The following is a 72,089-nucleotide window of genomic DNA, read 5'->3' on the forward strand; positions in this document are numbered from 1 at the left end:
CCCGAATTATTCGGGGCAGTAATGAGTAGATGCCTGCAAGATGGCCACTTCCCGGACAGGTGGAAGCGACAGAATCTGGTCCTATTGCCGAAGCCGGTGTCCCCTCGTCATATAGGCCGATTTGTCTGCTCGATACTGCCGACAAGGTGCTGGAGAGGGTTATCCTTAATAGATTCGTACAGTACACAGAGGGTACAAACGGTCTGTCATGGAACCAATTCGGCTTCCGAAAAGGCAAATCTACGATGGATGCCATCTTGTCTGTCACTAAGACAGCCAAGGTGGCAATCCAGCGTAAGAGGACTAGGTATCCGCTATTGCGCAGTTATCACGCTCGTCGTGAGAAATGTCGGGGACTGCACTATTTCGTCAACGCGGTCCTTAAAACTCCTGGGAGTCATGGTCGACGATAAGCTCAAGTTCGGGAGCCACGTCGACTATGCCTGCAAGAAGGCTTCCACAGTTATTTCGGCATTTTCTTGTGTGATGTCTAATAGCTCTGCGGTATATGGCAGTAAGTGAAGTCTATTAGCCAATGTGGTCCAGTCCATACTTAGGAAAGGCGGGCCGGTATGGTCATCGGCGTTAGGAACCAAAAGCTACCTAGGTAAGCTGGAAAGTACCTATCGTCTCATGTACTTGAGAGTGGCGAGTGCGTATCGTACAGTTTCACATGACGCAATCTGCGTTTTAGCGGGTATGATGCCTATTGGCACCATCATCAGCGAGGACGTAGAAAACTTCAAATAACGTGGAACTATAAGTATACGGAGTACCATTAGATCGGCCTCGATGGTCACATGGCAGCGGGCATGGCCTAATTTCCCAAAAGCCCGGTGGACACATCGACTTATCTCGGAAATATCCGGGTAGGTCAACAGGTGCCACTGCCACGGCGAAGTCAACTTCCACCTGACACAGATTCTGTCAGGGCATGGTTGTTTTAGACAGTATCTGCACAAATTTGGGCATGCGGAATCCCCCGTGTGTCCCAAATGCGTGGATGTAAAGGAAACTGCAAACATGATTTCTTCGTGTGCCCTCGTTTCGCGGGCGCTAGAAGCAACATGATGGCAGTGAGCGGACACTACGCCGGATAATTTAGTCCAAAGGATGTGTTCTAGGTCGGACGTCTGGGGAGCTGATCAACGGCGAGTAAACAGCATAACTACCACAGTCCAGTAGTTATCTAAGAGGGTGCATTAAGCACAATAGCCCCTCCCTGAAGTAATATCGATTAGGTGGTGCCAGGGAGAATTGAGGCTGGAGACTCGAGTAGGGGTTTAGTGGGTCGGGGCCCTCACGCCCCATTAGCGGGGTCGGGATCGGGATACCTAAACCCCACTTCCTGAGTTGTGTTCTCAGGTGTCTGATAGTATCGTACTCTACTAGCACAGTTATTACAAACCAGTAGCGGCAACTGATTTATGACTAATTTCAGTCATAAATAAGTTTCTGTGACCATAAGTGCGAAAAGTGTGCTGCTTGGGTATCTTCTCAGGTGCTTAGCAGATTTCCCTACTCGTAAAAAAATCAAATTCATAATAGTTTTACTGATAGATAATAATTTTTTTCATACTCATAATTCTTTAAACAAGAAAGTTGAAAGCATGTACTATTTTAGAGTTATCTAATTAATTCATTGTGCTTCAGATTCAATAACCATAAGTTTCCTATCTTTTTATCTTTGCAGAATTGCAATTTCTGAACACGGAAAACAAAAAATTCACGTTCAACGGATAACCAAGTGATTAAAAGTTTCGGTTGAATTACGACTTTAGTTCATCGGGCTACCAGCTTAAGATTTGTTACCATATTCTAAAGTTTGCAATATAGTTCGATAATAATTATCTGGCCCTCTTTAGTTGACTGGAAAGCAATTTACCCAAGACTTCGCTAGTTTTTTGCTATCTTGTGTCTATGGTTTTTTAATTGTAGGAAATTTTTAAGCTTAGAGTCGTGAGATATTATCTTAGCTCAGTAACAATGTTTATCTAACGGTAGAAATGATAGAATTGCTGCAAACAAAAATGATAAAAGAATCAATAAAACTTTCTTTATAATCATTTTAAATAGTAGTAATTTAAAACTTAGCTGGAAATTTAATCACTAAATTTTATCCAATAAAAGCTATTGTCCAAAGACACCACAACGAAAGCACTAAGCAGTTGCAGGTTCTTTTATAGGGACTGAGAAGATTAAACATGAACGCAACTTTCTCATCTTCGACCGGCCAGAAGCGCCAGAAGTTTTTCCTTTGATTCTTTGAACCAGGAGCGAACAGGAGCTTAGCGCTGAATGTGATGAAATTTTTAATGAAGTTAGCCAACTTTTTCTGTATTCGTACGTATAATCTCGTCAACAGGGTACTTGTACCGTTGCGCGTCATAAAGAATTTAAAGAGTGCTGTTAAATTTGAGCAGCCAAACGCCGGACAATAGGATTTCTAGCATAGAAGGACAAACCGAAATCGTGCCATCCTAATCCGAGTGGAAATATTTATGTGTTGCAGCGTAAATCGTTGTTGGTCCGAAAATTGGGATGTGTATGCTGTGCGTGTGAGCCAAGCCCAAGCCGGGCAGGAGAAGGGAAATCTGCCGCCAGGCACATAAAAAGAAGCAATCAATCTCAGTTGTTTATGTGTTTTTCGTTGTCTGCTGTCCACTGGCTGGCCGGGCTACTGGCTATCACTGCAGCACCACTCACTCGCTCGCTGGTGACTATCAAATGGGTTGAAGCAATTATTTTAGTGGAATAAATTTTAACTCGCATCTCGCAACTCGCTTTAGTGCGCGCGGCTACCAATCGGAGGTGTAACATAATGCTGTTGCCATTGTTGGTGCTGTTATTGTTGCTATCCGTGGCAGATAATAATCAACAGGAGGGCAACCTAGACCCGAGGAGATAATTTTGCAGTGGAAAAATAATAGATCAACAGCAGCACCGTGATGTCCCGCAAGCCGTGTACCCCGGAATGTGGTCGAAGGTAAGTCCATATCCCGGTGATTGATGAATAGATTGATTTCTGTCGGTTGATTATTTTGAGCGCAGATTTTTTAGTTTGGATAAAAAAGTTTAGGGGAAGATTTAATAAGCGAATTACGATAGTTTTAATTGAAACATAAACGCTTTTTATTGCCAATATAGAAAATCTTAATTTAATTATGGTATAAAAATGTCTTTATGATTCGACTTCACTTTACGTCAGATTGTATTTTTATCTTTGAATCAACCATTCGGTAAATGATTGAAATCAACGCAACTTTAAAGGAAACATTGAATTTCCTAGTTTTATTTAGGTTAATAGCAGGTATAAAATTGCAACCGGTGTAGATGCATTTTGGTGTCACATGCACATAATTAACCATTGTTTATCTGTTTTCTGGTCGAGGTGGCAGAGCGGAAACTGATGTAAAGGAAGTAATTCTGATCTACGTGCGATAGATGCAAAATAAAACCTCTGTCACCTGTGAATCCTGATGCGACCGAGGGACTCATTATGGTGCACCACAATGGCAGCGCATCCATCTGTGGCAAGCGTTATCAACTGTTTTCAATTAAAATGTATTCAAATTATTCATTTACTCGATTCAGTTCGGTCAAAATTTAAACAGATTGGTTGCTGGTTACGTGCGGCGTATTTGAGTTTAAAATTGGTAATAAAGGAATTAGCGCGGGATGACTTATTCAATTAAATTGGAGGGATAATTTGAGTGAAGTATTAAAGCTACAAGAGAAATGAAATAATTGGTTTGGCTTTGAGGCAATGAAAGTGTATCCCACATGTTGGATAACCACTACCAAGCTTCACTTTCGAATTATGTAATTCAGTTTCAACATTTTCCTCATATTTTTCTATAGTTCTATACCCCGAATAAAGCAAAGTTTGGTACTGAAAAGGAAATATTGAAGCCATTTTTATGCAAAATGCTAAATAATAGTTCGCCATCTGGGATTTCAAATTACCGCCAAAGGTTGATTTTTGATCTTTGACAGTTATTTCCATTCCAAAAAAAAAAAAAATCATATTATATCCAGCTTTTTACTTCCCATAATAGCGGATGGCATTATACATGTTCGTAATATTTGAATAGCATTTTTTACATTTTACTTATTAATTTATGTATATATTTAGTTCGGATGGAAACTGCATGGTCTCAATGGATCGGACCAAGTTATATTTCAGTACCTAATACATCGCACGTTTTCTTTTCGCGCGTTCCTAATGGTTTTACCGTGAACGTACGGAAAGAAAACGTGCAATGTGTTGCTGAAATGTCACAAATGCTGTTCAAATATTACAAATACGGATTATACTGTCCGCCATTATGGCTCGCAAAAAATTGGATAAGTTTTCGTGTAATATATCCAAAATAACTTAGATTATCATCCGTTATCTTGCATATTTCCGACCATTTGGGAGCAATAATGTTTTCTGTTTTTAAATGTTCTTGCTAGAACAAAATGCTATATTTCCACAGACTAACACGGATTAATGCCAGGTCGATCCGTAAGCACGAACCTTTTAGATTATACGCCTACGTGGAACAAAACGCACAATTTGATGTGACATATAGGGACTTAAAGGCTACGTTCGATCGTATAGACTATAAAATGCTGCTGTAGAAAATTTCGCGACTTGGCACATCTTGAAATTTTACGAAATTGCTTAGTACCTAACTGTGTGGCAAAGTTCTACATGTGCCGCTTGACTCCTGCTCCTTTTCCCGGTTTACCAAATCCTGGGGCGTACCTCAAGGTAGCAACATGGGATCTCTTGTGTTTTAGTTATTTGAACAACATTGTTTCGCTGCTTGGACTTGGATGCAAGTTGATGTACGCTAATGACTTGAAATTATTCTTAATAGTTCGTTCCATAGATGGTTATATTCGGTTTTAAAGGCTCTTAGATGTGTTTGTTGGTTGATGCAGGTAACAAAAATTGACTTGGGTTGAGCATCGTAAAATGTTAAACGATGACTTTCATGTACTCACAGGAGATGATTCAGTTGATGACCTTGGGGTACAGCTTGACGCAAAACTTACCTTCAACTAACATTGTACCGCCACGATATCGAAAGCTTCCCGACAGCTCGGTTTTATCGCTAAGATCGCACGTGATCCTCACTGCTTGATGGCGCTGTATTGTTCATCTAGTATGCTCGCTAATTGAAAATTGCTTGCTTAGTTTGGTGGCCCTATCAGTTTTCGTGGAATCTATAGAACGGGTGCAAAAACGTTTCCTATGGCTCGAGTTGAGAGACTTCCCATGGCGCAATCCAGTGAATCTACCGCCGTATCCCGACTGTTACCGTTTAAACAAAGGGTGTCCCACATCAAATTGCACCACGTAAGAAACGCTGTAGAAAATTACCTAATTGACCGATCCTTTTCGAACTTTCAGATAACAAAATATAACCTATTAGTAGCATATTGTGGCATATTTGTTTCATTCAACTTCAATACCATCACCGTATACTCGCACCTTATGCTTAACTCCTCTCCAAAAGTTTTGTACAACCTAGCTGCAGCTTCATTTGTACAGAAATGCACTTTTTCTTCATGTCTTCCTTAGACTTGACCTCCTTGGGATGCTTCCGTAGTGTCTGCTTTTAATAGCCTAGTATTTTTCGATGGGCCTTAGTTCCGGTGCGTTGGAGGCGTTCATGTCCTTGGGTACGAAAGTGACTCCGTTGGCTTCGTACCCTCCAATACATCCTTTGAATATTGGTACGAAGGTAGATCCGGCCAGAAGATCGTAGGGCCCTTGTATCGACAGAGGCAGCAGATGCTTCTGTGGACACTCCTTGAGGCAGATCTGTCCGTTTACAGTCCCGGCAGTCATGAACGGCGCACTTCGTTTGCCACATGATTTATTTCTTGGCCAAATCATGTATTTCTTGGCCAAATCATGTATTTCTTGGCCAAATCATGTATTTCTTGGCAAACTATGAAAGTTTCTGCATCCCTACTTCCTCCGGACCATCAAACTTGTGCTGGCCGGTGAAGTACAGTAACCCGGGAAGCTGCCGGAAGTCTGCCTTGACGTAAGTCTCATCATTCAGAATGAGTGAGTTGAGGATTTTCCAGGTGCTTGCGCAAAACAACTTCGCGATGTTGCTTTACGGGTGACGCCATTTCTTTCAATTTTCGAAAAACTGACCGCGATAAAAATAGAGTATAAGCAATATACTCTAAACTACTTCTACTCAAATTTTCAAGAGAAAATACCCAATGGGTAATTTTCTACGGTGTTTCTTCCGTGGTGCAATTTGATGTGGGACACCCTTTATTGGATCTTAAGAAACTTGAGCAGCCTAGGAAGGTTCAACAATCAGGGTGTGTGACAAAGATCGCAAATGAGAAGATTCTTTCACCGACCATCCTGTCCCTTATGAACTATCGTGTATCGCGACGCGTCCTCCGCTCTCCTGGACTACTGCAACGAAGATTCCATCAGACCACCTTTGGATCCTTAATATGAGGCAATCAGGCAATAACTGAATCCGGACTTTTTCTACTGTTAAAAGTTTATTTGAGTTCAGTGAGCCACCAAACAAGTTTGCCAAAAATTGTATAGTGCTAGGCTTTTATAAACTTGACCTGAAACATTAAATTAGACAACGCTATATCAGTTAAATTTTCAACAAATATCAAAATGGCATCAAACATCCAATTTCGTTTTAGAAAAGGAAGAAATATCTGATGCGGAGAATGATTAATTTGATGAACTAGAAAATTTCGATATATTCCAAAAATATATTCTCCCAATTCTATCATTCCCGTATATACGCACCACCCACTCCTATGCGACAATATTAATTTTGTGTGACTGCTCTTTGCTTCTAACGCCGAAAAGATAGACTGTTGCCTACCCGATCTGAGCGATAGAAACAAGCTGTACGTTGCCGCCAGTAAAGAAAACGAAAAAATACACTTGGTGGTGGTTTAATCACGAGATTTGCCGGAGCGACGGAGCGTCACAGTAATGATTGTATAAAGCCATCATGCGATTTAGTGGACCGAATTTTGCATATTTTTTTACGATAATGGCTCAAGGCGAACCAATTTCGATTACGAAGTTGTCGAGTAGGTTTACAATAGTTCAGTTTTGATAAAAGTGTTACTGAGTTAGTACGATATTGTTTAGACGTTTGCGTATAACAGCATTGCATATGATCACTCTTTGAATGATTGTTTATTTAAAAGCATGCAGCGTGCTTCGTATGCTGGAATAGAAAATGTTATCCATCCTCATTTACGAAGAGCATATAAGAGAAATTGTTTTTGTACTGATTCAATTCTTTCTTCGTGAGTGATTGAAAAAGATAGACGAAAAAATTAAAAAAAGGGACGAAAAGACGAAAAACAATAATAAAAGACGTTAAAAAAATGTCACAAAAACGAAGAAAGCACAATGAAATGACGACGAAAATTCGCCAAAACAATAACAAAAGAGATTACAAAAACAGCAAAAAATCGCGACAATAAATGCCAAAAGCAGGCGTAAAAAAAACAACTATAATTTGTTGAAAAGATGTCAAAAAGACATTGAAAAAATAACAAAACTATAAAAGAAAACTGAAAAATGACAACAGGGCGCTGATAGGACAACAATAAAAAAGGCAACGAATAAGTGAAACAAGGCATAAAGATGACGAAAATGCGATGAAATGATAACATTATGAAAAGATGGCGAAACAGCAAACAAAAACAACAAAAAATGACAAAAAGTCGTTTAAAAAGCGTCAAAATTGCGTCAAATATACGACGGAAGTACAATACGTAGGCAGTAAAACAACAACTGCCAACAAACAAGATGTCGAAAAAATGGCAAAAAGTGACAATAAAAACATGGGGAAACGTCGATAGAAGACGAAGAAAAGACGACGAAAAGACGCCAAACAAAAGGACGATAAAAACAGCTAAAAAATAAAAACAGATTCAAAAAATACGAACATATGATGAAAATACGACGAAAACCTAACAAAAATACGACAAAGAAATGATAATAAAACCATAAATACGTAGAAACGACAACAAAGACATGAAAAAAGCTAGCGAAAAGACGACAAATGGGCAAAAAAAAATATAGCGGTATATAGAACGGTAAAAAGACACCAAAAAGACGACGGAAACATGACAAAAATAATAGCAATAGGCGAAAAAGTACAAAAAAAATCGATCAACCAAAAACGCCATAAAAGATGATAAACTATAATATCAAATCGCTAAAAAGAGACTAAGAAACGATGGAAGAATGGCAAAAATACGATGAAAAACGCTTAAAACAGCAACGAAAAGAACAAAAACACGACAAAAATTGACAAATAACTACGACAGAGAGACGACAAAAAGACGACGAATACGAAGAAAAGACAGCAAAAAGATGAAAAAGGCGGCAAAAAAAGTGTAGAAAAGACAACAATAAGATAATGAAAAGGTGCTAAAACAGCGACAAAGAACGACAAAAAAACGTCTAAAAGTGTTAAAACGGAAAAAACATGAAAATACGGTGAAGAGAACGACAAGACGCCAAAACAGCGACACAAATGACAAAAAGCCATCAAAATCCAACAAAAAGAAACATGATTGAAAATAATTAAAACTGACGACATTTATCTATACCTATAAAGAAGGATTTCTGTCTGTCTGTCTGTCTGCATGTTCCTTATAGAATCGAAAACTACTGAACCAATCGGCATTAAAATATGCATGTAGAGGTTTTTTGGGGCCAGGAAAGGTTTTAGTGATGGTTAGAAACCCCTCCCCCACTAAGAGGGGGGCTCCCATACAAATGAAACACAAATTTCTGCATAACTCGACAACTAATCAAGCAAATAGAACAAAATTTGGCATGTGGGTGTTTTCGGTGACAAGAATTTATTCTATGGTAAATTGAGACCCCTCTCCTCTTTATAAGGGGAATTATAACTCCTCTCCTCTTTAAAAGGGGGGGGGGGGGGCTTCCATACAAATTTCCTCATAACTCGAGAACTAATCAAGCAAATGGTACCAAATTTGGCATGTGAAGGTTTTCGAGGGCAAGAATATTTTCTATAGTAAATTAGGACCCCTCCCCACTTTAAGAGGGGGGGCTCCAGTACCAAAGAAACACAATTTTCCTCATAACTCGAGAAGTAATTAAGCAAATGGAACCAAATTTGGCAAGTGGGTGTTTCTGGAGACAAAAATTTTTTCTATGATGAATTGGGACCCCTCCTCGTTTTAGGAGGGGGGGATCCTATACACATGAAATACAAATTTCCTCATAACTGAAGAACTAATCAAGCAAATGGAACAAAACTTGGTATGTGAAAGTTTTTGAGGACAAGAATATTTTCTATGGTAAATAAGGACCCCTCCCCACTTTAAGAGGGGGGGCTCCTATACAAACGAAATACAAATTTCCTCATAACTCGAAAAGTAATCAAGCAAATGGAACAAAATTTGGCACGTGGGTGTTTTTGGAGACAATATTTTTTTCTATGATGAACTGGGACCCTTCTTCACTTTAGGAGGGGGGGCTCCTATACAAATGAAATACAAATTTCCTCATAACTCGAGAGCTAATCAAGCAAATGAAACCAAATTTGGCATGTGAAAGTTTTCGAGGGCAAGAATATTTTCTATGGTGAATTAGGACCCCTCCCAACTTTAAGAGGGGGGGCTCCTATACAAACGAAATACAAATTTCCTCATAACTCGAGAACTAATTAAGCAAATGGAACCAAATTTGGCACGTGGGTGTTTTTGGAGACAAAATTTTTTTCTATGATGAATTGGGACCCCTACACGCTTTAGGAGGGGGGGCTCCTATACAAATGAAATTCAAATTTCCTCATAACTCGAGAACTAATCAAGCAAATAGAACCAAATTTGGCATATGGAGGTTTCTGGAGGCAAAAATATTTTCTATGGTGAATTAGGACCCCTCCCAACTTTAAGATGGGGTGCTTCTACACAAATGCAATACAAATTTCCTCATAATTCGAGAGCTAATCAAGCAAATGGAACCATATTTGGCATGTGGGTGTTTTTGGAGGCAACCATTTTTTCTATGATGAATTAGGACCCCTTACCTTTTTAAGAGGGGGGGCTCTCATACAAACGAAATACAAATTTCCTCATAACTCTAGAACTAATCAAGCAAATGGAACCAAATTTGACATGTAAGTGGTTTTGAACGCAAGATTTTTTTCTATGGTGAATTGAGACTCCTCTCTTCTTTAGAAAGCGAGTTATGGCCCATCTCCCCTTTAAGAGGGTGGGCTTCTATACAAATGAAATGCAAATTGCCTCTTATCTCGAGAACTAATCAATCAAATGGAACCAAATTTGGCATGTGGGAGTTTTAGATGGCAGAATTTTTTTCTATGGTGAATTACGACCCCTTCCCCTCTTAAGAGGGGAGTTCCCATACAAATGAAATTCAAATTTCCTTATAACTTGAGAACTAATCAAGCAAATGGAACCAAATTTGGCATGTGGGAGATTTTGGAGTCTTGAATTTATTTTACGATAGTTAGAGACCTCTCACCCCTGTAGTAGGGGGATATGGACTCTCATACAAATAAAACAGAAATTTTTGCGAAACTCAAAAACTAATCGAACTCGAGAAATTCGAGACTCTTCCATAAAACATTAGTCAATACAAGACCACAAAAACTATCTATAGTAACACTAGATCATTCAGGGCGAGATGGTCGCGAGTGTTGCCGGTGACCCGCCGTCGGAAGCGCCGCCCACTTGGGGGCTTGCAAAACTCGAGATTGTGACAAAAATCATCCGAGATTCATGATTTATGTACAACACAGGTTAATTTGTGGCAATACGAAGTTTGTCGGGTCAGCTAGTCTATACCTATAAAGAAGGATTTCTGTCTGTCTGTCTGTCTGTCTGTCTGTCCTGTGTTCCTTATAGAATCAAAAACTACTGAACCAATCGGCGTGAAAATTTGCATGTAAAGGTTTTTGGGGCCAGGAAAGGTTTTAGTGATGGTTAGAGACCCCTCCCCCCACTAAGAGGGGGGGCTCCCATACAAATGAAACACAAATTTCTGCATAACTCGAGAACTAATCAAGCAAATAGAACCAAATTTGGCATGTGGGTGTTTTCGGTGACAAGAATTTATTCTAGGGTAATTTGAAACCCCTCCCCTCTTTATAAGGGGAATTATAACTCCTCTCCCCTTTAAGAGGGGGGGCTTCCATACAAATTTCCTCATAACTCGAGAACTAATCAAGCAAATGGAACCAAATTTGGCATGTGTGTGTTTTTGGAGACCAAAATTTTTTCTATGATGAATTGGGACCCCTCCCCACTTTAGGAGGGGGGGCTCCTATACAAGCGAAATACAAATTTCCTCATAACTCGAGAACTAATCAAGCAAATGGAACCAAATTTTTCATGTGAAGGTTTTCGAAGGCAAGCATATTTTCTATGATGAATTGGGACCCCTCCCCACTTTAGGAGGGGGGGCTCATATACAAGCGAAACACAAATTTCTGCGTAACTCGAGAACTAATCAAGCAAATAGAACCAAATTTGGCATGTGTGTGTTTTTGGAGACCAAAATTTTTTCTATGACGAATTGGGACCCCTCCCTACTTTAGGAGGGGGGGCTCCTATACAAGCGAAATTCAAATTTCCTCATAACTCGAGAACTAATCAAGCAAATAGAACCAAATTTGGCGTGTGGTGGTTTCTGGAGGCAAAAATATTTTCTATGGTGAATTAGGACCCCTCCCAACTTTAAGAAGGGGTGCTTCTACACAAATGAAATACAAATTTCCTCATAATTCGAGAACTAATCAAGCAAATGCAACCATATTTGGCATGTGGGTGTTTTTGGAGGCAACCATTTTTTCTATGATGAATTAGGACACCTTACCTTTTTAAGAGTGGGGGCTCTCATACAAACGAAATACAAATTTCCTCATAACTCTAGAACTAATCAAGCAAATGGAACCAAATTTATCATGTGGGTGTTTTTGTAGGCAAGAATATTTTCTATGGAATATTTTCTATGGATTTCCCCACTTTAAGACGGGGGGGGGGGGGGGGGCTCCTATACAAATGAAAAACAAATTTCCTCATAACTCGAGAACTAATCAAGCAAATGGAACCAAATTTGACATGTAAGTGGTTTTGGAGGCAAGATTTTTTTCTATGGTGAATTGAGACCCCTTTCCTCTTTAGAAAGCGAGTTATGACCCATCTCCCCTTTAAGAGGGTGGGCTTCCATACAAATGAAATGCAAATTTCCTCTTATCTGGAGAACTAATCAAGCAAATGGAACCAAATCTGGCATGTGGGGCTTTTAGGGGGCAGAAATTTTTTCTATGATGAATTAAGACCCCTCCTCTGTTTAGGGGGGCGGTTCCCATACAAATGAAATTCAAATTTCCCTATAGCTTGAGAACTAATCAAGCAAATGGAACCAAATTTGGCATGTGAGAGATTTTGGAATCTTGAATTTATTTTATGATAGTTAGAGATCTCTCACCCCTGTGGTAGGGGGATATGGACTCTCATACAAATAAAACAGAAATTTTTGCGAAACTCAAAAACTAATCGAACTCGAGAAATTCGAGACTCTTCCATAAAACATTAGTCAATACAAGACCACAAAAACTATCTATAGTAACACTAGATCATTCAGGACGAGACGGTCGCGAGTGTTGCCGGTGACCCGCCGTCGGAAGCGCCGCCCACTGGGGGGCTTGCAAAACTCGAGATTGTGACAAAGATCATCCGAGATTCATGATTTATGTACAACACAGGTTAATTTGTGGCAATACGAAGTTTGTCGGGTCAGCTAGTATATAATAAATGATATTGAAGAGAGCTAATTAGGGGTTTAACCGAAAAGATTAGCATGGTCCTACGCACGAATGAAACGCAAAATCGTGAAGCGCTCACCGATGTGCAACATATTGTGCTACACAGTAGAAGATATGAGAACGTGAGACAAAAGTACAAAATAAACTCCACCAAGCGCTTAAAAATGACGACGGAAACGACAACGGACGGAAATTATTAATTCAGAATTCAGAAAATAACGAAACAGTATGATTTTTTATTATGGTAATACATGAAACTGATGCTTTTAGATATAATTCCAAACCTTTTCAATAGTTTCGAAGCTTTGGAGGCAACTGATAATTAAAAAAGTAATTTGCCTAATCTTTAAAGTCATTTTAAAATGGATGACACGCCTCATACAGATAAAAGCAAAATTCAATTTTTTGGTTTATTGCTACACAACACAATTAATCATAGATGAAATTGCGCATATTGTGAGTTTTGTTGAGTGATTTGCGAATAGATTGAGAATAGATTATTCTTTCAATCTTTTTTTGTGGAACCATGTGACAAAATAATTTAACAATGTTCTAACGTTGCCAGAAAATGAACCGGATAATATAATAAATACAGCTGTTTTGTTCGACTACAATATTTAGATTCCAACTATTGAAACATACCTAAAACTGGAAACTTTAATGGAAAGAAAATATTAATACCAAGTTGTTCGGTGCCCTAGAGCAAAACTTATCTTTGCCCATACAAACTTTGTTAAAAGTTTTAAAAGTAAACTTTCACTAGCCTGCTCTGCTTCGCCACCTGAAACAGTAAGATTAATTCTATATTTTCTCATGTAGGTATGTAAGTATGTGCAAGCGAATATGATTGCAGCTACCCTCATAAACAAGAAGCGCACCCTTGAATCGTGTAGAGCAAACCAAGATGTGGGTTCATACATAACAGAACGATGCATTAGACGAACTTGGAACGTAGGAAAGCGACTCGTAATTTATCTACTGGATTCCTGGCCTGTTTCCGGCAGGAGACAGTTTTATGGCTTTTCTCTAAGCGAAACGACTAGTCCTAATGGAACCAGTCCTAATGACTGCGAAACGCAACTTAATGCTTCTTCGAAACCGTAACCGTAGAACCGATGGATGTTCATTCGCACCACCATTCTACGCTACGTAATTCGTAATTAATGAAATCCTTAATCGCACCTTCCTTCCACTACAAAACCAACCCTGCATAGAGATGGGCCTCGTCGTCCAACTAAATAACCCCGGATACGGAATTCTAATTATTGTGATTTTATGATCCCCAAATGGAAAGTGTGTTTCAAGGCAATAAAGCTTTCAACGAGCAAATCGAATCGATCGCGTGATTTACGACCCGAATAGCACCTGAGGTGCAAACAAAACGAAAAAATTAACAACAAAACAAATTTATTTTCTTCAATCAACGACATATAACACAATAACTTTTCGCCGATTTAGGCCACTTTAAACGTTCCAATTATTTCAAATCCGTTGGATGACTTTTTCGCTGACGCCGCTACCGGCGATTCTGTCCTGCGAACATTTCGCACAGATGAGTATTCACGCTTGATACCACTGCTGCTAGCAATTGGTGTCATCGGTGCTTCACGCCTGTCGAAAAATTTTTCAATGTCCAACTGAGACTCTGGAGCCCGCCGGATGAGACTAGCAGCGGGTTGCAACATTGCCGCTTCCTCCTCCTCTGAGGAATCCGGAATTATTGGCATGGACAATGATTGTGGGGGCTCAGTTGCCACCTTACTGGTGATTGCAGCTTTAGTTGGCATGAGTGTCGTTTTAGCAATCGTTTGGGTTGTGGTCTTGACGGTCGTTGTTGACGGGGCCTCATCCGTTGGCTCTTCCGTTTCTTCAATTTCCTGGTAAACGTGAACCTCTTCAGCAGTATCCGTGACATTACCGGTGCGACGCAGTTCTATCACGATGTGGATCTTGCCGACGTCAGCCGGTTTGGTGCAGATTGGCAGGATATAAATAGCCAGTATCGGTAACAGCATGTAAAACCTAGCCATGCTGCCCTTTTTGCGCTCTGCAACGAACTACTAAAGCAACACTCAATGGCACAACCGGGGGGTGCTTTATTTATGCAACAAACGCCCTGTTGCATAATCACAACGCGTGTTTTATCAACAATTGGCCGAACTTTCAGTGCCAAGGCCACGTGACTGGTGCTGGACTTCGCCACTTGCTGTAAGAGATTATAGCAATACGTATGGCATTTTTGACGGATAAGTTCATTGAGGAAAGTAACATTTCTTTCCGTTGAATGGCATAGTGGTTCGATAAGGTCTGTTAGTTTGTGTAGGGCATTTTTGGAGGCCAAGTAAATTTAATCATAATGGCTGTAACTTCCTGTGGTTACCACAATGCTTAACTTTGTTCGTCAAAAACTTTGAGTGGATCACAAATACGCAGCTACGCAGACAGATTGTCAAAGACAATCCTATTTGGGTAAATAGGTAAATTTTTATTTACCTTTTTACAACTTTTAATGGAATCATACGATTCTGCATCTTGAAAGTTATACGGTTTTACAAAGGCACAAATATGTAACTAAATGGCGTTTTCTTGCAATAATGTCAACTCTGAAGTCTAATATCAAGTCTAATTTCAACTTTGATTGTAAGCATAATTTCAACTCCAATTTAAAACTAATTCATTACTCTTTTTAGATCAAATTTTAAATTAAATGGAAATGGAAAACTACAAAGAAAAGACGGAAAATTATGCTCTGACACAAGCAAATTTTTTGAAATATTTTTTTCTGGTTTATCTATATCCAATCCAAGTAGTCTAAGTCCTCCCTAACAAAAAAAAATCCAATCTTTTACTGATAAAGTTTTCACTTTTTTATTGTTCCTGAGTTGTGGCTGAAAAACTCGGTTTCGGTTTCTCGGTTTTAGTAATTTCAAAAATTCATATCTCTTGAACCAAACAATGTATAGCGCAAACCTTTTCCTATGAAAATGATGCTAGTAAATGTTCTTAGCATATTCGCAGCATATTTATATTACCGTTGGAATTAGAGATAGTTCGTCTCCTGCTAATTTGCAGAAGAAAGACAAAAAAGAAAAATTCAGAAAGACAGAAGGCGCAAAAACGGACAAGAGAACGAAGGAAAGCGTAACAAAAACTGGACAAAAATGAGCATGAAAGAAAAACGTGACAAAGAATGGAAGGGAGAACAAGACAAAAAACATAAAAAAGTGAAAAGAAAAAAAGGATGGGGAATAGAAAGTAAAAAACGAAGAGACTCTAAAGAGAAAGAAAACAAGAAAAATGAGAGTAATGTAGGAAAAACCATAGCTAAACCAAAACGAGAAATAAAATAAGGAGAAAGGAATCGCATCAACGGCACAAAAAGAATAAAAAATGGTCTAGAAAATGGGGAAATCAAAGGAAAAACTACAGGAACAGGAAAATGGAGAAACAAGTACAAAATAGAGGAAAAAAGGGACAGAAAAATAAGAAAATTGAGAGAGAAAAAGTAAAACGAAAGAAAAAAGGGATAACACGAAACAGTAGAGCAGAATGCGACAGAAATAAAGCATAAACATAGGATACCGTCCGTGTGCCTCTACTCCGTTATTGACCAGGACCGAATAAAATTGCAAAATGATGATTGGAAAAAGCATACTTGGGACAGCATGCTATTCCTCATTGTGCAACCTTATCAGGTCTTTGCATGATGATCAATACCGACGCCGGCCACGTCCGAATGCGGGTTCTGGTTGAATGGGAAGGAATGTTAGTCCAATACTTGTTGCTACTGAAGACCAGGGAAACCTTTGCATCTTCACAAGCATTTCGGGAAGGGAATTGTTGTTAGTAGATGGGGGAGCTAGATGGATAATGTAAGTATGTGAGCACCAATTTTATGAAACTAACCTGGATATTCGAAAAATTTCTTGTGAAGCTGGTAATTTCGAAAATCAAGATATAAAGTATACCTTTTCTATTATAAATTTAATATAAACTCATAAACAACTATAATTTATTAATTATACACGCTTGAAAAACAGAACGCGAAAGAAATGAAAGAAAAGCAAGACATAAGAGGAAGAATGGTTCAGACGACTGCGACAAACGGGATAGAAAAGGAGTTAAACAGCGAACAAAAATGGAAACCGGCACCGAAGAAAGACCGAAACAGTGACGAACCATGTAACAAGAAAAGAGGAAAAACGGGGTTGAAAACGAAGAAAAAACGGAAGAAAAACATGAAGAACGTCACAGAGGAAAATCAGGACTCCCGAAAAGCGGGAAAAATAACAAAACAGGAAAAAGAATAGGGAAATAGGTAGCAGTGGATAGACAATTAAATGAAGATTGGCATGAAAAAAGGAAAACGAGAGAAAAAGTGTGACAGAATGGGACGGAAAACAATGTGACATAAAAATAGAATCGTAACAAATTTTCAGTTACTCTACGAAGTTTCGCTTTTCATTTTTAAAGCTTTTTCAAGGAATCGCTATGAACATTTGTATTTTAACAATTTAACAATTTTTAGTATTTATTTGTTACTCATTAACTAGTCTGTCCGGTTCCTTCTTTTCCCAAAAAAAGAGCAAAGCCATGTCGAGACCATACTATATATAAAAATTGAGAAAAAAATTAAAAACAAACAAAAAACGATGGGAATAAGCAGTAAAAGGGGACAAGAAAGAACAGTAAACAAAAGAAACCAAAGGGCAAGAGAGGAAGAGAGAGAGAGAGAGAGAGAGAGAGAGAGGGAGAGAGAGAGAGAGAGAGAGAGAGAGAGAGAAGAAAACCTATGAAGGAGACTAAGAAAATGGAAAAAAAGCGATCAAAGGGAATGTACAAAAGGTATGGGACAAAACTGGGAAGATGGGACAAAAAAGAAAAGGAACAACGGATTAACGAATACGATAAAATGGATAGGGAATAAAGTGAGCCAAAATCAGAATAAATGTGAAAGAAAGGACGGAAAGACCAGGCATTAGAAAAGTTAAAACGGAGCACACGACGGATGAGAAGGAAAACTGATAAAAAGAGTTGGAAATAGATGAAAATTCGAAACGAAAAAAGAGAAAAAGAGAAGAGAATAAAGGGAAAGAAAAGACAAAATACAAGTAAAAACATTATGGAAGTTCAGGACTGGACTGAAGGACTGAAACAGGAAACACGGGACAGAAAAAATCAAAACAAGAGAAAAGGAGGACAAACGAAAGGAAAGTGTATAAACCAAGAAAATGGTACAAAAAGGAGAAAAATGGTACAAAAAGTATAAAGACGAGACTGGAAAAGAGAAAAAAATCAGATGGGTTGTGTAGAAGACACGATCGCATAGGGGACGCAGGACTACGTAGGTCTCTTTTTAGGGATAGTAAGCAGCATTTGTTGACACTAATTGGTTGAGAAAATTCGATTATTTTTAAATGTATGTTGATAGCACCTCAAATCTTACATCAAAAAATTGTTGTGTTAAAATAGCTTTATCGTGCTGGAGGTTGAGAAATTAAAATTTTTGCAAGTCGATAATTTTTTACATGGTTTTATTCATTTTCATGATTTAAACACTGACTAACAGACGCAACACTTCGAACAAAATTTCTAACAAAACATCGTTTCAATGACGCCCCTAAGACTTGAAAAAAACACTAGCATCACCTGGTGTAGTCTTCGCGCTACGCAACGCAAGCTACGCAACGCAAGTCGCTATGCTATAAAACTTGTATATTATCTGACAGCAGCGCCAGCGCAGGTGAGTGGCGTTCTCGCGCAGCGACTGTTGTTTGAGTCTTGGCTTAAGTGAAAATTTAAAATGTTCGTTTTCGTTGGCGATGGAATGAGGCTTCAGTGTTACGTCTGTTAGTCTGTGATTTAAAGTTACTGTATAAGTAAGTTAAAGTTGTTTGCAAAATGTTTTGAGTTGACGGTCAAATAAACTTTAACATCGCTACGGATTTCTCCTGCCTTGTCTTGTTCATCAATTTCGAAAGAAATTAATCTTACTTTAATGCTTGACTATTGAAACTATGTAAATAATTGCAGGCAACTAGGGTATGTTGCTACATCGTCGTAATTGCCTATTCCCGTCCTATCCAACACAAATTATTAAAAATATCAGCATTTTTATGACACACAATGCAAAACTAGGTATTATTACTATATATAGTTTCCTTGTGTCTGACTGTAACGCTAGATCCAAGCAAGCAGTTGAATAAAAAAAATTCTAGACTCCAACATGCGTTGTGAAGGTAACAATGATTTCAGTCAGTGGGTGGGTGGGTGAAATAGGCAATTTAATAAGCTGCCACATAATGCGATACTGATTTCAACAAGTCCTGCGCTTGAATAAAAACATTTGATTTTAAAACAAATTTTTGAAGCAAACGTCAACCGTTTGATATTGATGGAGCAATCTAAACAATGGATTTGGCACGTGGCAATAAGGATAGCCTACGATTTAATCAAGCTGCCAAACGCAAAACGCGAAAACGCATATCCCGTTGATTATTTTTATATTTACATTTATTGTATGTTTGTCGACTGTTGGGATTTAATTCTCTATCTACATTTACTTCTTCCGGAGTTCCTTACGAGAATGGTAGTATGTAGTCTCATTGTAGTTGCATAGTCTGGTGTTTTACCTTTGTTATACTATAACAAAGGTTTAAAAATTGGTCGAAAAACACGAAATTGATCCGAGGCCCGGAGGGCCAAGTCACATATACCAATCGATAGGGTTCGACGATTTGAGCAATGTCTGTGTGTGTGTGTGTGTGTGTGTGTGTGTGTGTGTGTGTGTGTGTGTGTGTGTGTGTGTGTGTGTGTGTGTGTGTGTGTGTGTGTGTGTGTGTGTGTGTGTGTGTGTGTGTGTGTGTGTGTGTGTGTGTGTGTGTGTGTGTGTGTGTGTGTGTGTGTGTGTGTGTGTGTGTGTGTGTGTGTGTGTGTGTGTGTGTGTGTGTGTGTGTGTGTGTGTGTGTGTGTGTGTGTGTGTGTGTGTGTGTGTGTGTGTGTGTGTGTGTGTGTGTGTGTGTGTGTGTGTGTGTGTGTGTGTGTGTGTGTGTGTGTGTGTGTGTGTGTGTGTGTGTGTGTGTGTGTGTGTGTGTGTGTGTGTGTGTGTGTGTGTGTGTGTGTGTGTGTGTGTGTGTGTGTGTGTGTGTATGTAATGATTTTTTCTATCGCCTGTTTCTCAGAGATGGCTGAACCGAATCGTTCGCTATTACTTTTGTTTGAAAGGTATTATTGTCTAGTAGATCACTATTGAGTTGTTTCGTGATACGACGTTTCGTTTAAAAGTTATAAGCAAAAATGTGAAAAATACGTGACACGGGTTTCTCCGGAACTACATGACCGATTTCAACGATCTTAGTATCAAATGAAAGCCCTTATTAAAGCTAAATTGTTCAGGATTTTTTTTATTGAAAACAAACAAGTAGTTTAAAAGTTAGCCTTAAAAAACCTGTTTTGACAAGGTAATAATTATCGCCTGTTTCTTAGAGATGGCCAAACCGATTTATGCGCTATTAGTCTCATTTGAAAGATAATATATCCTAATAGATCACTATTGAATGATTTTTTGATTGGACGTTTAATTTGAAAGTTATGAGCAACCGTATACACCACACCAAAATTAACAATAATTTAGAATGATTTTAACGAAGAAAATTTACCTAATTTCAATTATTTTAATATCAAACGAGAGGTTTTCACACTACGAATATATATGCAAAATTTCATAAGAATTGGTTTTACCGGTCAAAAGATATTAACCCTCGAACACTCGCGCCAACTTTTGTAATACAGTTATTCGCGCGCAAAATAGTCCCAAACCAAAGAAAACGTGTGCAAGGGAGTTTTGACTGGGAAAACTTGGTTTTAAGTTTATTAAACCATTGTAAGAGTTTCTTGAAATTGAAAGCTCTATCGTCTGGTAGAATTTGAATTTTGATTAATCCCCCTAAAAGTGAAATAAAAAAATTATTTTCCTTCAGTTTCAATATAACACATTGATGTGTTCTGCAAAGTTTTAGAGCATATTATTATAAGAAATTTTGCTGAAGACAGTAACCTTCTATCTCATCAACGAAGAGATCTTATTTATTGTATATGAATTTGAAAAATCAGTTTTTCTATTTTAGCTCTTTTTGTAATTGTTGTATGACTTTTTCATGTATTACAAAGTTGTATAAATAATAAAAATACACAACTTTGCTGAATATAGTATACCTCTATGTTTGCTTGTTTACGAACTGTAGAACTTTGATTATAAAAAATACCCTGATTTTGACCCCGAATTACTCGACTACCAACAGATGGATACATTTTAAACATTTTACATTTGCTAGTAGTTTTGCTGTACACAGACACCATTTTTTCATATGAAGAAAAGAAAGAAAATTCCAGTTGGGGCCAATTGCGGTACACCTCACATGCTACTTGCTTCGTTTCTGTGATGTCGGATTTTGCTAATCTATTTTCCTAACAATTTAAAGTATTAATGCATTGAATAATTCTGACATTTTGCTCATAACAAGTTTATTGAAGAATATACGTTAGTATATACGTAATATACGATTTGTAACTATATAACAATATGGCATTCAAAAACCTACATATGGTGTACAAAATACAACAACGTGAGTAACCGAAGGTTCATAAAAATTGATGAAATTTATTCAAGAAAACTTTATTGTTGTGAATCAAATAGAATGGCGTTACAGGAAATTATGCATGGTTCAAAAATCTATTAACTAGACCTTTACTACGCAATGTATATGTTAAAGAATAATATTTCATCTTACAACTTACTTTTACTTGCACTACCCTCATTAGTAACAACTTACCCAGCAATTTCATGAGAAAAGAAACTATCAAAATTTATAAGTGCTTCTGTGCTTTTATCTGGTTCAAATTTTGTAAACTTATTCAATTTCCAAAAATTTCATGTAAACCAAACGTGTCGATTTCTATCTCAAATTGCAAGTAAGACTGTATAACAAAGGTTCCTTTCACCACTGGGTGGATTAAATCAGGTTTTATCAAGGACACATGGTTGGTATTAAGTCAGATTGAACCAAGTGACAAAACCATGATTTCGAGAAAAACGTGTTCAAACTTTGCTGTTCTGTATGGTTTATAGCTTTCAATCGTTCGAAATCATCTTATAACTTTAGCTGTTTGGAACATTTAGGTGGTCTGGTTAGAGTAAAATAGAGCTTAGAAAATTCTTGAGTGTTTGCTATCATTAACATTTTTTTTTTGAATTTTACGACTTGATCCGGTCTGATTCGAAACCGATCACATTGAAACTTTGATGATAAAAAAGCCAGAATTAATCCAAATATGATTTATGTGGAACGTATTGTTCCCTGATTTTGTTGTTAAGTTGATTTACGAACGCGACCTGAAATATCTCAATATAAAGTAACACAAATATTTAGGTTCTAACTTTAAGAATTTAGTAGAAGTAGCATTAGATATTTTCTTTAAGTGTTTCAAAAGTATTCTAATTTTTTATGAGACTGGGCCGCAAAAAAGCCGTTGAGATCTGAAATATCCAAGGATTTTGTATTGTACTGGTGCGATTTCAGGCAAATAACTAATCCAAAAGTTTGTCCGGTTTACTAAAACGAAGAATGTTTTTATAGTTGTGGTCCAACGAGGGGTAGCGAATTAGATAGCAAGCGTCTGCCCGGTATAATGCAATCAATATTTTCTGCAATCATAGTTCAGGCGGGACTGATTTTAAATTTTGCATCGGTTCTAGAATTGAGTACTTTTTCAAAATGTTCTCCCTCGAGCAGTACGTTCTTTACAATTTGTAGATTCTTGCCCTTTTATCTAAGCCCCGTTTGCATCGTTTGTAGTTTACACGTGTTTTAATTAATAGAAGGTTGCCAATTTTTCACTAATAAATTTTAATACGCGCTATTGAATTGTAAATCATAATACAACTTTCAAGAATACCAAAGTATCGTGGCTAGCCACGTCGGGTCAACCTAGTTCCCTAATATTTTAGTTAGCTGTCTATCATACGCAATCAATCAAAGTGAGCTGAGATCTATTTAAATGCTTTTTATCATTAAAGAAGTCCTACCAGCCAAATTTCCTACGTTTTTTCGTGCGACGAAGAAGACAATGTCGACTAATCGTGCTAATTTCCGTCATTCATAAATGAAAATAACTCACGCAAGGCATTGTCGTTATTCTACAGCCAGAAAAATTTGCCTGACCTGCAGAGATTTTGTAGAATAACATTTGTCATGCCGTCCTACACAAATACATGCGCGTTAGCTTCGTAAACATTGTTGTGATTTTTAGTTCGGACGATGAAAAATTTTGTTGGACGGATTTTAAAACGGTACGACGAATTTTAGCAATAAAGTCAGTTGCGTAATTTCAATAATATGCTTTAATAGTCGCTTTTCAGTGATTTCAAAGTTCACGGATCGGAAGGTAAGTGTGTTTAGTCAAATCAGTACAAGAACTTTTGGAGTATTCACTAAATCCATCCAGCAAATAATGAAAATTAGAATGGCTTTCCTTATTACGACGGGAATTAGAAAAAGACCCTAACTCACTAACTGACGCCAGGCATCAAATAAAACGTTCAAAATTATTCTCGGACAAAGGAATCGCTGATTTGTCTCGCTTTGAGAATTGCTGTCTTACGTCACATCAAATATTTCTTTAGCCCTGTTTCCGTGTAAGACAACAGTTCCGAACAAATTCCTGCATACATATATGGATACAATTTGGCAAAAGGAAAGGATTACCGGACCGCCCACTTTTATGTCGTTTCACTTTCAGGACATCAATTTGGACTAGATTCAATGTTTAAAGATAAACTCGGTTGAAAGAGAAGGGTGGTTTTATACTTAAACGAAATTGTTTACTTTCAGGTCCTAAAATTGATTTAGAAGACAGTGGCAGTCGTCAGCAGAAATGATCCGAAAGTACATTTTAAGATCATCTGCATACGAGAGTCATGGGCCCTGGGTAGCCAAATTAACGTCGTTGAAGTAAAGGAGAAAAATCAGCGGGCCTAGATGACTTCCTTGAGTATATCTGACGAGGCTAAATAGCTATTAAACCGATAGTCTCCAACGGCAATCACTTATTGTCGATCGGTGAGATATGAGCGAAACCATTGCAGAAGATTATCGCTAACACCTAGTCTATGTAGTTTTGCAATTCCGATGGCGTGGTTTATCTTATCAAAAGCTGCTCACAAGTTGGTATATTTAACGCCTGTTTGAGCTCGTTGGGTCATACTGTCCATTATGTATGATGTAAGACACAGCAGATTAGTGGTGATAGATCGCTGGGGAGTGAAGCCATGTTGATCGGCACTTAGATATTGCTTTCAGTGAGAAAGTAACGGTTCCATGACCACCAGCTCAAATAGCTTCGAGATTGCACTCAGCGATGTGATTCCACGTTAATTGTTAACATCGCGTTTGCTTCCCTTTTTATGGACAGGACATATGTGCAAATTTTCAACACGATGGAAATACGCCGCTTGAAATGGACATTCTGAATAGACGGAGCAACGGCGTCAGTAAGCAGGCTATGTGTCTCTTCAAGAATAAGAATTTTACTGAACATTAACATCGCGCCTCGAAGCCTTAGAGCTCGAGATTTCTTCCGACTCGCATTTCCCCGCACCTTATACGGAAACAACGAACCAATTCAAGCAATGTGCCGTACCTTTAACCGTGTTCACCATATCTTCGACTTCATACTCTTAACTGACAAATTTAAAAATAGAATTTTGAACTGTGATATATTAGGTTATGTACGATATTGTAACTTTGTTTTGTATTTTAAAATGTATTGTGTGATTATTATTTATGTAACTCCTGAGCGTGAAAAAGATGGGTTTTTATGCCAATTTGAGAATGATTGCAATGGTGTCAACTCAAATTGGCTTTTCCCATTCATCGGCTTCAATGAAGTTAAAATAAATAAATAAAAAAATAAATAAATAAATAAATAAATAAATAAATAAATAAATAAATAAATAAATAAATAAATAAATAAATAAATAAATAAATAAATCAATAAATAAATAAATAAATAAATAAATAAATAAATAAATAAATACAGAATGTACTTCATCCGGTCCGGGATTAAAGCATGACTTAAGATTGAACGCGGTCTTGATAGCCGTCCAAACTTGCTCCACACAATTCAATGAGTTGTTCTCGATGGCTTTAACAACCAAACCACGACGGACAGCTAAGTTCATGGGATGTTCATCGATTCAATTCAAGCGATTCAATAGTTTCGCAAATTACTCAACCACTGTGCAACCCAGCGCAAAAAGTGAAGTTAAAAGCTTACCCAACCACTGTCCTGCAGACGCCTTTTCCCCTATGCGAAAAACTTTTATTGTTAAGAATGTGACAATATATTACGCATCATCTTTTAGAAAATACAGTATTGTAAAGTAAATCATTGGTTATTTGGACATCTTCATAGGATACCGGCCAGTATAAAGTAATTTTTACAAGGCATTTAATTTGTTTACTATGACATGACTCTATGCTGTAAACAACGTACGCTGAAATAAATTGGCCTCTTTTGGATCGAAATTCGGTTATAATTTTAGGTGATTCTAGGCAGACAAGAAATTTATAAATGTTGGTAGGCCTCAACTTAAACAAGAGCATGGGTCGAAAGTTTATCAAAATAACTAGCTAAAATGATTAAGTAGATACTTACATAAAAATTGCAGCTAATCATATTAATCAAACAACTTAAATACCCCATTCCGACTTTTCGACTTCATGTACAGAATTTCGACTAGTACTGGGGTTTACCTTGAAGAATATTTACCTCTCACAGCCCCAGGCATGTGTACGACAAGGATGTTGTAGACGCTAGTAACTAGTCAAACGTGGATTGGCAATCGAGCGCTTCATACTTAATTGCGGTTACGCCATCCGTTAAACTGATAGTCTACGCCAGAGCGAATAAGTTATCATCGCGTGGAATGGGCGATCGCTGCTTCTAATAATAGTTGAGCCGATTTACGGCGGTGTTTGAGAATTATCAGCTACATGTCTAAAGTTTCGCGTATAGAAACGCTTTCCTCTACTGACTGTGTGAAACAAACTTTGTTCGAGCGAGCGTACGACGCAGCTAGAGAGTCGTGGAACTCACACTATGCTGAACTGATTAACATTGTTGCTTTCGCCTGTTTCGTTGTAGCGGAGTAAGGGTAAGGGGCACTATCATTTTCCTCTTTGCTTCCCCGCGCTTAGCCACGGCGCGTATTCGCACGGCCAACATCGGCCAGCCGAAATAGCTCAGTTGGGAGAGCGTTAGACTGAAGATCTAAATGTCCCCGGTTCAATCCCGGGTTTCGGCAAAAGTTGAATAATATTTTTTATTAATCCAGTTACCTATATAGTCGAAACTCTCTACTGATATGGTAGTACAGAATATCAGCAAAAATTGCTCAGCAATAATGGCTGCAGAAAAAATGGCCGTTCACCTAGAGTGTTTTCATTATTATTTCACTGCAATTTCTGGATTCCCCTTCTCAGCTCAATTCAGCGCGTAGAATGCAAAGTGGCTGCACAGTATTTTGTTTTTGTTCTGCTTACACAAGCATGCATTTGGGTTCCATTAATGTGGAATGTTTTTATGCGTTTCGTGTTTTTATCGAGTCTACCTACCACCGAGACTACATTCGCCTGCCGTCCAGGGAATTTTCGTTCATTGCAAATATGGATAATTCACCGAGAAAACTTCAGCACCCCACGGCCACAATGCAATGGCTTTGGCTGGCATTCCGACCGAAAGGGTTGGAACGGTGAAACTATTAGGATGGTTTGCATTGTTCTCGTGTGCAGCAGAGCATGGCTAACAGCTAGCTTCGCTAGCAGCAAACCACGTTAAGTCTCAAATTTTGGTTTGAGGAGTGGCCTGCGTGATTTTTTTTTCCAGGATTTACCGTTTTCCGGTGACCTATACGTGTGGAAATTGAGACAAAAGGAGCTCATTTGTCATATACCCTTCCCTATACGTACCGGTACGCCATGAGCAGCAGCGAACGAGTCAAACAGCCGGAGGAATTCCAAATGGCAGTCATTTGTATAGCAATTTATAACAATTTCATTATGGTGGTGATAGACAAATAACGACAAGCCAGCGTTTGAAATGATCAAGGCCATTGCGGATGATACTTTACTATGGTTAACTATAATAGCACCAAGGATGTAGAAATGAAACATTTGGGTGGCTCATTAAAATCACTCGAAAATAGACGTGCCGAAATAGCTCAGTTGGGAGAGCGTTAGACTGAAGATCTAAATGTCCCCGGTTCAATCCCGGGTTTCGGCAATGGCTGTCATTTTTTGCATGCAATTATTAATTTTTCTAAAATAAAAAATATTTATAAACATTGGCGTGCCCAGACCCTGGTAGAAGATAGGTTAGGGGCCATCCATATCCACGTGAACAGTTTAGATGGAGGAGGGTATGAAAATGTCCACACTTGTCCATGCAAGGGGGAGAGGGGGTATGGAAAATGTCCACGTGGACAAGTTTTTTTTTCTACAGAAAATAAAAATTAGAAAGAAAGATGTTGAATTCATTTACCTATTAGGGTAAGAGTACCAGTAGTGGAGCATTTAGAAGTAACATTTCAAATTTTTGGTCAAAATATCAGGATAAATATACATGCAAACGCACACGATATGATTGAAACATTCTTAAACTTACTAAAAATGACGGTGATTCCATTATATGATTCCATTATAAATTCGATTTTTTTAAGAGAAAGTGTTTTTCCCGTTTGATACCGTCGGTTTGCTAACGGGAACTTAACCAACAAAATTGATGTGCTCTGAACTAAACGGGATAAAACCAATTAGATTGTACGGACTTCCTTACACAAATTTATTAGGTTTTTAAGTTTTGTTTTCTCTATGCCTTGCTTGGTGCAAAGTGCAAAAAATGTTAAAAATAGAGGAAAATGAGCAAAATAGGGCACTTCCCGATGACAAACAGGAAAGGGGTTGGCACTAGGCGATTCTCCGGAAAATTTTACTTAAGATCACCTATATTTGGCAGCCTGTAGGCCGTATCTTAATTGCGTCTGTTTTTTGCTCGTTTCGCCCATAGTGCATTGTTTGGTATTATTTTAGTTTCGTTTGGCTATTCTAGAACTTTTCTGAATTCTGTTATTTTTATATTAGTGTTTGCTTCATTTTTGTGGGAAATGCATTGAAGGCTAAACTGTTCCCACACTGATTATCAGGGTGACTAGTAATAAGTGTCAGTGTTTTTGAACGTGTTTAACTAACGTGTGTAATTATTTCCGAATGGCAGCATGGGTTCGTTAAAAAACGATCAACGACAACCAACTTGATGGCTTACGTTTCTTCGCTGATCAGTGCACTTGATAAACGACAGCAAGTCGATGCCGTTTATATCGATTTTGCAAAGCCTTTCGAAAAATGGATTTCCCGAATTGCTAACACGGTGGATACTGTCGTATCTCACCGAGCGTACTGCATACGTCCGCATTGATGGAACGAGTTCACTTCCGTTTGAGACCGAATCGGGTGTGCCTCAGGGAAGCCATCTAGGTCCGCTGCTGTTTATATTATTTGTAAACGATCTGTGCACCACCATACAGTCTCCTAAATACATGTTCGCAGATGATCTCAAATTTTTTTCGTGTAGTAACGTCAGCGGTTGACTGCTGTGCAATCCAAGCTGACATTGACGCGTTAGTAAACTGGTGCTTACTAACGGGATGGAAGTGAATGTACAGAAATGTAATGCTATCTCTTTCTGCAGAAAAAGACGAAACGTTATAACATTCGATTATAAAATGTCTGCAGCAAGTATCAACCGTGTAAATGCAGTGAAAGATCTGGGCATTTTACTAGACAGCAAATTGAGTTTCACACAGCACATTGCGTCTACTACTGCCAAAGCCTATGCTGTATTGGGGTTCGTCAAACGAAATACGAAGCAATTCCAACATGTCTACTGCCTAAAGTCGTTATATTGTGCACTTGTACGGAGCATACTGGAGTATGGAGTGCTTGTGTGGGCTCCTTATCATGCTGTGCAAGTAAATCGAATCGAAAGAATCCAACGCCACTTTGTTCGATTTGCTCTACGACCCAGTTCGTCTACCGCATTACGAAAACCGATGCGAGCTTATCCATCTACCGACGCTGACAACTAGAAGGACGCTGCTGCAACGGCTTTTTGTTTTCGACCTTCTTGGCAATAATATCGACTACCCCGACTTGCTGAGCCGTGTTCCAATCAACGTGCCTCCAAGGCTTACTCGCCAGCCTCATTTCCTTCCATGTAGTTGCCACTGCCTTATAAAGGGTTAAAGTTTAAACATAGAATAATGTAGCGACAGTCTGTACGAATTAGTCGAAGACTTGTAAATAATTAAATAAAATAAACAAATTTATGTTTGTGAATGTGTTAATTTTAAGTCTTGCGTGCATATCTGTTTTTATTCAATATCGAGGTTTTTTTTTGAAATTTTTTTCCTTGAACTACAGTCAATTTTTTTTTCTCAGGCAAATTCAAAATTACGAGTACAAAAAAAGCATAAATTAATGTGAAAGGTTAATACCGAACCCATTATAAATAGCATAAGAAACTACTTGTATTATTACGTAACATTAAATAAATGAATTTATTATTATTAATTAACAAAGGGTTAATCACCGATGTGTCTGCATATACTTCATTAAGAATGTATTCAATTATCAACACAGCTTGCAAGTTTGTTTTAAATTCTCATTCGTTCAAGAAACGTGATAATGGGACGCAAAAAGGAAACTTGTGAATTTCGAAATTTTCGACCGTGTGGTATTTTAAAGCAGCTGAAGCCACTCAGAATAAACGAATGATTCATTATTCGTGCCATCGAGCGATACAAGGAGACCAGTGCTTGGAAAATACTCCCGAAACCTGGCCCTAAACGCACTGTAAGGACACCGGAAACCGTCAAACGAGTAAGAGAGCGAATTCGACGGAGACTCTGGAGCAGTCTGAACATAAAATGGTCGGAAAACTGAGATTTTCGCAGGCAACCATGAAGAATATTTTGAAAGACGATCTTCGAGGATGCACGTTGTGACTGAAAAGCAGAAGGTTACACGCAGAAGGTTGTGATTGTGAAATTCCATTGCTGTTTATTGAACGCGGTGTTAAAATCAATACTACATATTACATCAATAATGTTTTGATGAACAATTGTCATTTGTCATTTGTTTATTGTTCAGTAGTGTAAAGTTCTACCTTTTAAAAATACTACCTTCGGTTTGTCACAGTAATTACAATTATAATGTTTGTTTAAAACTAGTCACTAATAAATTAATTTACCAATCTAACTACGGTTCCAAAAACTTATGCAGCCACTCTTAAAAATTGCTTCCGATGAAGAACGTTTTACTATGGGAGGTAAACTATTCCAATTAATAACATCTCGAACGAACAGTGAATTGGCGTAACTCGTTGTATTGTTTGCAGGAATCACTAAGTTTTGTAAACGACGGCGGTGTGATTATATCAGTTTTCGATGCAGTATGGCCGGGGTTTGCGTAGACATTAATTTTCTCAGGAACATGCAGGATCGATATGCGTAGAAAACTTGTAGAGAACATCCCAGCAAATTCTTCTGTAGATGGCTTACATGGTCATATCGGGTTAAACCATATACAAAACGTACGCAGCAGTTTAATGCCACACGTAGTCGATGAAACGAACTTGCACTGAGGCGGACATGGAAGATATCCCCGAATAAAAAGTGTGGCAGGATTAGCGACTTAAAAAGTTTCAGCCTAGTGTCGACCGCCGCAGCAGAAACACTGGAGTATAGTGTTCGTAGACCAGCGTAAATCTTCCCACACTGTTGGCCTATTAAGCCGTCCCACTGAAGATCACTCTGGAACGTATACCCTAGGTTGTTCACACTGTCCGATCACTGAATGATTTTATCGTCTATCTTGATGAACGATACCGGAGACACAGATCCAATTTCTCGTCGTCGTGGACTTCTTATAAACAGCGCTTTACTTTTAGTAGGATTGATTACAAGCCCACTTCGTCGTGACCACTCCGAAATGCTTTCTAGGTCCGCATTCATCATCCTGGTTATTTCCAATGTGTAGGGACCAAGACGACTGATGTATAGCTGTACTTCATCAGCATACATCTGTACGGAACAAAACTTAAGAACCGTCGGAAGATCTTTTATGTAACAGCAGAACAGCAACGGTCCGAGGACAGAGCCTTGCGGTACCCCAGATGTACATACGTCGCAGCTGGAACAGCTACCACCACAGTATACTGTCTGTTTTCTGCCTTGTAGATATGCATACAACATATTCACAGCCGCAGAGGAAAAGTTAAATTTAGCCTCCAGTTTTGACAGCAATTTCCGGTTAGGGATAATGTCAAAAGCCTTTGAAAAATCTGGCAGCAGAAGAATACCAATTCCTTTTTTATCGACTACCGGTCCTAAATCGTCATGTACTCGTAGAACAGCAGTTTTAATGCTTTGACCTTTACGAAAACCAGCCTGGAATTCAGTCAGTAGGTTGTTGTTTTCTATGTAGTGCGCCATTTGTTGCTTAAGAAGCTTCTCGAACGATTTCGACAGTGCGCATAGTATGCTGATCGGGCGTAGATTTGCAATGTCGTTCAGATGAGCCTTCTTTTTCAGTGGCAGAAACTTCGCATGCTTCCAGCATTCTGGGAAAGTAGATGACTCAATGAAGACATTGAACAAGTGAGTTATATGTTCAATTACCAATGGTAAAATTATCTTTATAAACTTGATCGGTAAGCCATCCAAACCTACTGCGTTCGACTTGGCAAATGGCATTAATAACCTCCAAGCTCTGCACTGGACATAAAAAGGACTCCATATAAAGTAGCGGCCAAAATTACCGAATGTAAAATTTCCCATTTTAGCACATGTTAAACGCGGCTATGATTCGCGAATAAAATTTTGATAGAAAAAAAAATCATGTAGCAATAAGCTGTCAAAGTTGCCCATTTCAAAAATTTGAAAAATAGGTCATTTTAAAAAAGTCAAAAAATTATATACTTATCGCGGATGTAAATATTATTGATATATATCATTTTTAAACTGATACCTTAGCCTTTCAAAAAATGAAATGAAAACAAATTTAAACTCAATGAGGTGCGCGATAGGCTCCTTATAATAAACATAAAATTCTCATAAACTTTAATCAAAAAAACAACTCTTGTCGCCGCAGTTTCTAACAGTGCGTCTGAAAGCTCGAAGTATGTTGTATCAAAACATGAATTGAAAGTTTGCTATAATTTGACGTTTTCCGAAAAAAAAAATAGTTTTAAAATTGTCATATTTTTAGCAAGTCTTTAAAATTTTAAGTACTCTTTCAACAAATTTGATTATCTTTGTTGCAAAATTTATTTGGTACCTGAAGAGAGTTTCAATGAGAAAATGGGTCCCTGCGAGAAAAAAAAATTTTTTTTTCAGGCAAATATTTATATCGGACACATTTGATAATTTTTCCCCAAATCACCCTAAATATGAGTTCTTATAAGTTTAAATCATTTCTTTTGTAACAAATATAACCTAGAATAAATTTGAAACTAAAAAATAATTTTGGCCAAAAATTGCAATTTTCCGACTATTGTGCACTGGTCGAAAAGAAAACTGATACGGCGAATACATTGTAGCTCTTGGAGGAGCTCCTTCCCATTGGTTCCCATCGTCAAAAAAACACTACAAGAATGCACCATGCTGGTTCCAACAAGATTCTTCACCGTCTCAGCAGGCGAAATCTTGAGTGAATTTTATTTCTTCGAAAGAGTGGCCTGCCTCTTCGCCTGATTTGAATCCCCTCGATTTCTATGCATGCTAGGCAAACTAGGGACCACTAAAGGATTGACTGTGGATATTTTCCAGCAACGTAATTTTTTGGTAACGACGAATAGAGTTCAGCCAGGAAAGCATGCTGGAATATAACTCCCAATTTGTGAAGTTTGGTTAAAAGGATTTGATAGTCGACTCGATCCAATGCTGCTTTCAAATCAGTATAGATCTGGTTGCCCTGTTCCGTGGTACATAGACACTGCGTGGTGAATTCCAAGTCAAATTGGTTGAAACCAATTAACCGTTCTCACGATGAAAATCATGTAGCGAAGAGGAAATATAGTATTTTTGCACAAAACAACGGCCGATCGAAGACAATGGTCTTAAATATTTTTGAGCAACCGCTCAAGAATGTGATTCGGCGATAGCGCTCTACATTCTGCTAACATGCATTCCTTTAAACAGGAAACACAGATGACGATTTCCAGGTTTCAGAAAACTTGTGGCTCTGCGATAGGTTGAATATTCAAGCAGGACAACGGGCCTACTTTGGCCTTCGCCAAACGCTGCTATTAAGCCACTTTACGAACTTGACAATGTACAAACCCCCTATTAGACCGATAGAGCATGCTCACGGAGGACTTACGCACCTTTGCGGACGACATTAAACGGAGCGCAAGCTGAAAGTGAAGAGTAGCGGAGGTGCATGAATTAAAAGCAACAGACTCTGCTTGGGAAGATTACCAACGTACATTTGGCGAAAGTCGGTAAACTACAGTGAACCGGGCACGTCGTAAGGAAAACGACTCTATACAACAACCCCACCGGCACCGGCACAGAGCGACTCAACGTCTAAAACGACTTTTTTTTTATTTCTTAAGTAAAAAATTGTGACTTCAGAAATGCCTGGGAAATGGGCGACGACTCGACGAGTAATTCTAGATAGAATTGAATGGAGCTTAAAACAGCACGAACCACCCCGGCTCTAAGTTGACGACGCCGACGGGGATCGTACAATCAGCCCCGTACATTTTCATATACTCTAAACAACAACTGGCTGTGAAATTTCAAGCTTTAAACTGTATAGCAAATTTTCTCCTGGGGGGAGCGGGAGAGGGGGGTTTGGGTGTTCAGACTGTCGCTACGCCCATGTGCTAATAATGCGCAATATACTCTTGCAGAATTTTTTCACGAACAATTTTTTGTTGTGCCTTTCTAGAGGTCTTTTTATGTATTTTATATATAATAAAATAGTTATATTTAATTTATTTTTGTAAATATGCCTTTATTTTTGTATTATTCTGTATCATTTTTGAACCATTGTTTTGTTCTGTTATTATACTACTGCTTGTTTTTCACAGCTTCGACAACTTATTTAGTTTTTTTACTGTTAAAGATTACATTAGTCATTATCTGTATGATACAGACAATAAAGTCAGCAACTATTGCAATAATTTTGTACAAGTACAATCACAGACGAAGATAGGATACGTACAGATTTGTTTAAGTTTTGGTTTGTAGACAAGTTCTGTCACCATTAAAATTTGGCCTAATTGACCCAAAATCGATAATATTCCTTAGCATGGAAGGAACGCTATTTTCCAAGGCCGACAGCACACTTGTCTCTTTGGGACAGAGGGACAAATTCGCTATAGCTTTTTCACGGTGATGTGAGGACGTCTGGAACGACAAACCAAATCCTTACACAGTGTGGAACGAAACTTGAAGTACAGCGTATCGTGAATGCTACAAATTCACGATGCATACAAATGTATGGTAGGTATGGGATCACCCCGCCCGTTGCACAGGGAGTCGTTCTACGGATATGATGCGTCACGATTGCGAAGCTGGCTGGCTACATATATTTACTTCCTTAATAATCGTAATAATGAACCTATATGTATAATAATCGTCTATCCTCGGGGAGTAGTTTTCTTGAGCGTGGGTTGCTCAGCATCTTATAACTCTTTGATGGCTAGGAGTATTTTTTATGGCGGTTCTAATGGTTCGACTGAACAATAATTAAGTTATCTAAATATCCTCGATGGTATGACGTTGCATGAATTATAGAAAACCGTAAGCCGTCACCTACCCATTTGAGAACATTATTAAATTAATAACATTGCTTAGTTGGATGGGATCGCAGGCTGTTTCTACTTTATTGGCTTTTAAGGAAGCTTGCCAATAAATGAATGAAAAAAGAATTATGTATTTATTAATAGTACCAATTTCTTCAGCGTCTTATCTATTTTTAATGAAACTCATCAAGAAAACAAACTAATAAAAATTGACACCCAGTTTGTTCACAGCTGGGAGCTCATACGCCAAGATCGGAACAACTTGTTGTACATATATCGAAATAATTTATTTGCACACACACGCAGCGCATTCCCCGCGAAGGGTTAAAAATTCACTTCTTCCGCCGGCTGTTTCAGTGTCGTCCTCGTAATACCTTGGCCGCGTCATTGCGCCGCGCCGCGCCACACCGGTGGGTGACGCTGGCCAGATCTTCCACCGACTGCGTCGTGTTATTATTACGCGCTGTTTGAACGTTTAATAACGTACCGTAAATAGTTTATGCGATGATAATATGTGTGCACCGAGCTCCGTACGCGTAGCAACAGAGTGGCAGTAGTGTGTATGTCTCCCAGTTGGCTTGGCAGTGAACTCGTCCCTCATGGGGTCTTCCTCCTAATGTTGATCCACTTGTGAAGCCGTATTCGGAACAAGTGGCGTGGGGCAGTAGAGAGAAGTAAGGCACATTTGGCGAAGGGCGGACGCGGTGGAGGTGTTCGGGGATATTTATTTGTATGGATGTGGGACACATGTGGCGCTCTCGATTCTTGACTTCTATGAAACCACACTATAATAAAGCGCGAGTCGTTAAGGAGATCTGGGGTTCTTTACGTTGTTGTGCCGGGTTTTTGTTGTTTTCGTTTCGTGGAAAGCGAAAGTCATTGAAGTCAGAACCGGTCCGATAGAGTACGGAAAGAGGGGTAAAGAGACTGAATGAGAAAGAGAAAGAGGGTTGTCCTTCAACGAAACACATCACTGCGGTGGAAACCTTATGTGAGGAAACACATAAAACGAGGTACCCTAATCGACAATTAATATCAGACCCTTCCCCTTGAACTTCTAATCCCGAGAAGCGTTTCACTGGATGCGGGGTCGGACATCAAAGTATTTTGATTGGAAATGGGAAGCCCTGCCTGGGTACTTTAATTTACTGCGTTTGGGAAAAATGCGTGCGGGAACGAAGCTGTTTCTTAATGATTATTGATAAAGTTCGTTTTAATTAGTTTTTTAGCTGGTTTTTGAAATGTTTCACTAGTAGGACCGCGGTAATATTGAAGATGTCAACCCGTGATTTTGTGCTGTTTTTCGTTTGTAAGAATGTGTTTTCCATGTAGGTTTTATAACGACTGGAACAAGTACATATGCTTATTTTTTGCATTTTATTTTTGCAATTCATAATTTACAAATGCGTACCCGAGTAAGGTATAACAACAAAAGTATATCAAAATTATTACATATTCTGGTGTTGACATCAACTAGAAATCATGTTTTGTTACCGAGTCCAAATGGCATTTATGACATATCAGACTTAGCTTTTCTATTTAGCAAAGCAAAGCCTAGGTGCTACATTCCGTTATCGAAACTTAACCTTCTGTTTTTTGATACGACAAACTGCGCAGCCAGCTGTTAGAGTGCAGGATAATTGCAGGGACAGTTACTATTTATGATGTTTAAAAACCTGCGATATTTAAATGAATCTATTTTCCCATAATTATTTATGATGATGATATGATAGCAAAATGACAACTAATCCAGCTTTCCCATTAATATTGTGTAACGGCAAGATTAGTATTCCGTTTGACATTTTTGGTAACACAAGTAACTATTATTCAAATTAGTTTCACGGCGTGGAAGTTTTGCAATCTATATTGATATTTCACCACTAAGGCGACCAAAATTAAATCACACCGAGTAATCAATAATCGTTACATTAAGGTATCAAATTTTGTTTTCAATTGGCTCTAAGACTTTGCACGAGTAAGTTTGCCAAAATCTGGATCACTATAATTTTCAAACATAGTGATCCGTGGTATTGACTCCAGTTCAATAGGAATGGCGGACATTCGGTGGGAATGAGATACGTGTTCGTGTTCGATTCAATAAATTCAATAACGATTGTCTTAACAACAGCAAAAGGAAATGATAGAAGAGAGATATGAAATTAAGGTTGTAAATAGTATCCTTAGAGCAAGAACGTAATAAGCGTTCTCATATGACCTTGCTATTATTTAATTTTCCGCCTTTCATGCCTTTTCCTGCTATAAGAATACTATTCACACCTTTAATCACATTACTTTCTTTTACTATTTCCTTCGCCTATTGTTAAGTCTATCATTGTAAAAAAAATTCAAATCAAGCCCGTCTTCATCATACTGCCCATGGTTGCATAGTTGACGTAACGAACGACCAACACCACCATTGTTGAGAAAACGCATTTTTATCGGGAAAAATGTTTAGGGCCATATAATCTTATCTGTATACTTTTTCAATCAAATAATCTGTCAATTTAGTAGCGATTATTAGTAAAATTAGTTCGGGTCGATGGGGTTTCGTTTATTGTATTCAAAAAATGCCAATTTATGGGAATAAACAGACGGTTCATTCTCATAGCTTGGCGTGAAACCCGTGAAAAGCAGGTTGCTAAATTTCTCGAATATTTTCGAACAAACAACTGTTGTTTGAGCATTGGGCATGTATATTACATAGTTAAGAATGCGTAGGACAGAAAAAGTTCATTTTGGTCATTTTGGCTTTTACGTCTACTGTGAATCCTACGACAGCATAAGTCAAGACAAAAACAGAATTAAATTGCAGTTCTGAATTTACCGTTAGATTATCTGCACTGGTGAGACTACTACCCATAATCACGTCCTTAGGTGACTTGCCGTCCTAAGACAAAGCCTGTCGAACAAAGTTTCTCCATGTAACTCGGTTGAGGGCTACCGGTTTCCAATTCCTCGGACACCGAGTACTCTCCGCCAGATCTCGCTCCACCTGGTCTAAGCATCTTGCTCGCTGCGCTCCTGGTCGTCTTGTTCCTACCGGATTTGAGGCGAACACCATCTTTGCAGGGTAGCTGTCCGGCATTTTTGCAACATGCCCTGCCCATCGTATCCGTCCAGCTTTAGCCCCCTTTTGGATACTGGGTTCGCCATAAAGCTGTGCGAGTTCATGGTTCATCCTCCGCCTCCATACTCCGTTTTCCTGTACGCCACAGAAGATCGTTCTTAGTCGTTCGAAAACTCCGAGTACTCGCAGGTCCTCCTCAAGCATTTTCCATGTTTCATGCCCGTAGAGAATAACCGGTCTAGAAAGCGTCTTGTACGGGATACACTTTGTACGGGGACTTAGTCTGCTCGACCGCAATTGCTTGTGAAGCACCTAGTAAGCACTACTTCCGCTGATAATACGCCTCCAAATCTCACGGCTGGTATCATTGTCCGCCGTCACTAGTGAGCCAAGGTAGACAAATTCGTCGACTACCTCAAACTCATCGCCGTTGACCATTATACTACTGCCCAAGCGGCGTCGTTCGGCCTCGGTTCCGCAGGCCAGCATGTACTTTGTTTTAAACTTATTTACCTTTCATTGATGTTTTTCGGTGAAATAAAATCAAACACTCAAAATCGAACTCGGCTCGCGTAGGTCCAGCGAGGACCCGCATTGAACCTAAGACCAAATTAAAATAGTCGTTGCTTATATAACCACTAAAACACCAGTTGATCATGTAACCTCTCATGGAACTGCTCTAAGTATGGTCACGAGAATGCGTAGTAATACACAGACGTAGTAATACAATGTGAACACTACTGTGGTTGTTTGTGAAACCGCAATTAATTTGTCACCTTAGGATCTGTTTCCACGAATCGGCGACGCCCAAGTGCATCACAACGATAACAAGATCAAGTAACAATTTGGGTTTTATTACACTCTTATGATGGTATTTAAGACCAAAATTGGTCTTCAAGACTACCATAAGAGTACAATAAAACTCACATTGCTGCTGGGGAGGTGATGTACGGATGCAATATTGGCGCAGCTTTTGTTGCGTACATCAAGAAGGCTCCTTCTTCACTGTTCGCAACAATGAAAAAATACGCCAATTTTGTAAACTGCTTGCAGCTACGTACACCGAATGCTCTAGAAACCACGTTTCTATTCACAGTGGTCCAAAACGGTGAAAAGCGGAACTTTTTTCCTAGTGTCTTTTGCTTTCATTTGGTCATTTATGGTCCTCAGCACTTTTGTTCGTATGAATACCCCCCTTAATCTAAAACTGTCAAAAGTTCGTCATCGCTTACTATGAAAATAAAAAAATAACTTTTTTGTGTTAGGAAATATAGACATAGTTTCTTCGACAAAGTTGTAAACATAGTAAAAACAAGCAACTTTGCTATAGAAATAAAATTTCTATCTTTATCGAGTGCTGAACTATAAGGCATACATTCTTTAAAATTTCCTTAAAAATTGGTTTTTCATACTTAGCTTTTGTTAGTTGCATTTTACAAGAATACAATGCTCTAGGCAATAATTGAAGCTCTCAAAATATACGTTTTTGCAGAAGACCGCAAATCTCTTCGACCTTTACTTGTTGAGTTATCGCGTATTCAAGCTTTCAACCAGTTTTTAAAAAAGTTTTAGAGAATATGGCCTATAGTTCAGCACTCGAAAAAAATAGAAATTTTATTTCTTCAGCAAAGTTGTTTGTTTTTACAATATTTACAACTTTGCCGAAGACACTATGTCTATATTTCCTAACGCAAAAAAGTTATTTTTTTATTTTCATTATAGTAAGCGATGACTAATCTTTGACAGTTTTAGATTAAGGGTGATAATTTTACGAAAAAAGTGGAAGACCATAAATGATAAAATGCAAACAAGAGACACTAGGAAAAAGTTCCACTTTTCGCCCTTTTGGACTACTGTGCTATGCCTGCATCCACTAGCAATACATTTCGTCGAACCTTCTTAAAGTTGGATAATATGTTTCATTGATATTTTTCGGTGAAATAAAACCCTTCTTTTCTCGATCTGCGTAACGTTCCTGGCTACTATGCTTCGCCTATCGTCAGACGCCTAGAAAATTTTATTTGTGGTCAACTAATTCATACAAATTTTAAAACACATTTTTCTTTTCACAAATTTACATTACAAAAAACAAATAAAAAGCTTACATTTTCGTCAGTCTATTTTCTTCACACATTATTAATGCTGCGTCTGCTGCCGACGAGTAACCTGCTTGCTTTGTTCACACTACCGCAGCTTAGTGACCAGACCGTTATACATACATTGCTTCTTGAAGTTGCTCGAAACGACCAGGACGCCGCGCCAGGTAGTATAAATACGGGCGCTTAACCGAAAGTACGAATTACAAGTGTTTTAACCATCTAGAAGAGCAGTAGTAATGCAACCACCGTGAATAGAACAATAACTGACAAGCAAATTAGAAATAAGAACGACGAAAGGAAACTCGGTACTTGGTACTGCAGGTCACTAAATTTCATAAGGGTGACCGGGTGCTGCTCGAACTGCTTGTACCCCTTAAAATCGCCGTCGTAGCCCTGTAGGTTATGTCGCAAAGGAAAAGCCCAGTTTTACCAGAGCGGTGGCGCTACAAACGAACTGGGAACGATTTCAGGATAAAGGGCCGTTTCGTACAGCATCATCAACGTGAACTGCCCGCACGAAGGAAGGTCCGACGAGGAGAAGGAAGCATTCTGCGCGAGGCTGGAGGCAGCGTACGATATCTGTTCGCCACGGGACATCAAGATGGTTTTCGAGCATATGAACGCCGACAGGGAATATGGACGATAAGGAAGAAATGTAATGACTGATGATAGGATCCCATAGCCTGCACACCGATACGAACGATAAAGGCCAATGATGTATAAATTTCGTCGCTTCCCGAGGCCTGGTGATCCGAAGCACCTTTTTCCCGCGCAAAGATATCCACAAAGCCGCCTAGAGATCACCTGATCCAAATTGACCACGTTCTCATAGATGACTGGTTCTTTTCTAACATCACGAACATTCATTCCGTACGGGGTGCGAGTGTTGACTCTTACCATCACCTAATAGCAGTATATGTGCACTCAAAACTGTCAACTGTATACCAGACACGTCAAAGCCATCCTTCTCGGCTGAACATTAGACAGCTAGATAACCCGCAATCTGTCGAGAATAACGCACGAATACTGAATGAGGCACTGCTTTCTTCCGAGGAATTAGGTGCTTCAATCGAAGACGATTGGGACTGAATACGCTCGGCCATCGTGTGAAGAGCCCCGGAGAACACACAATGATTGGTTTGCTGGAGAATGCCAACAAGCGGTGGAGAGGAAAAAAATTGCTTGAATTGCAACTAGGTAGAACTTGGCCAAATACCGGCGAGCTAGGAACCAGTTGACCACAATCCTGAGCAGTTAAAAGCGCCAAAAGGAGGATAGAAATCGTGAAGAATTAGAACAGCTGTTCCGAGCTAATGACACGCGCAAGTCTAGCGAGAAGGTGAACCAAAATTGTAAGGGTTACACACCGAAACTTGACATGCGTAGGAATGAGGGAATGCGAGGTGGTCGACGCGTTGAAACAGTTTTCAATGGCGAAGATGCAAAAGGAAGCGGCACGGACGTTTTCCTAGGAGCCCATGGAAAATAGTAATGTCCCAGCGTGTGACCTCCAAGTTGTCAAACGAGGAATCGGGTTGCTGAAGACCACCAAAACTGCAGGTAATGACCGCCTACTGGCAGATCTATATCAAGATGGCCGAGAAACGATTTGAGAGGAGGAGAAGCTACCGGAGAAATCGATGGAAGAAGTATACAGTAGGGATTGTTCCGAAAAAAAACCCAGCAAACATTTTCGTACGTATATCAAAGTAACAAATATGATATATGTACCGATATATATCTAGAAAAATCGCATTCGATGCAAGAAAGCAGCATATGCGTACTGTTTTGGAGGCGACATACGACTGCAAATTATATGATAATAATTCACATTCATAAGTATTTGTATACGATGAAATCCGACTCAACATGATTAGTTCCATAATGCTATACAATTCTGTGACGAAAATCGTATGTGAATCAGTTACTATCATTTTGTACGAATAGAGGTAAACTAGGGTGCGCTTTATTAAGCTTTATGTACGATTTCGAGTTTGCTTAGCGATATTTAAGATGATTTTCACACATTATTATACGATTTGTGGTTTGCTGGGAGGTCTTTTATCTCAATATCTTAAAATGCCGCTGAGCTTGGTTCAATCATTCGATGCCAAACGAAAGATATTTTTTAAGGACTTCAATGATATGGTGCTTGTTCACGGCACGCCAATATTTCTAGTAGTTTTTGCCAAAAAAAGAGAATTTTAACACGTATCAAAATTTACCTTAGTTTTCTTGATATGAAAATGTACACGCCTATATTTCCGGATTTCGCTGGGATAAAATTAACCTTTTTCGTCATAAATAGGCTGTTTCCATGTGGAATCCGATGACACGGTATTTGTTTACGGTACGAGGCTGTTTCTTGATATTTTGGTCAAATAAATGGTATTTTACCCTAGTTATATCAATGTTAAAGTGAATATCTCTGGATTCCGCTGGGATAAATTTAGTCTTTTTTCACCAAAAGAAAGTTATTTTTATGTGCATTCGAATAGCTTGGGGTTTGTTTCTTGTAGTTTGCGCCAAATAAAGATCATGCTACCCTAATTTTGCTACGTCAATTGAAAAAATTGGGATAAAATGACTAATTTTGCCGTAATTTAGTACCCTACCATCGAAAATCACAATAAGATAGCTTTCCTATGGTGAAGGAAGATCGGTATTATTTCAGCAGGTTACGGAGTTATTTATCAATACATCTCTGTACTCCTAGAAATGTAGGGTAAAATTCCCTTCATATGGCCAAAACTGCTAAAAACAGATGCGTTCCGTGAGCAAGCATCACACCATTGAGATTCCCATAAAAATATATTTATTTGGACACTTTAAAAGATCGAATGTAGTCTGCCGGCATTTAGAGATATTGAGATAAAGGACCGTTTTGCTAAAAATGCTCTAATGTGGAGTGGTTAGTTCTCTCTACAAAAAAAAAGGATGATCGGCTCGTCTGATGTTGCGTCATAACGGTGGTAAAACACCGCCTACAAGGTACTCTCTCAGATCCTGATACGCCGGTTGTAACCGATAGCACAAGGTTGGTTAGAACATTATCAGGTGGGCTTTATGGGGGTCGCGCAAATCCGGACAAAATTTTTACCATCCGATAGATCTTGCAGAAATTTCGGGTGTACAACGTGCCCACCTATCACATCTTTAGTGATTTCAAAGCAGCATACGATACAGTCGATCGTGTGATCAAGTGACAGTGCCGCTTTTTTTATTTGATTGTAGTCTCTTTAACAACTTGGGTCATTCGTGACTTCTGCGGAGTTGGGATTTGAAAATCCGGGTCCTCGGCTTGAGAGACGTGACTACTAACCTCTACATCAGAATTGACCCCTATAAGTAGTGTTTAATAAAACTAGTGTCAGGTCGAAGAACTTTTTCCGAAAGAGATCCGATTTGGCGTCATCCCCAGTCGGAAACTGTTCGGGCATATAGTGCTTTGCGTGATCCCAAGTAGCACACGTTAAGTCCATTTAGTTGAAGCAACCGAATTACGACTAAAATTAGTCATAATTCGGTTACCACAACTACTTTGTAACAACCGTGTTAGTAGGGATCCTTCCCAACGCGCCGTTAGAAGGCTCCGCTCATCCCCACCACCTTCACATGTTGACATTGGTGCCAACATCCACTTTCAGCTGACTGTGAAAACAAGATCACCTATTTTAACTCACCTTGATTCCGTTCGGCAGGCGCGGGAAGCCCAAGCCGGTTTATGAGGGATGAGCGATCCACCAATAACCATGTTTTTATTACCACAGCATTCTGTAAACAGCTTCCCGTTTTCGGTCATTTCTCCTAGCCGATGCGATCACATGACGCATTAAAGGGTTGTTTGGGGCAATCTTCTTGTTTCGGGTTTCTGCCAACCACCACTCTCTTTCTCCGGGGATTGCAGTAAGGTTTCTAACCTGTGTTCTAAATTCGGTCACTATCGTTTATCGGTTCCCACTTCATCAGGGCCGCATGTGCCTCTTGGCTCAGGAATCGAACTCCTCTGTCTCGAGTAGCATTTTCATCACGTATGCCAGAGTAGAGCAAGGCTTGCCCGGACGGTGTCTTGTGTTCACCAGTATCCGGCCAACGGACCTCGCTCAGCACCAGCATTTCAAGCTTCAGGTGGCTAACTTCCCTTGAAAGTTAAGCCATCTGACGCTGCTGGGCAAAGGTTAGTATATTTCATATTTCGATTCGTGTTCGTGTTTCCATATCCACAAATGACCCGACAGGAATAAGACAAAGAGGACACAGCAGGCAAAAATGTAATCCAATTCGCGGATCCTGCGAAGATTACAACGCTGACGACCCGCATCCAGTGGAACAAGTTGAATGGAGACGACTTCTGTGTATTGCACAGGTCAATGGGACTTTTTCTTGATTAAGTAGGTAAATATTAAGGTACGGGTACACTAGTTCTTCACCCTAATTCTATTTTGGGCCTACCCTATATTCTCGACATCCTAGGAGGAAAAACTATTACTAATTTTTACCCACACATAATTCTATGATCGTACATTCGTTTCGTGGTTTCGTGGTGGTTTAGGTTCTTCAGGCTCAGGTAACACGAAAATAGTCTAGGCCTAATAAATAGAAGCATGCCGAAAATACCGCCCAATCCAATACAATCCAATTGGGTGGTGCCGAAATCTTATGTATTGGTATCGTTGCAGCAAAAAAAAAAACGTTAAATTAGTTGATAAGCATTTAGTATTTTTGAGATATCCTGCACATTCCAAACATTGTGTTACTAATTTGGCCAAGTTAAGGTTAAAACGGTTTGAAAGTACCTACTTAATTCACATAGTTGAAGTTCTCCCGTGGAAAATGAAATTTTAATGCTTTCCACAGCTCAATAACAATAACACACATCAGTTCTACGATATCTGGTACAATTTTATTTTAATTTTTTCCTATTCAAAATCAACTATTTATAGCTTGAATAACTAATTAAACATCTCGATTGTAAATCAAATGCAATTTCCATTTCAAATCAACAAACAGTCCCACTATAAAGCCATTTGAATTGTGTGGCCGCTCCAATCCGACCGTACGGTATCCCGCAAACCGACACAAACAGTGACACAAATATACCTACATACACATACACACACAAAATTATATAATATGTCCATCATTTCAATCGAAGCGAGAAAAGCGAGCCAATCACGGTAATTGCCTCCCAAACAGGCATCCTCCTCCGATGCAGGCTGATTCATGGGAAACCGCAGCGCAGAAAATCGACGCTCTTTCCGCCGGAGAACCATTCTATCTGCCATCAGAATTAAGAGGACTACTGCAGTGTGTTCTCATGTGTCAGCTGGATCAGCGTGGCCACGAAGAATGCCTTCATAAAATATTCATTTTTAATTAATTTTAATGCTTCTACAGAAGCAGTTGTGCTTCGGGATTTTTTCTGCTGGATTGCATGCTCCTGTCACAGGAGAGTGAATGGTCCCATCAAGAACTGGAGCATTCGCTGGGCTGGCTTGAAACCGGGAGAATTACGAGTAATATTCGGAGCAGATACGACTTTCAATCAGACGATTTCATTACACGCCCGTGCAAAAGTAATTTCAGTTTTGTGGTCGCTCGCCATCGAGCGAAGGTAGACTGAACATGCGAACCTTTACTCTAACGATCGCTTCCGAGATCAATCACCGTCAGTGCCGGGCACAACGAATATGGGGCAATTTGATGCTGCTGTTGCTGCTGCTGCTGCTGTTTTGCTGCGACTGGCAATTTGCTACCGTCGTTGACGTTTCGACCGGCAGATTGATGCCATCAATCTCACTCGAATTAATTGCTAATGAAGCGAATGCACGTTTGAAGGTTTTAAACTCGCACAGAGCAGCGAGCGATAAAAGTGTTCTAAACTTTAAACATATTTTAAGTGTTCTTCGGTTGCATTTTATGGTGCGGCCGTGGCCGTAAAATGGCAGGAAAATTCACGGCTGTTGGTTCTTAAAGATCTGGAACCCATCATCTTTGTCTGTTTGATGGTATTTGCCAAAAAATAAAAACAAGAAATAATATTGACAATTCGTGCATTGACAAACATTTGCGATTCCGAAAAGCAGATTGTGAATTGATTTATTGTCAGCTGTGTTGTTTTTTCCCCTGTATAGAAACGATGTTATTATAATTAAAAATCGGTAAACATAATGTGGAAAACTTAAACCAGAAGCCTGTTTGTATGACAGCCAGAAAATATGCTTTAATCCAAGGTTAGTCGACATTTTATTTAATTAATTCAAACACAAACCAGAAATTTATTCAATTTAAATTCAAATTTATCACTTTTCAACAGCCTCACTAGCAGTTGCAACTATTCACGTAAGTTTAATGGACCACTTCAAGTGTTAAATTTAAAAAGTAGTTCAATATAGAACTAAATCACTAGAAAAGTTTACCCAACTTTGCAAACTTGGCTGTCGTATCGTACGGTCCGGAGAAATCTAAATCTTAGACCGAAAGTTTGTGATTAATAGCTCCGAAAAATGTCCGAGATTATCTGGAGGGACTCAGAAGGAACGAAACAAAAGCTTACAGGATGTGACGTCACGCTAGAAGTGAAGATAAATGATGATTACGGCAGCGGCTCAGCTACTACTGTCGCCGTGGAAAGAGACCGGGTGGATCTACCAAAGATAGAGAAAAAAAATCGCATTAAATAACAGTTAATCATCCACTCTAGGTGGAGCGCAAGAGTTGGGCAGGAAATTTCGTGATAAAACTATCCTACCCGAGCCCGGCAACGCCGCCGGCCGGTGGGAGTGAATCGACTGAAATGGATTTCCAGAACATGCGGCAATAAATTATTGAAAGAACATTGTATCATTCACTTACTATCTCGCTCTGCTTTAATGATGATGGTTTTCAAGTGTCGCAGCGCTGCCTACGCTGGTGCTACTGTTTATCTCATGAAGCTGTCAAAATTTTGACTGGCAGCATGATAAACGGGAATGCCCTCTATCGACGGAAGGGCTCATCATACGGTGTCTGTGGTGGGGGGGAGGCACCGGTCGGCGGCCCAGTTTAGTTAAACAGCTGTCTCATTTTTGTCACTCCAAGCCGTTAGAGTTGTTATTGAGAATGCGAACATGATGCTTCGTTTAACTCCGGGAGGAAATAATGTCAAGTGACAGGTTATGTATGTTCTAGCTTGTTTTGCATGCGACAGACTATTCAAATAAATATCAATTAGTACTGTCAAACATAAGGGTTTAAAAATTTATTATTATGTCCTTATTTTTACGTATTCAGTGCTGTTCTTGTATCATAGCATAGAATATGTACCGAAAAAAAAATCCCATAACTCATGATTGAAACTGTTCGTTCAACTGTTCCAAGAGGTCATTGATTTTTTCGGAAATTCAAAACAGCCGCATCCTCTAATATGTAACCCGAGCACGGATTAAGCCACAAGATTATGGAAAATAATGCAACAAAGTTGCATCTCATCATTCCAACGGCCCACAAAAACCACACAAACCACGGATCAGTGCATCGCCGCAGTGATCGATTACAGACCATTTATGAAAAACAAGATTGAATTATGCATCTCACCGTGCAACTCTAAAAGCCTGCATAAGTAAACGCCAAGCGATAAGCAATCCAAGGTCTCTTTTTCATTTCTTTGATTTCCTTTGAACTTCTCCACATAGGTAAAACCGACTACAACTTCCTACATCAAGATCAGAGCACGAGGATGAGTTGATTGACCGGCGGCAATGCGGACAAGACCAGTCGGGATTAATATTAAACATACAGCGTGCATGGAAGGAACTGTCTTTCACCATGTGCACACGTATATATTAGTATAATGTGGTACACTGAGGTTCAAAAATAAAGTAAGAAAAAGTTAAGCATGAACTATAATTCAATTTAATGCGCCTGGAATGTTTTCGCTGGAAAGGAAAGGAACGACATAAGGATGACAACGGCAACCATACGGTGTCAACTAATGCGAGCCGGCACACGTGACCACACGAACTGATGTTTCCTCTTCTGGAGATGTGTTACTTTAGTGAAAAAAAGTAAAATAGAATAAAATAGAATACTACCATTCAAATGCACACACCATAAAGAGGTTTAACAGATAAAATTGGATTCTAAATCTCATAATCAAAGTTCTTGACATTTCTGATGATGACATTTATTAGTGAACGAAAGCGCAAAATATCTGGACAGAAAACTGCAAAGTTATTAGCCTTCAAAATTTGACTACTTTTCGTGTTAGGTTTTTTGGAATGACACCCTATCTAGTAAAACCTTGCTGTAAGACGTAGTCCTGTGTTGAAAAAATTGATCAAAGTTGTCCAACCATATTCTATAGAAGATTTCTTGACCTCGTCGCCGAGGTAGCTTGTGACCTTAAAAGGGTTAAAAGCAGTCGTCTCCATTCAATGTTGTCTCGATGTTGGGCCACTCGTCGCCAACTTTCCAAGCAGCTCGGAAGTCGCTTTCAGCCTGGTCGAGCCATCTTGCACGTTGGGTCCCTCTGTTCCTGGTGCCAGTTTTTGGGTTCCTGGATTCTTGAATAGAATCGTTTTCCTCGTGCTGTCGTCCGGCATTCTTACGACGTGCCCGGTCCACTGTAGCCTAGCGATTATAGCCAGCAATGCGACGGGGATCTCTCCAAGCAATGCTTGCAGCTCATGATTCGCTTTTACAACTCTCCACTGTCACTCGTACGTACACGTACACACTTGTAGTATGCCAAATATCATCCCCAGCACGTTCTGCTCGAAGATGGCAAGGGCATGTCCTCTGTGAGCGGCGTCACAGCTTTAAGTCCATTAGAAATTACCGGGTGTTGGCAACCGGGCATAAGGGTTGGGTTGCGATCTGCTCGTCGATCACGATCGTGCTGGTTGCTAGATGTGCCACTCTCAACTGCTCGACTTATGCTGCACCAAGTGCACAAAGAAGCGCTATACAATTGGCTTGATTAATAGCGCGGTGATCCATAATACTGATCCCGCGTATAATACGATTAGGTTTTCAATAAATTGCTTGGAATTAAAAAAATTATAAAAGTTTAATTGTAATTACGATAGTGAAGTTAATTATGTAAGTGTGATGAAATATTTTGTATACTAATGTGCTAATTATAAACTATGTTCCCATAATTATAATAGCGTAATTTGCTAGCAAAGCTTAAGAACGTGTTCTGTGTTGAGCGTCTTCTCAAAACTATAGGTATTTGCATAAATAACGTACATTTAAAAATAGCTCACAGCTTTCTTTCTTAGCACAGTGAAGTTGTTTAATCAGCATATATGCGACAGCTTGATCTAATCCGTGATAGAATCACTATTTTGTAAGTGACCATTGTTTGTAAGATAACCTATATGTAACATTTGTACTCGTTTTAGCTTGAAGCTTCTGAATATAAAGATTGCTATCAGGAATAGTGTCTAGTTTTGTTTCTCCGTAACAAAACTTCAAGAAAATATGAGCGCGGATAAGACTCCCAACGTCAGTACAGATCCGGAGAATACGTACAGCTGCACTGCCTGTAAGAAACCAGATTCGGCCGACGACTTGGTTGCTTGTGATGAGTGCCATTGTTGGTGGCACTATTCCTGCGCCGGTGTCACCGGTTCTGTGTCTGAACGCCAATGGACATGTTCGAAGTGCCTGCCCGTTCCCGTTCCAGCAAAATCAGTGTCTGTCGAATCATCAGCATCAAGCCGTAAGCTACGCCTCGAACTAAGCTTACAACGGCTGGACGAACAGCGAAAATTAGAAAATAAGCGGCTCGAGCTGGAAAAGAAGTACATTGCGGAAAAGTTCCAGTTACTGGAAGAATCGCTGAGGGCAGATGATGAGGATAATCGTAGCATCCGTGATAAATTACCTACAGCAGAGGCGCGAGGTAAGCAAGCTCACGTGAGTGACTGGGTGCTAAGCCAGAAAGCTTTGGCTTCACATGAGAATCCGTTATCGCAACAAAGTAATCGTCTCTCGCGAGTGACAGAGCATCTCGCGGACGAATTAGGCGCGGTTGGAGGAACCAGTACTGTTCCACAGGTCATCCAACAAGACGCACAAGTTCAGCTGAGTGCCTGTCAGAGTATGCCAGCAGTCGAGACTGCAGAACAAGAATGTTCATTTCGCCAACTGAAACATCAATTGGAAAAGTGCGAAAAACAATCCGTTCCTGATGCAGCTCAGTTGCGAGAATTGCAGAGATTACTAACTAAGTGCCAGATCCAAGCAGAGCAGCGCGATCAATCGAATAGCGCTCCGCAGCCAGACGCTTCAAAGGGCGCCATCCCTAAAGCAAGCCACACGCTGGCAATTACTAACCTACCACAGGATTATTCCAGCAGAATGCCATACATCATTTCACCACCGGCTCAAAACCATGTCACTCAAGCTCCCATACCCGTCATTCCAATATTTTCTCCGCCAAACGACTGTGAAGAATGGAGCCGCCAGGGACAACCTAGTACTTCCACTGTAGCAGCACCGATTTTCGAAATACCCCCGATCGTTGCACCTCCCAGGCCATCTTCAGAACAACTGTCGGCCAGGCAAGTCATGCCGAGAGATTTACCCGATTTCTATGGTGAACCCGAAGAGTGGCCTATCTTCGTGAGCAGTTTCAACAATTCAACGGCGGCGTGTGGGTATAGCAATGCCGAAAATTTAGCCCGTCTGCAGCGCTGCCTGAAAGGCAATGCGCTTAAATCTGTTCGTTACTATCTGTTGTCTCCAGAATCCGTGCCTGATGTGATGAAGACTCTTGAAACACTATATGGCCGTCCTGAAGTCATCATCACCCGTTTAATTAAGAACGTTCGAGAGACACCGGCACCGAGGATTGAAAAGTTGGAAACATTGATCCACTACGGAATAGCAGTGAGGAATCTTACCCAACATTTGGTTGCTGCCGGACAACAAGCTCATCTCTCCAACCCAGTTCTAGTACAAGAGCTGGTTGAAAAGCTGCCACCTAATATTAAGCTGCAGTGGGCAGAGCGTTTACATTACTTACCCGCAACATTGCAAACATTTAGCGACTTTATGGCTAAGGTAGTAGAATCAGTAAGCAAGATAGTGGTACCCATAGATAGCTCAGGGGTTAGAAATGAAAAATTCAAAACCAGAGAAAAAGGTTACATACACGCACACGCTGATAATGTTTTGAACAGGGTAATTAGTAGGTCAGAAGTAGAAAAGCCTTGCGTAGTATGCAACCGAAATGGGCACCGAGTGAAAGATTGTGTAAAATTTAAAGACGCTAGCATTGAAACTCGATGGAAAACTGTTCATGCATTGAATATTTGTCGAAATTGTTTGAATATGCATGGCCGGAGGGCATGCAGGAGTTCCAACCGATGCGGAGTGAATGGTTGCCAAATTCGGCACCATCCATTACTGCATTCTGCATCGAATGGAAATAAACCAGCTACTGTTTCGTTGAACGAAAATCACACTCACCACCACAGTGACCAGTCTGTTCTATTTAGAATCATCCCTGTGACTCTTTATGGCGAGACGGCATCCATTGACACCTTCGCCTTCTTAGACGAAGGCTCATCCGCGACACTGATCGAGCAAAACTTGGCGAAACAGTTAGGCGTTAGCGGACCCAACGTTCCCCTCTGTTTGCAATGGACGGCTAAAATGTCTCGTACAGAAGAAGATTCTCAGCTTATTTCGTTTGAGATGTCGGCAATCAAAAACGTTTTCGTCTGGAAAATGCTAGGACTGTGCAAAGCCTCAACCTTCCAACACAAACCCTACGGTTCGACCAACTGCAAGAGCGCTTCGAGCACCTAAGGGGCCTGCCCGTTCGAAGCTATGCAAACGCTACGCCGAAGCTACTAGTCGGTTTACGTGATCTGATTCTGGCTGTTCCACAAAAGATCAGAGAAGGAAAGGAAGGCCCAGCCGCAGCTAAAACCCGGCTCGGGTGGTGTGTGTACGGCAGCTTTGGAAAGTGTCAAGACACAAAACAATTCAGTTATCACATTTGCGACTGCGCGATGGAAGAGAAGTTAGACGGTTTACTGAAGGAGTATTTCAGCATAGAAGATACTGGAATCTCAACAGCTGAGCCTTTGGAATCAGAAGCGGTAAAGCGAGCGTGGAAAATACTTAAGGAAACTACACAGCGAGTCGGAGATCGGTTTCAAACTGGACTATTATGGAGATGCGATCGCGTGGAACTGCCAGATAGTCTTCCTATGGCCATCCGTCGGTTAGAATGCCTCGAAAAGAGGATGAATCGAGATCCAGCCCTGAAGGAGGAAGTACATCGACAGATTCAAGAGTATTTAGATAAAGGGTACACCCATCGAGCAACTGAAACTGAGCTAATCAGTGCTGATCCAAAGCGAATTTGGTACCTTCCGTTGGGCGTCGTTCAAAATCCCAAAAAACCAGGGAAGGTCAGGCTGGTTTGGGACGCAGCCGCGAAAGTTAACGGAATATCCCTTAATGATCTTCTTCTTCCGGGACCAGATATGCTACTACCGCTGCCCTCTGTTTTGTTCCGTTTTCGCCAGTTCCCTGTGGCTGTTTGTGGAGACATAAAACAAATGTTTCACCAGATACTGGTTAAAGAAACCGATAGGCATTCGCAACGTTTTCTGTGGCGCGATAAACCGAAAGAGCCACCAAGCGTATACATAATGAATGTCGTCACATTTGGGGCAACATCGTCTCCATCCTCAGCGCAGTTTATAAAAAATCAGAATGCTCTGGAATTTGCGGACAGATTTCCTAGAGCAGCACAAGCGATCCTGAAATGTCATTATGTTGACGATTATCTGGAAAGCTTTGAAAACATTCGAGAAGCACAGGAGGTTTCAGCAGATGTACGGTTCGTGCACAGTAAAGGAGGATTTGAAATCCGAAATTGGTCTTCTAATAGCAAAGCTGTTCTGGATTACCTCGGCGAGAAAGCGAACGCGACCGAGAAGAATCTTTCACCAACAACGAATAATTTTGAACGAGTTTTAGGAATGCATTGGCTTCCTGAGTACGATATGCTTAGTTTCCCTACCTCGTTCTCCGAAGATATCATGTCTTTAATCCACGGGAATAAAAGGCCGACAAAACGGCAGATACTGAAGTGCATCATGAGCCTTTTTGATCCACTCGGTTTACTGGCTTCATTCTTGATACACGGTAAAATCGTAATGCAGGAAGTGTGGCGCTCCGGTATTACATGGGACGAGCCGGTAAGCGATAAGATTTTCTCGCAGTGGAAGAGGTGGACCGAAAAGTTCGCTGATATCAAGGGGATCGAAATTCCGAGGTGTTATTTCCGCGCTGCAAATGCGGAACTTTACAGAAATCTCCAAGCCCACGTGTTTGTCGATGCTAGCGAGGAAGCATATGGCGCTGCAGTTTACTTTCGAATTGTTAAACCAGATGATTCTGTACAGTGTACCTTAGTTTCGGCCAAGACAAAAGTTGCGCCTTTGAAATATGTATCCATACCGCGGTTGGAGCTGATGGCTGCTGCAATTGGTGCCCGTCTACTTACGTTTGTGGAAAAATATCATTCTGTAACTATTACGCGACGGTTCCTGTGGTCCGATTCACACACTGTTCTATGTTGGATTCGCTCCGAACATCGCAAATATCGACAGTTTGTTGCTTGTCGGATTGGCGAGATTCTGTCGCTGACCAAAGAATGTGAATGGAGGTGGGTTCCTAGTAAATCTAACGTCGCCGACGAAGCCACCAAATGGGGTAAGGGCCCATGTTTTGACGCAGATTCTCGATGGTATGTCGGACCTAGTTTCTTGTATCAGGCGGAAGATCAGTGGCCAACGAATAAACACACTCCCGTGACCACCAGTGAAGAACTTCGTCCGTGTTTCGTTCACGCGGAAATTGCTACTCCGGAACCATTGGTGGATGTGATAAGGTTCTCCAAATGGGAACGTCTTCATAGAGCGACAGCCTACGTAATTAAAATCGGACAACTCTGGAAAGCAAAATCTGTCGGTGGCAGGATAAACTGCGAACGACTCGAACAGCAGGATTTGATGGAAGCCGAAATATTATTGTGGAAGCAAGCTCAACTCGAAGCATATCCGGATGAGATCGTCACCCTTCGCCACAATGAAGGATTGCCGATCGAAAAGCGACGTTCTTTGGAAAGGTCAAGTCCTCTTTACAAGCTCTCACCGATGCTTGATAAAGACGGAGTCTTGCTTATTGATGGCCGTATAAATGCGGTCAATTTAGTTCCAGAAACAATTAAGTCTCCGATAATCCTTCCGAAAGGACACCGAATTACCTTTCTTGTGATTGACTACTACCATCGAAATCACGCCAATGCAGAAACAGTTGTGAATGAGTTACGTCAGCGGTTTTACGTGCCACACCTAAGAACACTAGTTCGAAAGATTTCGACCCAATGCCAAATGTGTAAAGTCTATAAGGCACGTCCTGAAATTCCCAGGATGGGACCTCTTCCGACTGGACGGTTGTCTCCATTCGTACGTCCCTTTAGCTTTGTGGGTTTAGACTATTTTGGACCTCTTTTGGTCAAAGTTGGTCGATCGAACGCTAAACGTTGGATAGCAGTATTTACGTGCCTAACTATAAGAGCGGTCCATGTGGAAGTGGCATACACACTGTCAACGCAGTCGCGCATAGCTTGCATTCGAAGATTTGTAAAACGACGTGGAGCCCCCCTCGAGTTTTATTCGGACAACGGACGGAATTTCGTGGGAGCAGCGACAATATTGAAGAAGCAAATAGAGGAAATTCATAAAGAGTCTGCAGCTACATTCACTAGCACACATACCAAATGGCTCTTCATACCACCTGCAGCACCCAGCATGGGCGGATCATGGGAACGAATGGTCCGCTCAATCAAGACCGCGATGAATAGCTTACCACAAAACTGCAAGTTGGATGATGAGGGACTACTGACGATGGTAATTGAAGCTGAAGCCATTGTAAATAATCGGCCGTTGACTTATCTACCTCTAGACTCCGAGGAACAGGAGGCGTTGACGCCCAACCATTTTATCCTCGGCAGTTCAAGTGGGCTCAAACAACCAATGGAACCAACCGATGGCGTTGAAGTTGTACGGAATTCTTGGCACCAGATCTTTGTCTGTCTTAACCATTTTTGGAGAAGATGGGTAAGGGAATATTTACCCACGTTGACCAGGCGAAATAAATGGCACGATGAGGTACGAGCGTTGATGTCCAACGATCTGGTTATTGTTATTGACGAGACGAAAAGAAATGGATGGATTCGTGGCAGAGTCCTTGAGGTAATTGCTGGACAAGATGGGAGAGTCCGACAAGCTGTGGTCCAGACATCCGACGGCATGTATCGACGCCCCGTTTCCAAGCTAGCGGTTCTAGAAGTGGACGAAAATGGTAAGGACGACTCCATTACTCATCCTTACGAGGCGGGGGATGTTGGCAACCGGGCATAAGGGTTGGGTTGCGATCTGCTCGTCGATCACGATCGTGCTGGTTGCTAGATGTGCCACTCTCAACTGCTCGACTTATGCTGCACCAAGTGCACAAAGAAGCGCTATACAATTGGCTTGATTAATAGCGCGGTGATCCATAATACTGATCCCGCGTATAATACGATTAGGTTTTCAATAAATTGCTTGGAATTAAAAAATTTATAAAAGTTTAATTGTAATTACGATAGTGAAGTTAATTATGTAAGTGTGATGAAATATTTTGTATACTAATGTGCTAATTATAAACTATGTTCCCATAATTATAATAGCGTAATTTGCGAGCAAAGCTTAAGAACGTGTTCTGTGTTGAGCGTCTTCTCAAAACTATAGGTATTTGCATAAATAACGTACATTTAAAAATAGCTCACAGCTTTCTTTCTTAGCACAGTGAAGTTGTTTAATCAGCATATATGCGACAGCTTGATCTAATCCGTGATAGAATCACTATTTTGTAAGTGACCATTGTTTGTAAGATAACCTATATGTAACATTTGTACTCGTTTTAGCTTGAAGCTTCTGAATATAAAGATTGCTATCAGGAATAGTGTCTAGTTTTGTTTCTCCGTAACACCGGGCTAATGGGAGTTTTGCACATTATCAGCTTCGTACGGCAACGTATGCTTCTTGATCGTAGCGTTTGGCGAAGGGCCTAGTAGGCCCAATTTCCCGTTTGAATGCACCGCTGAATCTCCTTACTAATGTTGTTGTCTGCAGTCACTCACCAGCGATCCCAAATACACGAATTCATCTACCACTTCTAGTTCATCACTGTCTACGGTTCTTATCCTTGGGAAGCGCGCATTTGTCTCCTTTGAGCCTCTTCGTAACATGCGCTTGTGCTTTGGGCTTAAACGTCTTTATAAGACTTGACCTTCTTCATCGACAAACTGTGCTGTCGGCTGTTAGAGTACAGGTCGTATTACAGTACAGGTTACAGTACAGGTCGTATCTTCGTGTATGAAGGATAACCTCTTCAACAGCGATGTAGACTAGCATACAGGTTGATCCGTCATCTTGTCTGAAATCACGCTCCTGAGTCTCAAAGCGACTCGAGAGTGTCCTCGAGATGCGCACGCAACACCTCACATTCACTCGATCCAATGTATGTTCGCGTCAGTTTGTCCGGAAGATCGTGTTCGTGCATTATCTGCCATAACTGGTCTCGGTCTATTGTATCGTATGCTGCTTTCAAGTCTAGCGTTTCTAGAGTTCTAATGTTCAGGGAAGGAGGACAACTTTAACGTGCCTGGTATACAGTGAACAGTTTTGAACGCGCGTATACTGTTATTGGTCAATGGTCAGAGTCAGTATCCGCCCATTTGTCGAATTCTGTTTTGCTGAAGCTTTGTAGTCAAAAAAGCATATACTGAGTAAAAAACAGCAAATGAAGCCTGTTTGAAATTGGTCGTAAATTGGATTTAAATTCGGCTTGAGATTAGACTTGGCATTACATTCGAAATTAAACTTGAAATTGGGATTTGAATTGTACTAGTAATTGGACTTGGAATCAGAGTTTGAATTTGACTTAAACTTAGAAAATTTGAAATTCAAATTGACATTAAATTAGACTTGAAATTGGACATGGACACAAGATTCGGGACGAAGTTTTACTTGACGTTAGGATTGACATTTTTCGTCTTACTCTCTCGCACGTTTTACCTCTTTTCTGTTCCGTTTTTCTCCTTTTTTGAACGATTCTTGGATTTTTGCTTTCACTTTTCCACTTTTTCTTTCCAGTTTTTCTTTTTTCCACGTTTTCTGCCCCATTTTTTCGCAATTCTGTTTTTCCTCTTGTTTTTCGCTAGTTTTTTTTATTTCATTTACCATTTTACGTCTTTGCTCTTCCTGTTTTTTCTTTTGTTTCCAGTTTCGTCTTTTTATAACTCTTTTGTTTGTCGTCTTCGTCTATTTCGTTTTCCACTTTCAAATGCCTTGTTTTTCTTCTTTTCTGTCACAATTGTTTTGTTTTGGGTTCTCTTTGTTCTCCAGTTTTTCTATTTTATCTGTTGTTTTTGGTTTTATCTCTCTCCCGTTTTACCATTTCCTTTAGTCCGTTTTTCTTTTTTTTCTGTTCAATTTTTCCGTTTATTGTACCATCTTTCTCCTTTTATATCCCGATTGGACTCCTTTGCTCGTCTCCTCGGTTTTCTATATTCTACTCTTATTTTCCCTTTTGTCACTTGTGAGCAATTCTCGTTGAAACGGGGCCACTACTGGCACGAGGTCCTCAAATATTGGAACTTTTGCACTTAATTTTTGATAAAATCTGATATAATTTGATAAATTTTGATGAAATCCAACATGGCGTCCAAATCCAAGATGGCCGCCAATTTTTTTACCTCGTTTATAAGCCCTAGCTCTCCTCTTTACAATACTGTGTCGTTTGTAGTTTGTCTCATAGAAAATTTTGAAAATATAACAATAATTATATGAAAATTGTGAACCTTCCTACAAATAACTGGCTGATTTATTTAGTTAATGCCATTGCACACCTAATTTTATGAATGTTTCTTGTAGCATTTTTTCTCAGCTTTCCAATGGTGGTCTTAAAACGAAAATCGGTTGGGGGGTCTCATAGCGCAAATGGCGATTTATCGATAAAAGCCAATATGGAGACCAAATCCAGGATGGCCGTCAAAAATTTTTTTGCTCCTGTTTTTCATCTCTACTGAACCGGGCAATTTGTTAGTTGTTTCATTCCAAATTTATGAAATATCACATGATACAAATCTCATGGTTTGCCAAAAATTCAACTTTTTTTGAAACTATTAGGCCCCTTGGCGAACGAGGAGTCCACTGTTTCGAGGTAATAAAAGTGTAGTTCTCATTTTCCGTTTTCCTTTTCTTGTCTCGATTCCTATCTTTTTCTCTCCCGTTATCCCACCTTTTCAATCAAGTTTTTCATTCTTTTTCTGTGCCATTATTCCTCTATTTATCAGGTTTTCCTTCCTTTTCCTCTTGGTTTTCTTTTTTAAAGCAAGCTGTTTTCTCTTCCTCCATTTCTTCCTTTATTTCTTCTTGTTTTTTTGTCATTTTCGATCCCAGTTTTAAACCTTTTTTAGCTTTTCGCTCCGTTTTTGCTTTTTCGAATTAGTTTTTCCGTTTTCGTTCTGATTTGTCGTTCTTTCTTTCAAATTCTGCTTTTCTTTTTTATCCCTTTTTTCTGCGGTTTTCATCTTTTCTCTCCATTTTCTTCTTTTCTCGTTTCTCTTGCTCTCGTGTGTTCTCTTTTTCTTTTTCTCCCTTTCGATTCCATTTCTTCTCCTGTTATGTCCATTTTGTCTTTCTCGTTTTCCTTATTTTATTTACAGTTTTTCCTTCATTTATATAATTTTTCTTCTTTTCTCTTCCGTTCTCTCTGTTTTTTGTTCAATCTCATCTTTTTTACTCATTTTTCTTCCATTTTCTTCTTTTCCACTTCTTTTATGTACTTTTCAACTAGTTTTATGACCCTCCAATTCTGTCACGTTTTGTGTTTTTCCTCTTTTTCTATTCTGTTCGTGTTCTTTTCTGTTTTTTTTCCTTTTTTTCCTTTTGTCTCATTTTTCCTTTTTTTGTTTCTTTTGAGGTAAATATTCACGAAAACGAAATCCTAAATATTCGGCGTTAAGAAGAAATGAGTCGACATTTATTCTGTAAATTTCAAAAGCAGTTTTTTGTAAGAAACAAAAATCTATTCATGTAAATATATTCGCTGTGTTCAGATTGGCAAGAAGAATGCAGCGAAGAATACATTTCCAAAAACATAACCCCGCTTTTGGGCCCTCAAACTACTTCCGACATTAAGCTCTCCGGCAAAAAGTGAATCGCTGCTAATTTCGCCTTAAGGCTCAGGAACAATAAAAAATATCATGAAAATGCTCTCATTAAAAGCAGTGCTCGAAAAAATTGAGAGTCCTGCATTAAGGCGAACATAAAACGCATTCAGCGCATACAGTTGTACCCCTGGTAGTATTCTTTTATCTGTCAGCTCACGGACATGACTATTGAGCTGCTGACAGTGTTTGTCTTTCTCAGTTTTCTGCCCTTCAAAACAATTCATCCACGAACTGCAGTGCTGAACCGATAAAACCTGTCAGTTAATTTTCTTGCTGTTGACTGATATTTTTGATCTCAAAGTTTAAGTTTTTAAACTGCCAGCTTTAAAATCAACCAGAACCTGGCTGAAGGAAATCAATTGAAACTTCGCAGTAATGCAGGGATGGTCCGATCATTTGGCTCAATTTGAATTCATTTAACAGTACCGTCTCAGCAGAGCAAAATTTGACAAAGTAATTTGTGGGAAATTTGGAAAACTAGTTATTATCTACAATTTTGTTTTGTAGTTATGCAGCTAAATGGCAAGTACCGCATTAGTAACTAAATGAATGTTCATTTAGTTCATTCAAGCTCCGTATTACAAAATCGACCTACTTGGATTTTTACCAAAATCGGTCAGATTGTTCGTTCTGGGTAAAAAGGCAAAAATACCAAGTTTGATGCTGATTGGACTTCCCTTCCCTTTATGGGAACCCCCCCTCCCTTTTATAAGCAAAAGCCTTGTTTGCGTCAAATCCGCTTATTTTCTTTTGCTTATATCTCCGTAAACATTAAGTCTAGAAAGGCTCTATTTTCACATTTTCATAGAAAATTGCCTCAGGAACTCGAAAAAATAGTATTTTTAGTACCAGTGCTGCCAAATAATTTTTATTTCATTTTAAAAACTAAATTTCTATTTTTCTCTCAATAAATACAATTTGATCCCAAAAATTCCAACTCCATCGTACTTCCCAGATTTTTTTACATAAGAAACACTTATCGTCACGAAGTATTCCTTGCCGATCCAGAGACAACGTTTTGACCACTGCGAGGGGGATTGATTATTCGGATAAAACTTAGTATTTTGGATTGGAATATGGCTTTAAAACACAATATCCACTTACGCTTATTAACTACTTTCACCTAATGCGCAAATTATGGGAGTTTTATATCAATCTGTGTCATAAGTAAGTTCCATGCGCATAGACCACTATAATGCGGAACAGAACGGTCATTCTGTTCCGGACCAAAAATTCAATATGAAAAAAGCAGGTTGGAATCCTACTACATATTTTGAAATTTTTATTGTTTATATAGTACATCTATGCAAAAGATGCGATATATGCAAAAATCTCATTTTTGACAAAAATGGTCAATAGACCACTATAATTCGGAACGACTCATTTATAGAGCTATATGTAATCTACAATCCTCCTGTACCACATTAGTTTTAACATTTATATTAGGTAAGGCCTTTAAACTGTTGTATAAATCGAACGTTTGTTTGCGCTAATGATAAAGTTGCAACATTATTACAGCGTAAATACAAAAAATTATGTAATTGTCAATTCAGAAAGATGACCATACATGACATACATACATACATGACCATTTCATACATGACTTTTACCGAATTTGCTTCTATAAGGCAATACAGTCAAATGATCGTAAGTGAGCGTAATGAGCGTCCATACATACATTCATGCTCACGTTCCTCGTTCCCCTACATGTCGGTTCCTTCCCAGTTAGCCCCCCTTCTGTCACGTAGCTAATTAGGCATCGGTTTGCTCAATGAAAATCGCTATAATGGAATCGAAACAAAGGTTCATTTACAATATATCCCAGGTAACAATTGGGGTTTTATTGCACTCTTATGATGGTATTAAAGACCAAATATGGTCTTGAAGACCACCATAAGAGTACAATAAAACTCACATTGTTGCTAAGGATTCCTCCTCGGTGAAACCGCCCTCTTTTCTCAATGTCAGTTGCACAACTACAATCGGTTTAAATGCAAGTGAAACGCAACCCCATTTTACGTATTTAGATCTCTCCCCCCTTGTTATGGATTCCCCCCTTTTGTCAACTTCCCAGTGCTAATTCCCTAATATCAAGGAATATGTGTGCCAAGTTTGATGAAGAATTGTTCAGGCATTTCGGAGTTATAGCTTCCCCCTGTTACGAACTCCTCCCGTGCTGATGCTCTTCTATCAAGGAATATGTATGCCAAGTTTAGTGGAGACCGGTCAAGGCGTTCTGGAGTTATGGTGGAACATACATACAAACATACTCACGCTCACTTTTATTTATGTAGATTCCAAACCCTTAATGGTTTAGTAACTTAAATTGGCATTATTTTTAATTAGTATCGTCAGATTGAGATAATTTTAACACGAGCTACTTTTTGCCATTGACGAATTTCAATTAACCGTTCCTGAGCACATCATGGGAACTAGTTGTTTCTCAATGCAACTGAAAATTGACTCGACATGTCGAAAGGTCCAATGTGCAAATGAGAGATTCTCTTTGCGTCTCCTCTCTTATGCTTATTACGGCGGCATAAATGCATTTCAAACCCGATTTTTCCTGAGGATCAGCTAGCCAATCACGCCAGCATTCGTTCCATGCAAAATAGACGCATTCAAGTGCATTCATGTCGCCGTGATAAGCGTAAGAGAGGAGTAAAGATAATCTTTCATTTGCACTTTGGACCTTTTGAAATATTGCTCGTCAAATATAAATGAATTTTCAGACAAAAACAAGATGCAAACGCTGCTGCTGGGGTGGCGAAAACCGAAACACAGGGATGGCGAAGTCATGAATGGGTCATGGGGTTTTAAATACTGGTACCTTAACATTTGGTCTTAGTTTTTATGCTGAAAACGTTGCAAAATTGTTTCTGTTTAATGTAGGCTAAACATTGCTTATTAATATGGAACTATATGGTAATGAATGACGGTTTTCTTGTTTGTTGTCTGAAAAAGTGGTGATTTCTGGTGCCGTTACCCTACGTATTGTTTCCCGGCCAGTGTCTTCGTTTATTGTTCATTATAAATATCACGAATCAAACTAAAACTGATCTATTAATAAATATGTTAAGCCAAAATGAAATAAGAGAAACGATTTTAGTTGCCATTTTTGTTTATTGCATAATAGCCAAACCAATTTCGAGATTACCTCCCAGCAACATCCAACCGTGTACGTTGTTCTAATCAGAACATCAAACGGCAAACCAAGTCCCGCTCAGCTTGGCAACGTGTGTGCCTGTCAGCTGCCAACACAAGTCCGCCCAGCTTTTTTTTTGGATTTACCTCTTCGGTAGATCCCCCTATCATTCGTTGTTGCCCGGTCGGGCGGAGTGTGACATTTAAATTAAATTTTCGCCAGCCCGCCGGAGAGTTGGTCGTCCATGAAAGTGTGGTTCAATCCCTAGCGGGGGGCGGCAACGTGAACTCAAGTCGTGATGTCCATTTCCAGGAACGGGAAATAATTTCGCTTCGCGAAACTTCTACGTGGAGTGTAATCCACCCAACGTCTACAGCAGGTTTGTTAATCCAAATTGAAAGAGACGTTGAAGTAACGGACAATTGATCGAGACATCAGAATGTTGACCAAACGGTGGGGAGTACAATTCGAGTTTCTGTTATGAAGTTCTTCTTCGCCTATCTATTGCATGAGTAGCTATCGTTTTTGTCTCCGCTTCCAAGTAATTGTATTTTTTTTATCAGAATTCGAGATAAAATGTGTGATTCATGGATCCAGTACAGTATTGAGTAGCACCAAAACCAAAACGCACAATGATTGTTATTGCCACGTGTCGTTCACTGTGACATGCACAAACATACACTTCAAAAAGGATGAGAAATCGCAGCTTCCACACGAACCCATCAGAGATCGAAGTCAATATTTTATTAATGGGAAAGCACTTTCATATTTAGGTGTCATCTGAGCGAAAGCAAAAAAGCTGCCTCCGTTCGGCATATTGAGATAAATTTTACAGTACATTAAAAATGTACGAATAATGGATTGACTTACGAAGGTTGTCAGCGTTGCCTTTTTTTTCAATTCGAAAAATAAAATAAATTTTCATCCGTTCGATCTCTATACTAAGTTGATTGGAAAAATGTTGAAAAAGACCCAACATCCCTGTTCTGTGCGAAGAGTTGCTAAGCTAGTTACAGAGAGCCAGCGTCCGTTTGAAAACTTTACAGACACACACCGACTTTACACAGTAATCCAATTACGGCAAGAATTCCCCAGGATTCCTTCAATGGAAACAATTTCGTTACTTTCCGAGTGCCTCCCTAGTGCCGTAAAATTCCATTTGTATTTGGTTGGAGATTGCGGAACGACGGCTGCTCTACCTGTCAGGTTTCCCCACAATTCCTACACCGAATCAGCTTTTGCACTCATGCGAATGTTTCATGGGGGGACTCCGTCATGACAATGATGTTGTTGTGGGGTTTTTATCTCCTCAAGCAAGCATAAGTTTTATATTACAGCAATTATTCTTTGACTTTCCTAGGATTGTGAAAAGAAGGCAGAAAGGTTAGTTATTTACCCAAATTGTTGTTTCGATTTGTCCAATACTGTGGTTTGCCAAAAAATGGGATCCTATTCTTTCGACACCTGGACGTTAGGCAATCTAACTAGTTGAGCAGTGATATCCTAATGAATCAAAGCACTGGCAGATGACGGCTAATCCTTTTGATGAGCCTAATATAATTAGAAAAATATGTGAGCAATCATGATTCAGCGCAACAGGTTCCGAAGAAAGGATTGAACCTTTTTATTGCCTTTTGCTAAATCCTTATTTAATACTGGGTCCTTCCATCGTTGGCGTAGATGATACGTACCAGAAAGAATTTGGGTAGGAAATATGATACGCGTGTGCATATATGTGTTAGAATATGTGCCTGCTGTTGGCAGGTTTATTAACAATTGGCGTAATTTATGGCGTCAAGTCCCGCCACCGCACCGGCTGGTATGTGTGTGACGCAGTGTGGACGATGGCGAAAAAAAACCGAGCGAATCAACTTATTGTACCGGGGCTCAGAAATGTGTCTGAGTTCTATAGACGTAGGCCTCTCGAGAGGTTGGTCGTCTCAGTTTAATCCTTTTGTTCTGCGGACAAAAATCTCACATTTCTTCAGCGTGCTGCTTTTGAGTGTGGAATATTTTTTCACACCCCACTACCGGCAGCTGAGTATGGGGAAAAGGAACGGTTTGTTGATGGATATAGGAAAAATCCGAAATTGCCTTCATAAATAACCTTAATTACCATTCGGGCACAGCTGGAGGTACACCATGTCGGGACAGAAAATTTCTTATTCAGCGGAATTTGATTCAGAGCAAGACGGAAAGAGTTGATGGCTGCGGTTGCCTTTCTTATTAGCTAAGGAAGCGTTAGTGGATTAGCTTAGTATGGTTATTTGAGGAATTCACTTATGATTGAGCATTCTAAAACTATTTAGAAATGAGGTGATAGTGGCACACCTAAGACTGGTCGGACATGCAAGATTTTGATAGCGTATTTTCTACTTTATAAACAGTTTTGCTCTGTCTATTCCGGTTTAAAACAAACGTGATTCCGAGATATTCATCATTCAGGAGAAAAAAGAAAAACCATTGTGCACAGTCACTTCCAAAATCCATCAGCGTCAACCCGGGAGCAGGCAAAAATGATAGGTTATCCTACATGTAATGTGGCGCGAGGGATTAAAAAGTACAAGAAAGCTCTCAGGACTGCAGACACAGCGCAACGTTGAAGTGGAACCCTTAATCGCAAACTGTGGTTGAAGATCATTCGGAAAGTCCAAGCCAATTCCAACGTCTCGAATTATGATTTGGCGAAAAAACTGAATGCTGACCGCTGTACTGTTCCCCCCATTCATCTCCGCGAAGGTTACAAGGGTTACCGAGCAAGTAGACCCTCCAAGCGAAGCCTCAACCAACAAACAGTGGCCTGAATCTGGGAAGGATATAAATAGGAGTTCTTCAACAAACAACAAGTGCTTGTATCTACGGATTTACATAAATCTTACGGATTTTCATAAACCTTATAATCAAAAACTGTTAACATTTAAGCCTTACAAGCCAGACCAACTACCACCTATTTAGCACAGTTTACTTCGCACTGCAATGGAGCTATGGAGCTCAAGCAGATGTGGTGTATATGGATATAAAAGCAGCATTTGATCGCGTAAACCACCTCATTCTATTGGTGAAAAATTGAGCGACTTAGTGCATCTCTCAACATAATTAAGTGCCTGAAATCCTACTTTCTTACTCGCACCTTGTCTGTCAAACTAGGCGGTCATGAATCACAATGCTTCACGAACTAACGGGAGACAACTCAAATTTTGGAATTTTTTTCTCCAGTTAGTGTACATTTGAAAACGATTCGCAATCGGCTGTTCGGCGAATCTTCCGTTTGATGTCTGCACAGGAGCGTTGTACGGCCGCCATGTCAACTTTGCGAATACATCTCTTGATTCTACTAATCAAATGTTTGCAATTCGAGCCTCTCCAGTTATTTATGTACACCAAGGAACTCAAAATCCCGAAGAAATCTACGATTGGGCGCACTGAGACAGATTTGTCGGGTCGTGGTTTTAGGGTACTAATGGTATCGAAGCGGTATTCAGGAACGATTGTGTTTTTTTGGCGTAAGGCGATGATGCTCTATCTGGCCAAAACACGTATTGTCCATCTGCATGATGTTTTTATAGAAACGGGATCAAAATTTTCTTCAAACATCCGTCTGGTGCATCTTAATTTATAGCCAAACCAGAGGGTTCGTTGTTGATGGTACGAGAAAGAGAACGATGTCCTTATGGTCCATAATTTTGGCTGGTCTTCCACTACCTTGCTTGCGAATAGTTGTTAGGCGTCTTGATTAGGGGTATGATAAACAGTCTACACCGCAACATATTCGCTTTTCAAATGTTATACCGTACACTTTTCACCGAGATTTCTGTGGCAGTTCGTAGAAGTGTACAACGCTCTCTCGAAATGCTTCTTGTTTTGATATCAATTTTAACCAAAACTGGGCAAGCATAAACAAAACAAAAAATATTGTCAAAAAGAGGAAAGAGAGAGCTAACACATACATACTCTCATTTCTCTCTGAGTTTGTTGTTGAGTTTAGGAGCCTCGAAAAAATTCCAAAATTTTAGTTGTTACCCGTTATTTGGGCGAACTTTAAGGGAATAATATGGGGCCGTGGCTGTTTTTATTATTTTTCCACAAGGTAGGTATGTAAGGTTAAACCATCAGGCCGATATTTAATTTATGCTAATGATCTAAAACTTTGCCTTGTTGTACGTTTGACAGCTGATTGCATCGAACTTCAGCGACATATGAACGCCTTTAGCGATTAGTGTGCTCGAAATTTGCTTATCCTGGGTGTGTCCAACTAGCCTGTCACAGAAACATTCCATCAACAAGACTGGCATCTCTTCCCATAAAAATGACAAGTAACAAAAGCAACAGCGCACCCCTCCCGACAAAAGTTGAAGCTGCTGTGTACATGTATTGGTGGAAAAATATGTGTGCGAGCGTGGCAATGTATTGCATTCGTGTTTGTGTACATCCATATTTTGATTTACACACATTAGTATGTGTTAGTTCAACTTTAACTCGGTAGATAGCATTGCTATTACTGTTTCTCGACTTTTGGCACAGTTGCCAGTCTTCTTGATGGAATGTTTTTGCCTGTAATCTCTTTACTCAAAAGGAATCCAATTCATTGGAACTATTTTATTTCCGGAAAACCACTCAGCAGATTAACGGTAGTTAAGTGACGATGAAAAGACGCTGAAACAGCAATAACAACAACTAAAACAAACAGCAAAAAGCCTCCGAAAAAGCGACAAAAACTATAATTAGTGTTAAAATAAGCGGAAAAATCTGAAAATCGAAGTCTGAATAAGAAATAAAACGGTGATTTTTTCAAAAATTTTAATCGTTTATGTCCCCTTCAAAGACTACAAATGACGACGAAAATACGCCATAAAGAGCAATTAAAATTACTACAAAGGACACAAATAATGATAACAATTCACTGATGCTGAAAGATGCTGATGCAGAAGGCAGACGTGGAAAATAAAAACGAAAAAATGACTAACAGACGTTAAAAAAACAAGAAAATGACAGCAAACGATGACAGAGTACACATAACATAAAAGTGGAAATATTAAAGACAAGACGAAAAAACCAAGTGACGAAATATAGTAGATGAAAAACGGAATAACGAAGACGAAAGGCGAACAATTGTTGAAACGCTTGGTTTTGTTTGAATTTTATAAAAGTTTTATTGCGATATGAACCATTGCTTCTGATTTTATGATGGTGTTGTGCAATACCAAGATAATACAAGTCGAAAACTACTTTTAGCTAGCTGTAAAACCATCACAAAACTTGCTTATAATATCACGATAAAGCTGGTTGGCTGCGACATATCTTTTATAACCTTACTATAAGTGTGGCGTAGCAATACAATATGGCGCAGCAATCAAAGTTGATCTTATTGCGGTTGCTTGTCAAACCGCAATAATGTTAGTTTCATGGTGCTAAAGCTTGCTTTTTTTTTTTTTTTTGAGTGGTTTTAACCCAAAGGGTCATTCACCACTTATATGTATATTTAAAACTATTTAACTAATTACAGTTGATTACAATTTATACATCATTATAAATCTTGCATACTTTCAAAAATTCTAGAATTTTATCTTCGCGTGAAGAGTCGTTTGCTAGGATGTTTCGAATGGTTTCGTTGTCTAATAACTCATCTCTGGGTAGTTCATATTTAGGACATGTGAGGAGGATATGTTCAATCGTTTGCTGGATGCCGCAGACCTCGCACTGATTCCTGCAGCCGCTTTGGAAAAGTTCACGGTGGGTAACTCCAGTATGGCCTGTGCGGAGTCGCGAGAGTATTTGTTGGTCTCGTCGAGAGGGACGGTCAACCCATCGTTGAATGCTGTCTTTTATTTTTCGCAGCACGAGATCTCTTCGTTGCCACCATTTGCAGTTTGTGTTGAATAGTACAGTGTTGTGAATTTCTTTCCTGAGATCGGGTCCGGGGATATCCAGACTATACAGTTGACCTCTCCTTCCTAGGGCGGCAAGTTTATCGGCTTGTTCGTTTCCTCTGATTCCAGAGTGACCGGGGATCCAACATAATGTTGTTCGTTCAGTCGCGGCGGATTCAATCGCTTGTACCCAAGGGTGGGTGGAAGCTCCTTTTTCAACTGCTTGAAGAACGGAGGCCGAGTCTGTGAAGATGACCGTGTGTGAAGTCAATTCGAAATCGGTGGTTAAGGCATAATAGATTGCTGCTGCTTCCGCCGAGAACACTGAGCATGACTCGGGTAATCGATGAAAATGGGAGGATTCTTTTTTTGATACGCCAAAACCGACACTGTTTTCTAGTTTAGAGCCATCTGTAAAAATTTGGTCGTGCCAATTATAGTTTTTTGCCACGTGTCGAAGATAATATGTTTGGGCTTTGGTAGGTGGGTCTCCAGCTCTAAGTAATTTCTTCAATGACCAGTCTACTTTTGGTCCTCGATGGTTCCATTTTCGATGCCCATTACGGGGAAGCCTGGATACTGGGGATGTTTTTATTTCAGGAAACTTCAGCAGTATTTGACGAAGAGGGTAGGGGGAAAGATTTTCATGACTTGGTAGTCGTTCTGAGAAACTGACGAATCTTCTGGCAGCGGTAATAGCTGCAATTGCATCGAAGGGTAAGACTCCTGCTTCAGTACAGGCGCTGAAGCTGGGTGTGGTAGGGAGAAGGCCAGAACAGAGTCGAATCATATTGTTGTATGACGGACTAAGGATGGTGGTCAAGTTTTCAAATTCACGACCCGTAAGCTCTATTCCATATAACAGTTTGGTGGTTAGTATAGCGTTACCCACCTGGATTAACGTTCTTCGATTACCATTTTTATGCCTTCTGCTGATAGCTTTGATTAACCTTAAACGACTCTGAATTTCCGCTTTCGTTTTGTGTAGATGTGGTTGAAAACTCAATCGTTTATCGATGGTGATTCCCAGTATTTTAACCGTTTTATGGAAAGGGATGGTATTTTCATTTACCGTCACAGGATTTCTTGATGGAAGGTGTCTCTGGTTGCAGATATGAGATATAGTACATTTTTCTAAGGCAAGCTGAAAGCCGACACTGTCAGCCCATTTGTTGATTTTTCGTACTGCTCCTTGTAGTCTTCTCCGTGTTAAGCGAATCGTGTTACCGGTTACTAAGACGAGAACGTCATCTGCGTACATGAGGATGTGAATGCCGCGGGGAATGTGGTTGAAAAGGTCGTTCATAGCAATTATAAATAGAGTAACTGCCAAAACTGAACCTTGTGGTACTCCATTGGCTTCTATGTGCGGTGTTGACAGGGAACCACCCACGGCTACTTGAAACTCCCTGTTTTGGAGAAAACCTACGATGAATGATACTAGTCTACCTGAGATGCCCCATTGGTTTAGTCTACGAAGGATGTTGTGCCTCCAAACTCGGTTATAAGCTTTGGCTAGGTCGAGCGTTGCAATATCTACATGTTGGTTGCTTTCCAGTGCTTTGTCGATGATTTGGCCCAACGCTGTGAAATAAGAGCCCGTGCCTTTTCCCCTTCTAAAAGCGTGTTGTCGATTATCGAGAAATCCTTGTTCTTCTAAGAGGGTGGTGAGTCGGCGGTTTACCATTTTTTCCGTCGTCTTGCATACACAGCTTGTTAGTGATATTGGTCGATAATCAGCCGCAGTCCTGGAATTTTTTCCAGGTTTAGGAATTGGGATAACGATACTTTTCCTCCATGAGTCTGGAAAATTTCCGTTGCTCCATACTTGGTTAATGGTCTTTAACAGGGCGATTTTACCGGAGAGGGGAAGATGGCGAAGCATAGGGTATCCTATGTCGTCCGGTCCAGAGGAGTTTCCTTTTGCACTGGCTAATGCGTGTAAAAGCTCTTCCATACAAAAGTCTTGGTTTTGGGATAGAGGTGCGTCCGCAACAGTGATTGGAGTAGATTCGATGCACTGTTTCTTTTTCAGGAATTTTTCACTATATTCCGAGTCAGCTGACAACTTTTGGAAATAGTCAGCCATTAGATTGGCTATCTCCCCTGGGTGATCGGTAAAAGATCCATCTTCTTTTTTTATTGTTGCTCCTGTCTGTCTCCTTTTCCCTGACATGGCGTTAACTCTGCGCCAGGTTTCCGATGTCGAAATACTGCTATCTATTCCGTCAAGGAAAGCCTCCCAACTTGCATTTTTAGCAGTTTTGATGATAGACCTACATTCGTTTCTACAATCACGGAAAATTTTCGCTCTTGTCTCCTTAAGTGGGTGTCCGGATGGCGTTTTTTTAAATTTACGTAAAGCTTTTTTTCTAGCTTTAATGGCATCGCTTACCTCTTTGTTCCACCAGTGGACCGCTCGTTTGCCAGTTTTATTGGATGTCCGCGGAATGCTGCGCTTTGCAGCTGAAAGAATTAGTTCTGTTAATTCATCGGGCTGTAGAGTTTTGTTGGGATCTACGGAAATGTCTACTAAGTTGGCGTTATCTTCCCAATTCGCTTCGCAGTATTTCCACCTTCTTCTTCGTGATGTGAGAGGGGATGCTTCTCTCAGGGTTATGCGGATCGGTGCGTGGTCGCTTCCATGGGTGTCAGTGGAAATGGCCCAGGAGAGTCGTTGAGTTATGTCTGGTGATGCAATAGAGAGATCGATGGCTGATGTTTGCTGACCCCTTATGAAGGTGGTAGATCCATCGTTTAATATGATGGAGTTACTTTCTTCTATGGCGTTGACAATGGCTGTGCCTCTTTGGTCGGTTTTTGTTGATCCCCAGTTTAAATGGTGTGCATTGAAATCTCCTAGTACGAGAAACGGTGGTTGGAGTTTTTCGAACAGAGTGGTGAGATGGAGGCTGAGATCACCCATCTCATGTGACGGAAGATATAAGCATACGATACTTATTGGAAGTATACCTTGTAGGCGGACTGCTATATGAAGCAGTGGGATGTCGGTGTTAATTACATCAAATGGAATATCCTTCCGAATTGCTAATCCGATGCTACGATATATGTTACTACCAGACTTTGCCAACCAGTGGTATCTGTTTGTAATCCATTGGCCGGGGTTTTGGTTATTTCGGATGTGGGTTTCTTGAAGAGCAAGACACCATGGAAGACCGTCAACGGTTTGGAGTTGTAAGTCGCCAAGTTGATTCTGCAATCCGTTCATATTCCATTGAAGCACAATTACGTTTTCGTTCGAGTGTAGGTCTGTAGAAGGGCAGTTGAGAGATGTTGATGAAGATTCGGCAGGATCAGAGTCGTCGATTATTTCATTTGGCGGTAGATGTTGTGAAGAATAGTTTTCGTTCGAAGAGTTTTGTGGTCGGTATTCCTTTTCCATCCCAGAGGTTAGTCCATCGTTGTCCTTAAACGGGGGATAGGTGAGTACACCCTTGTCCGTCCCTTCCTTATCCGATCCAAATGATTTTTTGTCAGGGGAACAGGTAGCTAAGCCTTTGTGCGTCCCTTCGTTTTCGCCAGGGTGCCACGGGTTGTCCGCCAGTTCCGGTGGGGGTGTAGTGTCCGCACTGACGGTGCCGTGACTACCCTGCGGTTGCATTTTATTTAAAGTATTGTGGTCTTCTACCATAGGCGCGACTATTGCGCTGACAGTCGAATGTCGAGAGTGACTTTGCAGTGTATCGGGGCGGTTGCTATTTGCGACATTTTCGGCGGGAGCGATCGTCCTTCCATCAAATGATGGCCCCCCAGACGATGTTTCTGTTGGTTTGATGGTGGGATCATCGTCAAGTACGTGGTGAGTGAGGGAAAAAGTTATGGGA

General features: G+C 39.8%; 1 protein-coding gene and 2 non-coding genes across 3 annotated transcripts; all 3 read left to right on the forward strand.

Moving 5' to 3' along the window:
- The first annotated feature begins 26,135 nt into the window (after positions 1–26,135).
- Trnaf-gaa (transfer RNA phenylalanine (anticodon GAA)) lies at positions 26,136–26,208 on the forward strand. Its single transcript has one exon. It is a non-coding gene; the product is annotated as a tRNA-Phe (tRNA).
- Positions 26,209–27,112: 904 nt separating this feature from the next.
- Positions 27,113–27,185, forward strand: Trnaf-gaa (transfer RNA phenylalanine (anticodon GAA)). Its single transcript has one exon. It is a non-coding gene; the product is annotated as a tRNA-Phe (tRNA).
- A 24,761-nt stretch (positions 27,186–51,946) lies between these two features.
- On the forward strand, positions 51,947–55,375 carry LOC128739603 (uncharacterized). Its single transcript, XM_053835099.1, has one exon. The coding sequence runs from the start codon at positions 51,947–51,949 to the stop codon at positions 55,373–55,375; it is 3,429 nt and encodes a 1,142-aa protein (XP_053691074.1).
- The last annotated feature ends 16,714 nt before the right edge of the window (positions 55,376–72,089 follow it).

The sequence above is a fragment of the Sabethes cyaneus genome, chromosome 3 (genome assembly GCF_943734655.1).
Source record: "Sabethes cyaneus chromosome 3, idSabCyanKW18_F2, whole genome shotgun sequence".
Lineage (NCBI taxonomy): Eukaryota > Metazoa > Arthropoda > Insecta > Diptera > Culicidae > Sabethes > Sabethes cyaneus.

Coding starts and splice junctions, on each gene's coding strand:
- LOC128739603 (XM_053835099.1), top strand. CDS start 51,947: ATGGAAGAGAAGTTAGACGGTTTACTGAAGGAGTATTTCAGCATAGAA.